Genomic DNA, 72,089 nt, shown 5'->3' on the forward strand with positions numbered 1-72,089 from the left:
TCGCTCAGTCGTGTCTGACCCTTAGTGACCCCATGGACTACAGCCTACCAGGCTCCTCCATCCATGGATTTTCCAGGCAAGAGTACTGGAGTGGGGTGCCATTGCCTTCTCTGTCACAGCACCCTACCTGTCCTCAAACTAACAGGTTTCATTTCCCTGCCAGTCCACAGAATTATCCAAACCAATCACATCTGTCTCCTCCACGTCCAGTTACTACAAAGTCTACCTCTTGTCACTCCTGATTGTTCATCCTATGTACACTGTGGTCTGAGAGCATACTTTAGATGATTTCTATTTTTAAAAAGTTAAAATATAGTTTATGGCCAAAATGTGGCCTATCATGGTGAATGTTCTATACATTTGAGTTGTATTCTGCTGAAGTAATTTAAGTGACCATTTCATCCAGCTGATATTCAGTATAACCATGTCTTTACTGAGTTTCCATCTCTCTACTTGTTGTTTTTGTTGTTCAATCCCTAAGTTGTATCTGACTCTTTGCAACCCCATGGACTGCAGCAAGCCAGGCATCCCTGTCCTTCACTATCTCCTGACATTTGCAAAACTCATGTCCATTAAGTCAGTGATACTCTATTAACCACCTCATCCTCTGTCATTCCCTTCTCCTGACCTCAATATTTTCCAGCATCAGCATCTTTGACAATAAGTCGGCTCTTTGCATGAGGTGGCCAAAGTATTGGATCTTTAGCTTTAGCATCAGTCCTTCCAATGAGTATTCAAGGTTGATTTCCTTTAGGATAGACTGGTTTGATCTCCTTGCTGTCCAAGGGACTCTCAAGAGTCTTCTCCAGCATGACAATTCAAAGCATCAATTCCTTGGCACTCAGCCTTCTTTATGGTCCAACTCTCACATACATACTACAGGAAAAACCATAGACTTGATTATACAGACCTTTGTTGGCAAAGTGATATCTCTGCTTTTTAATATGTTGTCTAGGTTTGTTATAGCTTTTCTTCTAAGGAGCAAGTGTTTTTTAATTTGAGCAAGTGCCTTTCAATTTCATGGCTACAGTCACTCTCTGCAGTGATTTTGGAGCCCAAGAAAAGAAAATCTGTCACTGCTTCCACTTTTTTCCTTTCTATTTGCCATGAAGTGATAGAACCAGATGCCATGATCTTAGTTTTCTGAATGTGGAGTTTGAAGCCAGATTTTCACTTTCTTCATTCATTCTCATCAAGAAGTTCTAGTTTCTCTTTGCTTTCTGCCATTAGAGTGATATTATAGCCATATCTGAAATTATTTCTCTTGGCAATCTTGATTCCAGCTTGTGATTCATCCAACCTGGCATTTTGCATGATGTACTCTGCATATAAGTTAAATAAGCAGGGTGACAATATAGAGCCTTGTCATACTCATTTCCTAATTTTGAACCAGTCCATTGTTCCATGTCTGGTTCTAATTGTTGCTTCTTGACCCTCTTCCAACAACACAAGAGAAGACTCTACACATGAACATCACCAGATGGTCAACACCAAAATCAGATTGATTATATTCTTTGCCAAAGATGGAGAAGTTCTATACAGTCAGCAAAAAAAAAAAAAAAAAGACTGGAAGCTGACTGTGGCTCAGATCATGAACTCCTCATTGACAAATTCAGCCTTAAATTGAAGTAAGGAAAATCACTAGACCATTCAGGTATGACATAAATCAAATCCCTTAAGATTATACAGTGTAAGTGACAAATAGATTCAAGGGATTAGATCTGATAGACAGAGTGCCTGAAGAACTATGGATGGAGGTTCGTGACATTGTACAGGAAACAGGGATCAAGACCATCCCCAAGAAAAAGAAATGCAAAAAGGCAAACTGGTTGTCTGAGGAGGCCTTAAAAACAGCTATGGAAAGAGAAGCAGATGGCAAAGGAGAAAAGCAAAGAAATACCCACCTGAATGCAGAGTTCCAAAGAATAGCAAGAAGAGATAAGAGAGCCTTCCTCAGTGATCAATGCAAAGAAAAAGAGGAAAACAATAGAATGGGAAAGACTAGAGATCTCTTCAAGAAAATTAGAGATACCAAGGGAACATTTTATGCAAAGATGGGCACAATAAAGGACAGAAATGGTATGGACCTAACAGAAGCAAAAGATGTTAAGAAAAGGTGGCAAGTATACACAGAACTATCCAAAAAAGACTTAATGACCCAGATAATCATGATGGTGTGATCACGCACCTAGAGCCAGACATCTTGGAATAGAAGTCAAGTGAGCCTTAGGAAGCATCACTATGAACAAAACTAGTGGAGGTGATGGAATTCCAGCTGAGTACTGCAAATATTAAAATATAATGTTAAAGTGCTGCACTCAATATGCCAGCAAATTTGGAAAACTCAGCAGTGGCCACAGGACTGGAAAAGGTCAGATTTCATTCCAATCCCAAAGAAGGGCAGTGCCAAAGAATGTAAACTACTGGACAAGTTTAGTCACCTCACAAGCTAGCAAAGTAATGCTCAAAATTCTCCAAGTGAGGCTTCAACAGTATGTGAACTGAGAACTTCCAGATGTTCAAGCTGGATTTAGAAAAGACAGAGGAACCAGAGATCAAATTGCCAACATCTATTGGATCATCAAAAAAGCAAGAGAGTTCCAGAAAAACATCTACTTCTGCTTTATTGACTATGCCAAAGCCTTTGACTGTGTGGCTCACAACAAACTGGAAAATTCTTCAAGAGATGGGAATATCAGACCACCTGACCTGCCTCCTGAGAAATCTGTATGCAGGTCAAGAAGCAACAGTTAGAACTGAACATTGAACAACAGACTGGTTCCAAATCAGGAAAGGAGTACATCAATGCTGTACATTGTCACCCTGCTTATTTAACTTATATGCAGAGTACATCATGAGATACGCTGGACTGGATGAAGCACGAGCTGGAATCAAGACTGCCAGGAGAAATATCAATAACCTCAGATATACAGATGACACCACCCTTATGGCAGAAAGTGAAGAACTAAAGAGCCTTTTGATGAAAGTGGAGAATAAAAAAGTTGCCTTAAAATGAAGATCATGGCATCCAGTCCCATCACTTTATGGCAAATGGATGGGGAAACAGTGGAAACAGTGGCAGACTTTATTTTGGGGGGCTCCAAAATCACTGCAGATGGTGACTTCAGCCATGAAATTAAAAGATGCTTGCTCCTTGGAAGAAAAGATACGACCAACCTAGACAGCTTATTAAAAAGCAGAGACATTACTTTGCCAACAAGGTGCATCTAGTCAAGGCTATGGTTTTTCCAGTAGTCATGTATGGATGTGAAAGCTGGACTATAAAGAAAGCTGAGTGCTGAAGAATTGATGCTTTTGAACTGTGGTGTTGGAGAACACTCTTGAGCGTCCCTTGGACAGCAAGGAGATCCAACCAGTCCATCCTAAAGGAAATCAGTCCTGAATATTCATTGGAAGGACTGGTGCTGAAGCTGAAACTCCAATACTTTGGCCACCTGATGCAAAGAGCTGACTCATATGAAACGACCCTGATGCTGGGAAAGATTGAAGGTGGGAGGAGAAGGTGATGACAGAGGATGAGATGGTTGGACGGCATCACCAATTCAATGGACATGAGTTTGAGGAGTTGGTGATGGACAGGAGAGGCCTGGCATGCTGCAGTCCATGGGGTCACAAAAAGTCAGACACAACTGAGTGACTGAACTGAACTGACCTGATCTGCATACAGGTTTCTCAGGAAGCCAGTGAGGCAGTCTGCTATTCCCATCTTTTTAAGAATTTTTCAGTTTGCTGTGATACCCACGAAGGCAAAGTGGTCTGGTATTTCCATCTCTTTAAGAATTTAGTTTGTTGTGATCCACACGAAGGCTTATAATAGTCAATGCAGCAGAAGTCAGTATTTTCCTGGAATTCCCTTGCTTTTTCTATGATACAGCAAATGTTGGAAATTGGAACTCTCCCTTTTCTAAACGCAGTTGGTACACCTGGATGTTCTTAACTGAAATGCTGCTGAAGTCTAGCTAGAAGAATTTTGAGCATAAAGCTGCTAGCATGTTAAATGAGCACAATTGTACAGTAGTTTGAACATTTTTTGGCATTGCCATTCTTTGGGATTGGAAACTAGCTTTGTTTGTAGTGATGCTTCCTAAGGCCCACTTGACTTCACACTTCAGAATACTTGCTTGCTCTAGGCAAGTGACCACACCATGGTTATCTGGGTCATTAAGACCTTTTGAATAGTTCTGCTGTGTATTCTTGTCACCTCTTCTTAATCTCTTCTGTTTCTGTCAGCTTCTTACCATCTCTGCCTTTACCATGTCCATCCTTGCATGACATGCTCCCTTGATATCTCCAATTTTCTTGAAGTGATCTCTAGTCTTTCCCATTCTATTGTTTTCCTCTATTTCTTTGCATTTTTCATTTAAGATGGCCTCCTTATCTCTCCTTGCTAATCTCTGAAACTGCATTCAGTTGGCTATATCTTTCCGTTTCTCTCTTGATTTTTACTTCTTTTCTCAGCTATTTGTAAAGCCTCCTCAGACAGCCATTTTTACTTTTTGCATTTGTTTTTCTTTGGAATGGTTTTGGTCACTGCCTCCTATACAACATTACGAACCTCCGCCTATAGTACTTCAGGCACTCTGTATACCAGATCTCATTCCATCAATCTATTCATCAACTCCACTGTATAATCCTAAGAGATTTTATTTAGGTCATACATGAACAGGTTAGTGGTTTTTCCTACTTTCTTCAATTTAAACCTGAATTTTTCAATAAGGAGCTGATGGTTTGAGCCACAGTCAGCTCCAGGTCTTCTTTTTGCTGACTGTATAGAGCTTCTCCATCTTCAGCTGCAAATATAATCAATCTGATTAGGTATTGACCATCTGGTGATGTCCATGTGTAGAGTCGTCTCTTGTGTTGTTGGAAGAGGGTGTTTGCTATGACCAGTGTGTCTTCTTGGCAAAACTTTGTTAACCTTTGCCCTGCTTCACTTTGTACCCCAAGGCCCAACTTGTCTGTTACTGAAGGTATATCTTGAGTTCCTACTTTTGCATTCCAATCACCAAGAAAGGACATCCTTTTTTGGGTGTTAGTTCTAGGTCTTGTACATCTTCATAGAACTGGTCAATTTCAGCTTCTTCAGCATTAGTGGTTGGGGCATAGTCTTGGATTATTGTGAATGGTTTGCCCTGGAAATGAACTGAGATCAATCTGTCTTTTATGAGAAGTGCTTGCACTCAAGCACTGCATTTTGAACTCTTTTATTGACTATGAGGGCTACGCCATTTCTCCTAAAATTCTTGCCCACAGAAGTAGATATAATAGTCATCTGAATTGTTTGCCCATTCCTGTCCATTTTAGTTCACTAATTCCTAAGATGTGGATTTCATTCTTGCCATCTCCTGTTTGACAACATCCAATTTACCTTCATTTGTGGACCTAACATTCCAGGTTCCTACGTAATACTGTTCTTTACAGCATTGGACTTTTCTTTTACTGACAGACACATTGACAACTGAGCACTGTTTCCACTTTGGCCTAGCCTCTTCATTCTTTCTGGAGCTATTAGTAATTGCCCTCCACTCTTTCCTAGTAGTATATCTGACACCTTCTGACCTGGGGAAGTTCATCTTCTGGCGTCATAACATTCTGCCTTTTCATACTGTTCATCGGGTTCTTGAGGCAAGAATGCTGGAGCAGTTTGCCATTCCCTCTCCAGGGGACCACGTTTTGTCAGAACTCTCCACCATGTCCAGTCCATGATGGGTGGCCCTACATGGCACAGCCTCAGTGAGTTTTGCAAGTTCCTTCAGCAGGACAAGGCTGTGATCCTTGAAGTCTATTTATAAACTGCCTATCTGTGGTATCCACCTTTTCCATTAGAGCCCTTAGCATATTTTGAAAATCTTGTTTTGGTTGCCTTGGGTCTTTGTTGCTGCACACAGGCCTTCTCTAGTTGTGGCAAGCTAGGGCTACTCTCTAGTTGCAGCGCTCAGGCGTCAGGGGTTGTGGCACACAGACTTTGTTGCCCTGCGGCATGTGGGATCTTCCTAGACCAGGGATGAAACATGTGTTCCCTGTGTTGGCAGGTGGATTCTTGACTATTGAACCAACAGGTAAGTCTGAGCCCTTAGCTTATTAATCTTAATTGATTAATAGCCCTTAGCATATTAATCTCTGACAATTCTGAATCCAGTTCAGATGCTTGCTCTCTTCAAACTGTTGTTTTTTTCCAGCATGCTTTGTAAATTTTTTTGATAGAAGCTAGACATAATGTGTTGGGTAAAAGGAAATGTGTAACATTTTAAATTTATCTGGGTGACACTTAGACTTTTACTGTTTACTAGAGCTGTAGATGCCAGAGGCTAAAACTTCCTCTGGTGTTCTGATTTTTGTGTCCTGTTGTAGTCAGGTTTCCTTAGATTTATTGCTAAATAAGGTTTTAGCACACAGTTGTTGCAATTTATTGTGTTCCTCAGTTACACAGGAGCCCTACTGGTGTGGCAGAGGTATTGGGTGTAGGTGAGGGAAAGCATTTTGTAGTATGATTCTTATTCTTGTAGTGAGTCTGTGCCCTTGTGCTATGAGGTACTGGGTGTAGGGGAAGAAAAGCATTTTGTAGTATGCCTGTTATTCTTGCAGTCAGTCTGTGCCCCTGTGCTATGACCTTTCCGAGTACTTCTTGGTTATCTCTTCCCTCTGCTCCTACACACACACACACACACACACACACTGACACTCACACACACACACACACACACACACACACACACAGGTGACACATGAAGGCTAGAAGGGGCTGGAGTTGACTATAATTCTCTGGGCATATTACGAAATGGACACTGTTCCCTTCCACATGGCAGAAGCACAAGAGGACTTCTCTCTGATCTTCACTGTGAGAAACTGGCAGTGGTCTTAAAACTCACAGAAGTGTGCCTCATCCCTTATATCCAGGTCTCCTGGAGTCTTTTAACTAAGAGTTTCATCCACATTGAGCCTCTAGTGACTTATCAATTATAATTTAAGTTCCCTTAGCCTGGTTCTGGTTCCTGCAAAAGATGAATAGTGACTTCCAAGCTCCTAACATGCTCAACTGGAAAACTGTAAGATTAAAGGTCCAAACAGAACCAGCAGAAAAATTAAAAGAGATCCCATCAAATTCCACATATAGGAGAAGGTAGTTTAATGTACATCAAAGCATTAACTTTCCCACACAACTCAAGAATCACCAGATGAGTGTAGCTGATGCACTGATGCAGTTCCAGCAGACAGCTTCAATGTTGCTCCTTGGGTGGCCTCAGCTGTAGAGATTATGCTTGCCCTAGGGTCATGCAACAAATGACTGATGGAGATGGGGAACAGAAGCCAATTCTCTCAGCCCAACACAGGACAACCAGCTGGGACAGCTTTTCTCTCTGGCCAGTCCATCTCCCTTTCCCTTTTCACTGGGTGCTCTGTACTTTGGAGGCTACTTTCCAAAGAAATTGGTGACGGTTTGTAAGGTCTATCCTTCCCTCAATTTAAACTCTGCTAATCTTTCCTTGGAAACTCTAAAGTCATGAGAACAAATAAAAAGAACAAATATAGTATAAAACCAGTCTGTGGCAACAACAAATTCTAAATACTCATTTTTTAAAGTGAAAACATTTCCTAAGTATCCTACGAATAAATGTATCTTCTATTTCAGGTTTAGTGACACAGACAATAAATGTAAGTCAGTTTATGAAAGAAGTTATGTTTTGGTATGTTTGACATGATGATTTTTGCTATGCATAAAGAACTTTACCAAAACAGCCAGGCCATTATTGTTTGGGCCTTGACTCCATCATAACTGCTTTATATGAGCATGCACTTCCATCAATTTCCACAGTTGTGACTTGTAGGACCAGATTAAGAAATACTTCTCACATTTTACAGTTGTTAGGTTGCACTGCAGTCTTTTCTTGAGACCTGAAAGTAATAACTTACTCATTGCTGGCATTTGAAGGCCTCCTCAGCGAACTGTTTCCAAGACTTCAGAGTAAAGTCTGAGACCTTGGCTAGTTTCCAGGACCTCTGGTTGGCTGAGTTTGCATGCTGTAAAACAACTGAAATTGTGTACAGGGTAGGAGCCCTGATGCTCAGCTCTGAGGCTATTTGGACTTCAGTTCAGTTCAGTTGCTTAGTCGTGTCTGACTCTTTGCAACCCCATGAATTTCAGCATGCCAGGCCCCCCTGTCCATCACCAACTCCTGGAGCTCACTCAAACTCTTGTCCATTGAGTTGGTGATGCCATGAAGCCATCTCATCCTCTGTCGTCCCCTTCTTCTCCTGTGCCCACCCCACCCCCACCCCCAGCATCAGAGTCTTTTCCAATGAGTCAACTTTTTGCATGAGGTGGCCAAAGTATTGGAGTTTCAGCTTCAGCATCAATCCTTCCAAAGAACACTCAGGACTGATCTCCTTTAGAATGGACTGGTTGGATCTCCTTGCAGTCCAAGGGACTCTTAAGAGTCTTCTCCAACACCACAGTTCAAAAGCATCAATTCTTCGGTGCTCAGCTTTCTTCACAGTCCAACTCTCACATCCATACATGACCACAGGAAAAACCATAGCCTTGACTAGACGGACCTTTGTTGGCAAAGTAATGTCTCTGCTTTTGAATATGCTATCTAGGTTGGTCATAACTTTCCTTCCAAGAAATAAGCGTCTTTTAATTTCATGGCTGTAATCACCATCGGCAGTGATTTTTGGAGCCCCAAAAATAGCTGTTTTCAAAAAATAAGTAGTAAATATAGTGCTGAGTCATAACTGCTAGAGAAATACAACTCTACAAAGAAAATGTGGGAACACTGAACAGTAAATATAGTTTTAATCAATTATGGTTAGCTCACGAAGGCCATATAATAGGATTCTTGTACCACAGCTGGCTTTACATTTATTGACATTGGTTGAAATTGTTTTCTATCCTGGAACTTTCCAAGCATATAAAAATACATTTTTCAACTGCCAAATCTATGACAACCTTTAGGGAAAATAGTATGTAAAACTATAAAAAACTTCTGTGACTAAGCAAAAGGGGGAATAAAGTGCTTTATTTTAAATCTTAATTACATTTTCAAAAATGATATATTTTACATTTAAAGGTACCAATACCATAAAGCTATTGCTTACAGTAGGAAATATAAGTGTAAACAGACTGTATTCACTTTGCATTGATAAAGTTTTATACATATAACTCTATATACCAACCAATAATCCCAAGAGAATACACATAAAACCCACTTGTTTAGACAGTAGACAACAGTTTAAAAATAAACCAAAATAAGAGTCCCATTTCTTAGCTCCATATGGTGGAAATGTATATGTATGAAGATTAAATCTGAGGTATTTACTACACTGAAGATATTTAACTTTGTTCCATGCCAGCCATGAGTGATAGTGCTAGAGATTCCACTGTGGGAAGAATAAAAATAGGTTAACAAGATAGATTTAAATGACAATGGCTGAATAAGCTTTAACCAATGTCTCAAAAAGTATTAGACATTTTCTATTTTTAATGAAAATACTAATTATCTTTAACATATACTAAAGATAATAATCTTCATTTATTAAATGCAAATTGAAAAACTATGATTTACTTCTATTTCATAACATTTTAGTTTTGAAAACAACAAAGAAAAATCTGGGTTTTACACTGAACAAATCACATTTTTTGAAATATCATAAAACCTGGACTTACTTCATAACACAACACTATGTTCTAAGCTATGAATGGAATCTGTTTCCTTTAACACATTTTTAACACAGTACTTTTCTGGGCCAAGGGTATAAATGCGGGAGGCTGAGAGGTGGCAGTAGGGGTTTACAACATTAGTTTTTATATACCTGCATAACAGATGAAAGCCTCTTCATTGTAGAAGAGTCAACTCAACACAGGAAATTAGGGATCTGTGAGATTAGAATTGTCTTCCAGCCCTGCTGGCCCCCAGCTTCCACATCACTATGTACAGGGTAAGCTGGGAGTGGGGAAGACTGGCTCTCTGTGCGGGCATCTCGGATTCCAGCCTGCTACACCAACAATGGGTTTCTCTGTTCTGGCAGTCTATGTGCCTCTGGTCAGTCACTGCCCCACGTACCTGCTCTGTGGGTACAGCATGTTAGCGCTGAAAGGCTCATCTCATAGCAGAACTTAATTTACTTAGATGTCTTTGCATTAACAACTTTTTGATATGTTTTTGTTTATTCCCAGTGTTCTGTCTTGTTACTCTAATAGTGTTTTTAAAAATGTTCACCTACTCTTAATGAGCATACCACAATCTGAATATACAGAAATAGGGAAAAAATTAGCCCAGCATACTTTTCCCAAAAAAGCTGTGCAAGAAATACTACTTTGTCCTTTGTGTTTATAAACATACAGCTCTTTTCTCCCTGTGACTCGCCACACAGACCTGTTTGCTTCCTGCTGTTTTGAACTGTCAGGCTTGCATTTCTTTGTTTAAGAGTCAGCCTTGGGAGTTTTAAAATTGCTTAAAAAAACAAACAAACAAAAAACAAAGCAAACTGACCTCCAAACCCTATTTTTTGAAAGGAATAGTTACAAAAGCTATGCATGATAGTGAAATGTGACTGAAACCTATTTTGCCATCTGGTTTACTTATGGTTTTAGAAATCCATTGGTGTTACACATGATATACCAGAAAGCAGTATCTTCAGTCTCAATATTTTACATCTGATTCACTTACACCACTTACTTGGAAATCAACTGCTGAGGGACTTTCCAGGTTTGAAGTAGTGAAAAATTCTAAATCTTCATGAGATCAATAACAAAACAGTAACAGACTGAGTTACCGGAAAATATAAAAGCAATAATATTTTAACATAATACTCACAATGGGGAAAGGATCCTCTACAGACAGCTTTGTTTAAAATGGTTACAAGAAACATATGGCAGTTTTTAAAATCAGACTCCATTTTCTCTATAGATTCCATCCTAGGAAAGAGTAAATTTCAATTTAAGTAAGCATATAAGGAGTTACTAAGCAGGCTATAAAATACCTTTAGGGTAATTACAAATGTGCTTCAGTTTAATTTATTTAGATTCCTAAGTCTAAAGATTCTAAAATAAAATATAAAATCTGCCAAACTTTCAAAGAGTCTGAAGGGCAGTGTCATTAGGACACAAAACTGCTGCTCCAGCACGCTGCTGAGTTCCAGAGTGAGGGTCACTGGGGACAGTCCCCTTTTTTGGCCACAGGGCTTAGGAGATCTTAGTTCCCTGACATGGGATTGAACCTGGGCCCCCTGTAGTGGAGTCTTAACCACTGGACTCCCACGGAAGTCCCTCCCTTTTCTACTGCACAATTCTATATTTTTACTTTTCAAACGCATACCTTCTTTTGAAATAAATAGCACATTAAAAGATATAAAAAGTTTATTTTTAAAAATTACTAAAAACTTGTTAATACAGGCAATAGCAAACACCCACATCCAGCTTCAGCAGTCACCCCTCCCCCCAGCCCCACATCTTCAGAAGCAAAGTTGACATCACAGCATTTCAGGCGTAAATATTTCAGTATCACACTAAACACAAAGACTCCTTTAAATCCGTAGCCACAATACCACATGTTTAAAAATTCTTAATGATTTAAAAAATACCATGAAATAATACTGTTCAAATTATACCTATCTTTAAAATTTTTTCACTTTTTTGCTTTAAATGTGACTCAGGATCAATTAATGTCCACAAACTGTGATAGTTAATATGCTTAAGTCCTCCTCACGTCCTGCTTTTTTTCTTACAATTTACTTGTTGAAGAAACAGTTCTATTTTAGCCATGTGTGCACAGCAGTATTATTACCTTCTCCTCCATCTGACAGTGACATGGAAGGAGAAGTCTCCTTCACACACTGGAAGCAGCAACAGTAAAGCAAGTAAGACTCCTATTTTCACCCCGGCAATTAGGGTTTTAACCTACCATCGGAGTTTCTTCATTGAGAGCATTTTGATAAAGCCCTATAGGTTAGGATTTTCAGTTCAGTTCAGTCGCTCCGTTGTGTCCGACTCTTTGTGACCCCATGAACTGCAGCACGCCAGGCCTCCCTGTCCATCACCAACTCCCAGTGTCCACTCAAACCCATGTTGATTGAGTACGTGATGCCATCCAACCATCTCATCCTCTGTCGTCCCCTTTTCCTCCTACCCTCAGTCTTTCCCAGCATCAGGGTCTTTTCAAATGAGTCAGATCTTCGCATCAGGTAGCCAAAGTATTGGAATTTCAGCTTCAACATCAGTCCTTCCAGTGAACACCCAGGACTGATCTCCTTTAGGATGGACTGGTTGGATCTCCTTGCAGTCCAAGGGACTCTCAAGAGTCTTTTCCAACACCACAGTTCAAAAGCATCAATTCTTCGGTCCTCAGCTTTCTTTATAGTCCAACTCTCACATTCATACATGACTACTCGGAAAACCATAGCCTTGACTAGATGGACTTTTGTTGGCAAAGGAATGTCTCTGCTTTTTAATATGCTGTCTAGGTTGGTCGTAACTAGGATTTTAGATTAGTGCTATAATGAACTTTCAGTTCCTTACTAATATCAACTAACTATAAACTATTAACTCTTAACAGTCTAGTCAACCAGACTTAACACTTTTATTTCAGGCAAGTAATACCAGCAGCATAACATTAATTTTATAAACAAGAGAAGGACAAGCTGTTGAGCTACACTTTCAAGGTAACAGTAGAAGATGGTATTCTGGATAGGAAGAAAGAGCTCCTGGGTTTTCAAGTGTCCTCTAACTTTCTATGTGATAGGCATGAATAATAAACACCCTAACAGTAAAATGTACAATCATTCTTCTAGAGCTCTCTAAAATACGATTTTGGACTAAAGTCTAGCATAATGTCCTGAATTTGGTTTAAAATAACTGAGTGTGTGGGAGTGAGCAGTAAACATAAAACAAAACTGGGTGTCACTGTCATCTGCTGAAGTGGAGTAATGGACTCCAGGGTCTGTTATGCTTCCCCTCCACCACCCTGCCACCCACTTCTGTGTATATCTGGAGGCAACCATAACAAAAACTTAGCAAACTTATACAACAGTATGGAGAAGGAAATGACAACCCACTCCAGTGTTCTTGCCTGGAGAATCCCATGGACAGAAGAGCCTGCCAGGCTCCAGCCCATGGGGTCGCAAAGAGTCAGACACAACTGAGCAACTAACACTGCTATACAACAGGAATGTAATTTAAAGATAATTGCTTCTGCTAATCAAGACTTCAGATTTTTCTTACTGTTTCACCAGCCACAAATTAATTGCATGATTTTTGATGCTGTCTATTCTTTAGACTAGATAATTCTCAATTCTTTCCATAATTGTAAGTTTATGTGGTATATTGTCACGATGAAAAAACAAGACTGCCAGAATGAAGTCAGCTAAAAGCAAAACTGAAATGGTCACAGCACAGAGCTCCACAAGCCGCATACTTACTGCCATGCCCCCAGGCCAGCCTGCCACCCCTCTGCAAACATGAGAGCCAAGTTCAACACCTTCATGATGGCTTCCTTCACAAAGCTGACCTGGAGAGAAAGCCATGGAAGAACACAAACCTGGTGACCATGTTTGAACACAGACACCAACACTTTTACCTAATTTAAATGTCACAGAAAAAGTTCATTAATGCAATAACTGCCTTCCAAGTCTAAGGACAAGGGAATAGCAGAGGACGAGAAATGTTAGATAGCATCACTGACTGAACAGACACAAATTTGAGCATACTCTGGGAGACAGTGGAGGACAGAGGAGCCTGGCGTGCTACAGTCTGTGGGGTTGCAGAGAGTCAGACACAGCTTAACGACTGAACAACAACAACAGCAAAGTATAAGGAAGGGTGCTAGGCTCTGAACACAACACAGTTGGAAGTGGGCTGTACCCATGCACCATGTAAAGGTGCATCAGCAGCGCAATCTGACCAGCAGAGCCAGTAAGCTACCATTTCCTGAGACAGGTGTTTAAATTCACCAGTGAACGGGGCATGTCATTTCAATGGCTGCATGATGACCTAATCCCATATATTCACTTCAAACTGGACACACTCCTGAACAAAAAGTACTACCAGCAGATAAAATTTTCTAATTGAATTCAAGCACAGTGCTGAGTGAGTACAGACTGTCACAAAAGAATGTCAACTGTTTCTTTTAGATCTAATTTCTGGTAATATGGCACATATTTATAATCTCACTGGATCTGGTGCTTCCTTAAAAAAATATTCTGCATATCAAAAGCTTACTAAGCATAAAACTCCAAAGATCACAGACAATTTCCCTTGGCTGGCTTCATTCCTGCCTCAATGGCCAAGTTCATGTACCTTTTCTCTCAGCAGACATCGATCATGGATGGTTGATAAGTATCTATAGTGAATTTTAATCAACTGATCTAAATCCTTGGCTTCTTCAACTTGATGTTGAAACTCCAGCCCTGTACTGTGAAGAATCTTCAAAAAGAAAGATGACAAATTTAATCAGCATATCTTTTCTGTGAGAATTTGTATACAATACACAAAACTTTTTTACCAACTTCTTCTACATTCACTTGCACAGGGAGGGAATGCCTCACTCTGGACTAACAGATTGCTCCTGCACAGAGGGACAAGTATAGAAAACTGTATAGAAAACGCACTGATTTTTTAAAAGCATCAGGTAAACTGAATTTATATGTTTCAATAAATTCCACTACTTACATAATGGTCCTTTAAAAGGAGCATAACTGTACTTTTAAGTAGAAAACAAAACAAAACAAAAACAATCTCTTACCATTTACCCTCAACAATTAAGGGCTTAAAAAAAAGAATGCATATATATGTAGAACTGAGTCACTTTGCTATACAGCAGAGATTGGCACGACACTCTGAATCATCTAAACTTCAACATAAAAAATTGAGAAAAAAGACTGAACAATTAATTAAGAGATTAAGGTTGCCCTCTGAAGGTCACTGGTGTACAGAAAACAGAGGGCACCTCTGCCATGTGGACCATGTTTAAAACAAAGGCTTCAAAGGCACACTTCATCCACACACAAGTGGGCTCTAGAACCTATCTACCAGAGTGACTACAAATTTTTTTTAGCAACCATTTTAAACCCCAAGTGAATATTATCCTCTAATAACACTGCCACTGTTCAAATATCTGATTTTTCTCTTCAGAACTTCCTCTAGAACTGGTTTTAATATGTGTAAGAAAAGCTATTTACTCTACGAGTTACTTCTTATATTTAAGAAAAAATTACATAATCTGGCTGCATTTTCCCTCTTATACTCCATACTAGCCTGACAGATTTTTTTTTAGGCTTCCATTACTAAAAATTGAAGCCATTTTCCAGGGATAGCCCTGTTACCACTGGTGAAATTTAAAGGAATACGTGGCAAGTTCTGATGGCAATTCCAAAAGAGGAGCTCTGGGTGTGTCGTTCCAAGGGGTCACTAGACAAGAGAAAGAGCAGTCTCTGGATACATGTGCTCTGGTGTGTTTAAAAAAAGGAAAGAAAAGCAAACACTTAACCTGCTGCCATGTTATTTTATGATCAAGTTTTTAGTATCTGATATCTTCACATTTACAGCCTGTAAGTATTCTGCATGCTTCTTTGTATTTATATATATATTACAAGCAATTCTCCATGAACATATGTACATACGGTGATAGAACTAAACGGATGGACAGACACAAACCCTGGTCATGATGTAGTTATGTAAGCTGTTCACAAAGTGCATGAGCTTCACTCTTAAGAGGAACATACGATGAACCTGCAGTCTTACTGGCTCCTTCTGTGGGCCAAAATGAGCAGCTGTGTCTGGGTTACCTAAAACTCCTTCTTTACGTTGTGATCTGTCAGCAGGATTAGCTAGTTCTGTAAAGGAACAAAGAGGAGAGGGGTGGGAAGAGCATCTGCTTAGACCTCACCTGCACTACTGCCCTAGGACTTGTGATGGTGTCATCACTGGCCCTGTGAAGAGCACTTGTCTGGATGCACAGCAGGGACACTACCTTCCCTATCTGGAAGGTGAAGCAATAAAAGCTGCTGTATCACTCTGATTATCAATGTCATCAAAATGTAAAAACAAAGTCATTAAACTTGTCATTAAAATTTTTTTCATATGACCCCAAAATTTTATTTCTAGTTAAATTCTGGTTAAATTCCCAATTTAGTTATGGTATTTCAGATTAACTGTACTGATTCAAGAAGTTAATTCTGATGTCTGTAAAACTATTATGTAATGCCATAAATTCATGTCATTCTGTTACCTGTGTATATATAAAAAATGACCTAAGACCACCAACCTCTCTGAAAGAGAGCTAAAATTAAATTATAATTTATCTGCTGAAAACAAATCTTACCACCAAATAATAAAACATCCAGGCTATATTTTGCCCATTTTATTTGCAGTAAGAGAAGGAACACCTGATTATAAATTTTTTGACATTCCAAACTTATAACAATGTCCACAGGCCATGGGACCTATGAAAGCAAAAACAGAATTTTCACTGTTTAGACTCAGAACAGAAAGTAACCTGTTACTTGTATGACTTAATTTTAACAGAAAATGTTCTTACAAAGAATATCAGCACATACCTTATAGCTCAGCGTCAGACCATCTAAGATATGAACAGGGAGTTTCTTCTTAGCTGTGTCAACATTCTCAAAAGATATAGACAGACTAGATAAAGAGATATCAGTTTTAGCTATTTGGCATTTTAATTTAATTTATATATTACAACAAGATATTTCATAAAAGAAACAAATATTCCAATAAAAGTATATTTTCTAAGCATATGTTGCAGAATAGAAATCAGGTTTTAGAATTAGGGAAAGGGGGCAAAATTTTAAAATAATGAGTTTAACTATAAAAAACGAGATAGAGTAAACCTACTTAGGAAAAAAGATGAAGTCAGGGAAGGTTAACCTGCCATGTGCTTAAACCTGGCAGAGTTTAGCAACAGGCTCAGGAGACAGACCCTCTGCTGAGGGTGGTGTGAGTGTGTGTCTGTCTTGGGGAGGGGCACTGTTCTCCTCACCCTGGAGAGCACACAGGCAGTGTGTGAGCAAGCATGGAGTCTGCTTCTAAAGCAAAGGTGTCACAGACTGCTTTATCCACTCTTTCCTAATAAACCTGAGTGTAACTCTCAATAAAATGCAGCTACCGTGGGGCATGGAAACGTCCCTGAGCCAGGCACTGGTCCTTAGAACAGTTCTGTCAGTGGACTGAGCAATGACATGACTCTCGCACGATTACAAAGCACCTCTGACAACGCCAGTAAGCAGCCCACAAAAGATTAACTGTAAGGCTTCAACCAGAAATATAAAGGGCAGTGTGTGATTTATGAGTTTAGCCAATTCATTCCATGTCACAAGCTAGTTAGAATTTTTTAGTACACATGTGCATCCACTGAGTACTTAGTAGTCACCTACTGAATACCTTATCTGTCAAGTGCTGTACAAGCAGGTGATAAAGAAATCAATCCCTCCCCTTCTTCCAGAGGCTCAGAGCCCAGAACAAATGCTCAGTCACCCTCTTGTCACCAAGCAGACATAGGGTGCTGCACCAAGCCAGATGGGCAGATCACTGCTGGCCATGCCCACGGGACAGCAGGTAACTTAAGTAACTGGGGAGTACAGAAAAACGTGAAGGCTCCTGGGGGAGAGGATATAGTTCTCAAGGAAACCAGAAATATTCCTGAATTGGAAATCTCTGAATTTCCAAATCTCTGGAGAGTATGGTGGAGAAAGTACACAATATGTCTGTACCTTTGTGTGTATAAGAAACAAGGTGGGGAGCCGAACAATGAAAAGTTTTCTCCCTCATGAAAAGCTCAGCCTACCTGCTCTGAGGCACAGAGGAGCCTGAGCATGAGTGGCAGTGGGGTGACTCATGTTCTGAGTGGCCCTAAAGGGCCAAATGGAAGGGAGAGACTCTGAGACAGCTGGTGAGGAGGTGGCAGGGAGTACTGGAGTGAGCACTGAGATGGGGAATATTAGCCAGGAGGCAGAACTGAGGGACTACGGGTGTGTGAAGGCTGGCAGAGAGGAAGGAATCTAAGGTGAGCCTCATGGGCACTGGGATGAACAGCAGTGTCCATCAAGGAGAAACAAAGGGCTCAGAAAACGATGAGCTCAATGATGTAAACATGACATTCGAGTGAAGTCATGAAGTGCTGGTTGTGCAGACGCCTGGGCCAAAAATACAGATTTGCAGGTCATTAGGGGTTGCTGAAGCCATAAACATGGAATGAAGATGCCCAAGGCAGGGGAGCAAAAAGCTATACCAAGGGTGGGTGGAGGTCAAAGGACCCACAGGGAAGTTGCAGGTGGAACACCAATGACATGGGAGAGGTGTGAGCAGGGCAGGGGAGCCTGGAAGCGAGGGAACTCATGGGTTCAGACTCAGGAAGCTTGAGGGCACAGACAGGCACCTAGAGCACATGGGAGCCACAGGAGAAGGGGTCCCAAAGTGACGGCTCATCTGTCTTGAGTTAAATCTATGAAAGAGAAACTCAATAAAAATACCACTAAGTTTTTGCTTTCATTTTTCTGGGTAGAACTAGACAAAATGATAAAATACATTTGGAAAAATAAATAAACAAGAACAGCCAAGAAAACCTTATTGCTAAAACAGAATGCTACTAGCAATGTGAATAAAAGAACAGTGAAACAGGATGAAAAATCTAGAGACACAATGTATATAATGAGTGTATATGAAAATTTAATGACAAAGGGGTAATCAAACAAATAGGGAAAATAATTTTTTTCAAAAAGAAATAAGCAATGGCAACCAGTCATCTGGAAAAAGATAAAACTGGATCTATTTCTCATGTTTTTTAGCTGAGTAAACTCTAAATGGATCAACATCTAAATGTTAAAAAAAAAAAAAATCCATTAAAGCATTAAAAGAAAACCTGGGTGGAATTTCTTTGTAACTAGGAAAGAGTAAAACTTTCTTAATTATGACTCAAAGTCCAAAAGTAGTAAGAGAAAAGACTGATACCTGGTAGATACACTATGATACAGGATACACACACTAAAAAAGGACTGCAGGGCCAAAAAGAAACTGTTACACCATAAGCAGAACAAAAGGACAAATGTCAACCTGGGAAACCTACAGAAAGAGCTTCTAAGGAATTCCCTAGAGGTCTCGTAGCTGGGACTCTGCATTCCACTGCAGGAGGCATAAGCTCAATCCCTGGTCAGGGAACTAAGATCCCACAAGCCTGACAGCACAGCCAAACAAAAAGAGAGAGCTTCTACAAACAAAGAGGATAAAGACCAATAAATAACTTGATACTGACAGAAACAGTGGCAAAAGATATGGATAGTTCACTTTAAAACAAAGGCAAAAATACACATATGAAAAGATGACTAAGAAAAATGTAAATTAAAACTATATTGAGACATCATTTTTCGTCATCAGACTAGCAAAAATCCCAAAGTCTGACAACATATTCTGTTAGTGAGGTTGTGGTGAAAGCTATGTTGGTGGGAGTCAGAAAAAAATACAGCCTTTCTAGGGACTTCCCTGGTGGTTCGGGGGCTGAGACTGTGTGCACTAGCAGCCGGACTAAAAGTGCCTTTGCATTAATGATCTTAACTTAAAAAAACAGAGCTGTTTTATACAATTAAATCTAGAAAAACAAAAACAAGGCAATTCCTAAAAGTAAAAAATAAAACAAATGAACCCAACCTTGTATCAGTGCTATAATCACATGGAGAATTAGTCCAAGTGACCTTGAAAGACAGGATTCTGATGACTTGAAAGTACAAAGAAGAGAATAAAGCCACAAGCGTGCTCTCAAGTCTCAGCGGGTTTGTTGCTGCTATTGTTACTTTGGAACTATTATGATTTATTATAGAAAAACCCAGTAAGTATTTACATTAACGTCTTGGTAATCACTCAAGGAGAAAGATACAAAAGAAAATCAAAGAAGTGAAATCTTGTAATCTTTAATAAATATTGGAAATATCAACATGAGCATATGATTCATTTTCCTTTTTCTACATATTTCCTAGCTCCAACCACTGAGTGAGTCCAGAAGTACTGATAATCCAGAACAGACGAACACTCTGGGACACTGAGCAAGGGCCTTTAAAGTCACAGAAGAGACGGGACCGGTGCTCCTAGGGGAGGTGTACTGCCTGGGGCAGGAAGTGCACAGGACAAGCCCAGGTATCCAGTCCTAAAAGCAAGGATGCTCTCCAAGATTACTAGGGTCAAGTGAAGGAGTTCCCTTTGGGTAAAAATGGGACAGTCAAAACAAGAAACAGGAATAACTGTAATAGATTGAAGCATTCTAAAAATAACAAAATTCACGAGTTTCTATTGGTAGTGGAAAATATAACCTTAACTTTCCCTGGCCCCCTCTGGGGATTACTGGGCATTAATTTTTTACTACGAAAAGAATCTAGCAGTTACCCTGCTTTTACTAACCGAAGTTTTTGATGAAAATTCTGCTTTTGTGCAAAAATCAAAGGTAATACATCACATAAAAATAAAAGGAATTATTTTATGTACTACTAAGAAGTAGAATCTGGTATGGCTGCGGGGAAAACAATGTTCTAAGTGGCATGAAACAAATGTTAATTATTATCATTATAACTTTTCAAGGGCCAACAAGGGTGCCAAGAAATGCAGCCAAGTAAGGACACAGAATGGGAAAAAGGACTACCAAATGGGATGGAAGATGAGCCTCTGCCATCTAAGTAATTTACTGGCACCACCCAGGCCAAGTTGATCAGCAGGCAGGAGGAGGGACAAGGAGGAGGGAAGGTGAGCTGCCCGACTAAGGAAAAGCCAGTACAACACTCTGAAAACAGGCAACCCTGCCCATGAAGAGAAGTAAAATCTCTCTTCCCCTCCTAACTCGGGTGGACTCTGACTTGGTCTGTGGTGGAAGTGAGGGTCTGTGAGGCCTGGAGTTCAGGCCCTGGCGGTGCCAAAGGCCCTGCTCTCACTCTCTCAGAAAACCGCCTGTGACACCACCATGAATGCTGGTACAGCTGGCTGGAGAGGAAGAACCATGGGGCAGGAAGGCGGGCAGCGTGGACCCCGGCCACGTGAGCAAGGCCATCAGATCCTGAGAGGCCACACGCTCCCATCTCACATCTCCTCTCACTCAGCTGGCAAGTGGCTGCTGCCTCGGTTTTCTAATGTGCAAAATAACATTAATAAAACTCACAGGGATCGGTGTGCGGATAAAATAAGATAGCATAAAGAAGTCATAGAAGAGTTTGGGGCACATGGGTTATTTTATAGCATTTAAAAGAAAAGGTGCCTCCCATATTTTACCGTGAACTGTCTTCAGGATAACGTTGTCCTACTGCTTCTTGGAGCTGGACATTAAGAAAAGACACATTCTGCCAGGTTTCCCTTTCCCTTATTTTATCAAAAATTGACGTGTAGAAGTCATACATGGTATCTCCCCCTTCCATTAAGAAGAAATTCCTCATGGCCTGCAAGTATTCAACCAGCCTGAAAGAATAGAAAAGTCACAGAAAGACCTTAGGCTCATAAAATAGGATTCTAGACCAGTACCAGGTTTTGTACATCATTTTTAGTCAAACAGGTTTACATACTACATTTACTAAAATCAGAAATACTAAAACATTTAAAATACTTTCAAAAATAATAAAACAGCATATAGCTTACTTTTAATAATCAGAGAGGTATGTTATTTTCCTGTAACTAAAAAAATCTGGGAAACTTACTAAAGTGTTACAAAAAAGGTTAATCCAAATCATGATGAATTTCCACTGTTAATATTCAGGGCATTTGTTCCCCAGTCTTTTTAATCTATGCATTAAAAAAAAAAAAAAAAAGTTCTTACCATTTTATACATCCTGGATTTTTTTACAATTTAAGAAATTTTACATTATTTAAAACTCTATATAAGTGTAATTTACATGAACTTTACAAAGTTCATACATGGAGATGAATATGCCATATTTTAATATGGATATGCCATAATTTAAAATACAAATTATCCATTATTAAGCAATTTCATGTTTTCCCCTCTGATAGCAAATATTGTGACAAGCCTTTTTGTGTAACAAGCTTTTTCTGTGTTCATTTGGGATAAATTCTCAGAAACAAATTTCACATAAAGTTAATAAAACACTAATGATTAATCGATCATCTCAAAAGTGTTCAGTGCATATCCATTCCCTATTCTAACAAAAATTAGTTCGAAATCTAGGTTTAAAAAATTATTTCAACTGTTTTTCAAGTATAAAAAACTACCAGCTACTTCCCAAACTTAACCATTCCTCATACCTATAATCTTTTTTTAGAGTTCGCATGAGGTTTCCACAGCAATCTAGATATTGTTTGTCAATATGGGGATAGAGGCAAGATCTCAGCGTTAATTCAAAAGTCTGGCAAGTCACAGATTCTGATGATCTATCCACACATACGTCTCCACCAGCAAACTTCTCATGAAAGTCACTCTGTTCCAAATACAACCTTGAATATAAAAACATGAGTCTTCTTTTTAAGAGCTGCTGTCAACAGAATTCTCTCTTTACAAAACAAAACACTCAGTTCCTTTTTTCCTTTCAATGGAGGTATAGTTGATTTAGAATATTTCATTAATATACGTTTCAGGTGTACAACACAGCAATTCACAATTTTTAAAGGTGATATTCCATTTATAGCTATTATAAAATATCAACATATTGCCTGTGCTGTCCACTATATCTTTGTAGCTTATTTATGTTATACATAGTAGTTTATGCCTCTTAATGCCCTGCTCCTATGTAGCACCTCCCCCACCCAACTCTCCACTGGTAACCAATATTTTGTTCTTTATATCTATGAGTCTGTTTCTTGTTATTTCATCAGTTTGTTGTATTTTTCAGATTTCCCATATAAGTGATATCATATATTATTTGTCTTTCCCTTACTTGTTTCACTAAAGTATAATACCCTCTAACTCTATCTAATGCTGCTGCAAATTGCAAAATTTCATTCTTTTTAATACACCACACCTTGTCTATACATTCAACAGAATTCTCTTTAATCAAAACTTGAGTCCCATTTTTATCTTTAGTCTTAAAAATGCCAATTATTATAGAAATAGAAATCTTTTTCCTCAAAATATTCTTTGTGTGAAATAGTCCTTCACACATTGCTTTTGCCCTAAAAGATCAAGTACAGAGGAGGCCTTTCTAGCCATTAGGCTGAAGACAGTGAACGATGGCCACTAGACAATAAACAGGGTATTTACTGTGTGGGTATTAACAACTTAAGGCTTCCCTGGTGGCTCAGAGGATAAAGCATCTGCCTGCAATGCAGGAGACCGGCTTCGATCCCTGGGTTGGGAAGATCGCCTGGAGAAGGAAATGGCAACCCACTCCAGTATTCTTGGTTGGAGAATCCCATGGACAGAGGAGCCTGGCGGGCTACAGTCCACGGGGTCGCAAAGAGTCAGACACGACTGAGTGACTTCATACTCACACTCATTAACAACTTATTGCCTCAGGCTAAGTACCTAAAAACACTTTCTAAAGTGCCAAGATACACAGGGAGGGTCTGACTCAGCATGTCCCAGGACCGCAACTTCTGCGAGCATCTTCTATATGAGTGGTGGCGTTGCCCATGGGCTCAAGGCACAGGACAGTCTATGGACTTTGACAAATAACAAGGATGCCAAATTATGTATCTGAAACAAGTAAACACAATATATTCTTGTATTTCATTCATTAGAAAGGAGAGAATAAAGGTTTCTATTTTAAAGGCTAGAAAGCCCTACCTGGCAGAAATAAACAGATTCTGCCATTTCAAACATCAAAAATCCAGCAGGTATGTATCACACCTTGCAAAATTAATTGCCAGCAGTGGATCGTGAACGTCATCCAACTCAAGATGCCTCTCGGCAATGGACTGCATCTTTATCAGGGTCTCTCTGGTGGCCTGCTGCTCAGTGAGGGCCTGTGCAGTGAAGTCTTCTCCGTGTCGAAGACGAGACTGTACAGACTCCAAAAAGAGTGTATACAGACTTTTTCTTTCTGCATCTGAAACAAAAATGTGTAAGGTGAACTATGTTTTAGTAAATAAAGAACTATAAGAATTATTAAGTAAACTTTATATAAATATAGCCTGGTATTTTTCCTTCAGCCTGTGAATGTCTATCCCTGTTTTGTTATGTTACTCTTACAGTATAGTACCTTTAGTACAACTAAACATTTTTATACCCTCTGTTAGACAACTGCAAAGTTCATGGTCAAACATTCAAAATACAAGCTTGTTTTTTTCTGAACAGAATAACAGACCAAACAGGATTGCCACCATACTAGACAGCACTATGATAACACTAACAGGAGTCACAATTCACTGGGAAAACACTTCCAACAGTGGCCCTGTCAAGTTCTTTGTTTTATTACTCAGTAAGAAAGGAAATAGTCCACAAACTGAAAAAATATTAAAGTAGACATAAAATAATTCAAAATAATTAACATAGCATTAAGGTGATTTACAAACAAAACAAGTAAGGTCACACCTATGCCTCTCAGAGCCTTTTTAGTCAGATGATAAAACCTTCAGTATACTGCTTAAATTACATTGCTCAAAAAAGACCATATATAATATAAATTTTATATAATATAAAAAAGTATATCAAGATTTCCTTAAAATCTATGGTCAAGTCTGACCTGCTCACCAACAAATTCCTATCTGCCAGAGTTCATGTCCTCAGATGCCAAATGCTGCACTACATTAAGAAATGCCAGAGAATTACTATAAAGGACCAGTCCTAAAGCAACAAGAATAAGGAAGATGCATGTGGAACATATCATCACTGCCTTCAAACACCATGCTCAAAGTCTCCAATGAGGACAATCTGTTTTTAGCCAAGACCAGCATGATCTGTTAATTTGATCACGATGATAATTTTCATGAAAATAAAAGGCTTTGATCATTTCCAAAGTGCAAAATGATGACGTATCTCAGGACAGCAAATATGAAGAGGGAGCTGCTGCTCCACCACTAAGGGGGTACCTCTGGCTGTGGCCGGGCACGTGGTGCTCTCCGTGCACTGCAGGTTCTTCAGCAGCTGCATTGACTTGCCAGCCATTATGATCTGCTTGAGGACGGGTTTCAGGAAGGACACCATGGTGTGCTGCCTGCTGGAGAGCCCTTGATCACTGCCAGAACTGGCACTAGCATTATCACTCATCTTCTCTTCATTTTCTGTCTTTTCAGATACACTGTATAGTGTGTAGGTTGCATACCAGAAGTCTCTGTGATTTACTGGAACATTTTTGTTTCTACAGGGATTCAAAACAATTTTAAACTTTATCCTTTCTTTCTTAAAAACAATACACCTGCTCTAACTTATGCATGTTTTCCAGACATTCCAAAATACAGTAATATCAACTATTAGTAAAATGATGCAATCTTTAGGTAAAATGGGACTTACCTGACTTCAGTTTAACATAGAAAAGTGGATTAATATTCTGAATGGCATTAGTAAAATCTAATAAGCAGAAAGTTTCCTGAATTGGAATTAAACAAAATTTGATTAATTTGGTTTTCTTTAAAGGTAGAATAAATTACCTATTTTGCCGTCTCCTATGAAAGTAAACTCCAGACTTCGATATCTTTTTTTCCACATAGATTCCTAGCTGGACTGTTTTAACAATGAAACGAGGGCTACTCATTCCCCTCTAAGGAGATTAAGAATCCTGATTTTACAGTAATCCTCATGTGCAATAGAAGAAGCAGGACATTATGAGAGACTGAAGATTCAGATAAAAGAAAGGCCAGTTCATTTTATATAAGCACTGTGTAAACAGGGCTGCTGCTGCTGCTAAGTCGCTTCAGTTGTGTCCGACTCTGTGCAACCCCATAGAGGGAAGCCCACCAGGCTCCCCTGTCCCTGGGATTCTTCAGGCAAGAACACTGGAGTGGGTTGCCATTTCCTTCTCCATGTAAACAGGGCTACCTTTCTGTAACTCTAAGAAAGCGATTCTCCCTGATGAGTTAAGTGGATAGCCATCAATTAAAACACATACCTCTACACAGTGCAGAACTTAAGACTGAGATAAGAGAGCCCAAACAGTTCTACATTGCAGCTTCTATGATTCTGTTCAGAAAAATCAATTAAGTGAAGGGGAATCATCACAAGTGGATTTTGTGATGATTAAGATTTTCCTTAACTGTTTTGTTAAAAATATACTAAATAGGTTAAAAAAAAGAGTAGCTAACTAGGAGAAATAAGTATATTAGAGGTATATTTGGTATAATTTTCACATCTTTTATCTCATCATTAATTTATTCTCCTTGATTCCCATTAATGAAGCCATTTGACATCACCTAATTCACCATTTCATGGCAAATAGAAGGGGAAAAATTGAAAGCAGTGACAGGTTTTCTTTTCGTGGGCTCCAATATCACTGTGGATGGTGATTGCAGTCATGAAATTAAAAGACGTTGTGGATGGTGATTGTAGTCATGAAATTAAAAGACGCTTGGCTCCTTGGAAGAAAAGCTAGGGCAAAACTAGACAGCGTATTTAAAAGCAAAGACATCACTTTGCAGACAAAGGTCTGTCTAATCAAAGCTATGGTTTTTCCAGTAGTCATGTACAGATGTGAGAGTCGGATCATAAAGCAGGCTGAGTGCCGAAAAATCGATGCTTTCGAACTGTGGTGCTGGAAAAGACTCTTGAGATTCCCTTGGACTGCAAGGAGATCAAACCAATAATCCTAAAGGAAATCAACCCTAAATTTTCTCCAGATGAACTGATGATGAAGCTGAAGCTCCAATACTCTGGTCACCTGATGTGAACAGCCAACTCATTGGAAAAGACTGATGCTGGGAAACATTGAAGGCAAAAGAAGAGGACGGCAGAGGATGAGATGGTTAGCTAGCATTACCGCCTCAGTGGACATGAATTTGACCCAAGTCTCGGAGACTGTGAAGGACAAGGAGGCCTGGTGTTCTGCAGTCTATGGGATACAAAGTCATGACTTAGTGACTGAACAATTCGTTTCAAAGGACTCGGTTTGCCTTTCACCATACCAGCCATCCATAAACATACTATAATTCAAAAAATGCAATTTGCTAATATGGAAAGCTGTGAATTGACAAAACCTTGGAAAAAAATTTTTTGGCAGGTGGTACCTGATGTCTTCTATTTATATAAAAATGCAAGAGAACTTGCCTATGCTGACAACACAGCTCTATTACTGGAACTGTCCCCACCTCCCGATATCATCTGAAGCTAATGGAAATGTTGGGGAGAAGAGCCAATGTCTGGTGCACCTCCCTCACCTCTGGATGATGAACTCCCTGGCAGAGTCACACAGGTGCCCATGCACGATCCACTCATCCACAGTCTGCAGGTAGGGCCGCACGGTCTCCACCCAGAGGGAGAACAGCAAAGAGACCTGAAGAGAGGCACACCCATTCTCAGAACTCCCTCGTCCTTGGATAAGATGAGGCTCAAGCATTTCTGAAGCACCTTTTGAAAAGTGACTCCTGTTTTGTTTTGTTTTTTGCCACACTGGCCACATGCGATCTTAGTTCCCCAACCTGGGATCAAACCACATCCCCTGCAGTGGAAACACAGAGTCTTAACCACTGGATCACCAGGGAAATCCATCTATGTTTTTTGAAACAAAGTAAGAAATTAAAAACCCAAAATACATGGTATAAAATCCTTATGAAAAACCTCACTTAAATATAAGAAACCATACTGTCCATAATAGCACTTTCTTCGTAGTGCAAGTTACACAGGCACAACAGTTCTAAACTGGACAATCCAAACTCTATCCAAATGGTGCTATTAGCAAAATGTCCATTAACAACAAGGAAGTGATTTCATTCTACTATATATATATATATATATATATAGTTATTAATAAAAAAGTATAGAGATGAAAGAAATCAACTTCCTTTTAACTGAAATGCAGTACCAAAATGGTGAGGAAAAAAGGATCACACCAACAAACTAGGTGAAACACCTAAGTTATGTGCCTAAACAAACCTGCAGCTATCTACATCAAAGTCTCCAGTTAGATGTGCATTTTTAAATTATAGTAAAGAAATATACTATCTTAACCAAAGTGCACAGATTGGCAGTTTTAAGTATATTCACACTGCTGTGAAATAGGCCTTTCTAATCTCTTGCATGCCGCCAAACTGAAACTATGTACCCATTAACTATCCCCTTTTCTCCTCTTCCCCAGCTCCTGGTAACCAACACTCTCATCCTCCTCTCTGTTTCTATAAGTTTGGCTACTCTAGATACATCATATAATAAACTTGTATTTGTATTTAACAAAGGGTATGGTGAGTATCTATTTCGAAGTCAGCTAGGTATTTTTCCCATCTTGCTTTTATGTTTTGCTCTATTTTTGCCACATTCATCTGGTGAGCTTGGCAATTATAGCCAAAAAGCTAGTTTTATGCAGCCTCAAATTTAGAAGCTAATTTAAAAACTCACAACTGTCTGACACACCATTTTTACAAAGATCTACAACAGGCTATCCACCACTCCTATGCTGAGCAGAATGAGTCACACACAGTGGACTAGACAAGGATCCCACCTACAGTTTGCTCAGAGGCTTCTCCAACATTGTCGTATTCAAGAATGGCTTTGTACAGGGTGTTGAGCAGATGAGATGCTCGGACAACATTTCGAGTGTCAGGTGGAACTTCCGCTACTCCAGTACTAAACACTTTGTGCAGAACTTTGAGTTGAGCCAATCGAGGTGACAACTTGTCCACCACTATTGCAAGAGTTACTGTAGTATCTGCAAATATCAAGAAATCAAACTCCTTAGCAAGGAAAAATATCTGCATTCGAAATGTGATATAAATGCAAAGCCACTTATGGAAAAGCATAGAACAGTGGAGAATTTTTTTTTTTTTTAATTTACTTTTGGCTGCACTGGGTCTTTATTGCTGAATGCAACCTTTGTCTAGTTGTGCTAAACAAGGGGCTACTCTAGTTGTGGCTTTTCATTGGGTGTCTTCTCTTGCTGCAGAGCAATGGCTCTAGTGAGCACGAGCTTAGCTGCCCCACAGCATGTGGGATCTTCCCAGACCAGGGACTGACCTGTGTATGCAGCACTGGCAAGCAGACTCCTAACCACTGGACCACGAGGTGAGTCCAGGATGGTGGGTTTTAATCTCACGTTACAAGGAACTAATTTCCCCAAGAAAGAACTCCCTAAAAGAAGGAAAAGACAACTCGGCAGAAAAATAATTAAAGGGAACTGACAATTCACAGAAAAGGAAATTCAAGCGATTCTTAAACATACAGAAAGATGTTCAACCTCACGAAAAAAAGACTGCAAAATAAAACTATACTGGGCAAATAAAACAGACTATAGTGGGCTCCTGTTTCATTGAGGGGAGGCAGAAAAGGGTGATTAATAAAGAAAGGGCAGCAAGAGTGAGTTCCCTGGTCAGGAACAGCTCTGAATCCTAAATATGGAGGTAGTAATACAAATCTACGCATGTGGTAAAATGCCAAAGAACTAGAGAAAGATTTACTTACCTCCCTGAAAAATAAGCACCTGCAAAACTGGTGAAACCCATGTCAGGCCTGCAGACTAGTTATGGTACTGTGTCAATTACTGTATTTTAAGTGTCAACACAAAGGATGCTGGGTGAAGTGAACATGGGACCTCGATGTACTATTTTTTACAATAGTTGCATATATAAAAGTTAAGGGAGAAAAACCTGCACTGGGCTACCATTTTCACCTAACATACTGGTGAAGATCCAAAAGTTTGATAACACACTGCTGACAGGACTGAACAAATGCATACTCATATATATTGCCAGCAAGGGTGTAAAGTTATTTATCTACACCTCCACGGAGAACAATGTGACAGTAACTATTAAAGTCACATGTGCCATCACATACCTTCTGACTCGGCAACTCACTCTAAGAATTTGTGCTAGATAACTTGCTGTACATGTGCACAATCACTGATATGTAAGTGGTTGTCACTGAAGCTGGCAACAGGAAAAGATCAGGCACAGCCCAGATGTCTGTGAAAAGGGTACTGGTCTACGATACATCCATACAACAAAATGCTCAGTTGATTTAAAAAAAAAAAAAAAAGAGGAGGCTCTTTAATTAAATACTTGTATGATTTAATTCTCAAAATTTAAATTGAAAACAATTTGAAGACAGTAGTGAAAAGACTACTAGGACTGTGGATATGAATATGTATCACTGTCATATGTCTAAATTATACCTGGAAGGATGCTCAAGAAATGGATCACTTGGTTGCCTCTGGACTGGGGAACCAGTGGAGGAGGAAAAATTTTTGCTGTAAATCTTTCTATACTGTTTGGATTTTTAGAGATATGAATGGCTTAAAATTACAAACTTAATTTAAAAAAATGAGTGTATTCAGGACAATTGCTTATTTGCCATGTAAATTTCAAATCTTATATCAATTATTAAAGGAAGAATATTTAAATACCATTATTGATGATGCACTTCTCAATTTCTGCAAGTTCCTCTTTGAAATTAATGAAGTATTTGTACAGGGCCCACATGAAAGCCTGGTATGTTCTAAAAGGTGCTTCCGTTGACTTCTTAGGAACAGAACCATTTCCAGGTAACATGCTTTCAGAACTATGCCCCATGACTTCATCAATGAATTCCTGGAGTCGAAACACAACCTGGCCATATGCTGCGATTTGTTCTAGCACTGATCGTAAACAGCTCTATAATAGAAGCAAACCACAATGATTTATAGTCAGACTTCTACAGGAATTCTAATGAGTATTTTCCTCACTATAAAATATTTCTTTTGTGACTGCTTGAAACAGTATGCTTATCAAAAGACAAAGTAATACAGTAAATATTTAGTTTTATTTTCAGAGGGAACAGCATAAGTATTAAATTTTATATGATATAGAACTGTGGCTTATACTGTTTCAAAACACACAAACAAAAGGTATATGTACTACAGGCAAAAAGTTACAGTAGATAGCTTTCCCAATACGAAATGAGAGAAAATACAAAACTAAACGTGAACACCACAAACAATATTAAAGAATTCTCCAAGCACTCTAAAGACACAAACTTAATTTTGCCTTCTAAAACTCAAATATGTTTAGTAGTTAATTTCAATATTGCAAAATGTTATAAAATTACATTACCATGGTTTATATAAATCTTAATTACAACAAGCACAAACAACTTACATGTGTCAAATGAGTTACTATAATATTGTTCCTCACAGTTACTTTTCCATCAATCAACTGGAATATAAAGAGCTTTTTTACCCCTGAAAGTAACCTGAAATGAAATAAAAAGATGAATATAAGTCTAAAAAATATTCACTACAGTAATGTCTAGGAAATTTAAATAAAGATTCTGAAGAGAAAGGTGAGGGAGGGCAAAGAGGTAAGATAATTAGAAAATAAAAGACATCAGTCTTTTTACCTGATTATTTTAAGACTCAATATATTCCAATTTCATCTTTAAAAAAGTCCAAAACAGTGTTGTTAAAGCATTTCCTCACGTAGGTGATGGTCAAAACACAACTTCCCACTTTTGAGAACCAGAATCTGGAAATCTCAGCAGGTAACAGCACTAGATTAGGTGTCTAAGGACCTGTTTTGGGTTCAAATCTAATGGCCTATTTTTAATATACATGTGAATACCCTCAAACACCTTTCTTTAAAAAACCAAAATTCTGCTTCTCATTAATAAAGCCTTTAGACTATGAAATTAGGTTAATGGATCTTACCATAGGGTTTCCCGAATAACCTGTGTTTCAGTAACAAAAACTCTGTCATCTGGAACATATAACGGGTCACTGCTGTACAAATGTTGGTCCCTATTAGATAACAAACATCAAATGCCAATGAAAAGATGTCTCATTAAGTAAAGTTAGAAGTCTCAAAGAATATAAGTAATTTACTAGCAATTTAACAAGTATTCAATAAGTTAATAAACATAACACATGCTTTAATTTTCCTCCCATATTCATTTTCACAAGTCAACGGAAATACTCTCAGAGAAGCACTTTCAGAGTATTTGTTATGTTTATTGCTGACTTAAGCAATATTTAAAATTATGTCTTGTTGTTTTGGGAAAAATTGTTAAACTATTTTTACAGTAAGTTCATGAAAACAGAAATCAAACAAATGGCCTAATATATACCAATCCATCCACTCTGAAAATAAACAAATCAAAGACAGACCATAGTTAAATAATAACCTCATTATGAAATTAAATTAAATAATTAAAGTAATTAATTAAAAGCTAAATTTATCAATTCAACTGAAATTGACAAAAATTTCAAGAAAATCTGAGATCTGTTTTCCCTTCTCACTTGGCTGCCTTGGGAATAAACCCTTTTCTGCTGCAACCTTGGTGTTTCAGAATTTGGCTTGCTGCTCAATAAGTGAATAGACCTAGTAAGTCGAGGAAATGACCACAGGGTAAGTGGCAAGTGTAAAGTGTTATAAAGAATAAGTGATTCAGGAGAGTGGCCAAGATGGCAGAGTAGGACCTTAAGCTAATAATATCCTCTCATAAGCACATCAAAATGACACCTACTGCAGAAGAAAACCTGATGAAAAACACTGGAACATACCAGTATAAAATAAATATTAAGTAAATATTACTTAATATTAAGTAAATATTACTTAATATTAAGTAAATATTAAAGAAGGAACCACAAGACAGGTAGGAAAGGTAGATTTGCAGTATGATCAAGTCCATTTAACCCCTAGGTAGGTGACCCACAAACTGGAGAATTATTACAGAGGTTCTCCCACACATGAGCCTTTGCTGGATGCCTGGCACCAGAAAGAGGAGAACATTTAGCTTCAAAGGCTAGTGGGGCATGATTGCACGATCTCTGTAGCCTTGAGGGAAACAGACTTCACTCTTAAAGACACACACAAAATCTCAAGCAGACCACGATCGGGGACAAAAGTAGCAATATGATAGGAACCTGGGCCAGACCTACTTGCTGGTCTTGGAGGCGGAAGATGTTTGGTGGCTCACGTTGGGGACAGACCCTGGTGGTGGATATATCAGGGAGCATTCACCTACATAAGCTCTCGTGCAGGCTGACATTTTGGCACCAGGACCTGGCCCTAGCCAAGAGCCTATAGACTCCAAGAAGTGCAGGGACACCTCAAGCAAAATAATAAACTGGGCAGGGATACAGTCTCACCCACCAGGAGACAGGCTACCCAAAGACTTCCACTTCCTGAGCCCATAGCCACTTCTATACATGCTCTAAGATATGACCCTGCCAACAAGAGGGACAAGACCCAGATCTACCCACCAGGGGGCAGGCACCAGGCCCTCCTGCAGGAAGCTTGCACAAATCCCACCACGGGACAGACATCACAAGCAAGAAAACCACAGTCCTGCAGCCTGTATACCGAGTCCACAAATGCAAGCCAGACAACACCCTGGGACCAGCTGGCCCCTGGCCCTTTATGCTAAGAGGGGAGTGCACTATTGGGGCACAAAGGACATTTCCTACAGAGGGCCACTTCTACAAGGTTGAGAAATGTAACTAACCTACCACATTCATAAAAATATACATAGCAATTTAACAAAATGAGGTGACAGAGGGCATATGTTTCAGATGAAGGAATAAGATAAAATCCCATAAAAGTAAGTGACATAGAGATAGAAAATGCATCCAAAAAAGAGTTAAAAGTAATGATTGTAAAGATGATCAAAGGATGTGAAAGGAGAATGGATGTACAGAGAAAGAAATTAGAAGTTTTTAGGAAAAAAGTGAGAAAATAGAAGGAACAACCAAAAAGAATTGAGAAATACAGTAACTGAAAACTACACTAGGAAGGAATCAACAGTAGACTAAATGAGGCAGAAAAACAGATCAGTGAGCTGGAAGACAGAGTAGTGGAAATCACTGCTGTTGAACAGAAAAAAGAATAAAATGAAAGGAGATCCATTTTTAAGAGACCTTTGGGACAACATCAAGTGTGCTAATATTTATAGGATAGAGCCCCAAAAAAGAAATGAGAGTAAAGGGCTTGAAAAAAATATCTGAAGAGGTAATAGCTGAAAACTTTCCTACTTGGGAAAGGAAACAGTCACCCAAGTCCAAGAAGCACAGTTTCCTAAGGGATTAACTCACAGAGGAACACACCAAGATATACTACAATCAAAATGACAAAAACTTAAAGATAGAGTATGAAAAGGAACAACGGAAAAACAACAATACAGGGAACTCCTATAATGCTATCAGCTGATTTTTCAGCAGAAAATCTGCAAGGCAGAAGGGAAGAGAATACAAAGGCAGGGTATCTAAAATGCATTTGAAATTAACAGATCAGCAATTTAAAACAAGCATGAATGTATACAGACTGCTATACAAAAACCTCATGGTCACTGCAAAACAAAAATCTATAATAGGCATACACAAAAAAAGGAAAAAGATATCCACACATAACATTAAAGATAGTCATCAAATCATAAGAGAATAAAAGAAAGAGGAAAAAAAAGACCTACAGAAACAAATCCAAAACAGTTAATAAACTGGCAGTGCTGCTGCTGCTGCTGCTGCTGCTAAGTCGCTTCAGTTGTGTCCGACTCCGTGCGACCCCATGGACTGCAGCCTACCAGGCTTCTCCGTCCATGGGATTCTCCAGGCAAGAACACTGGAGTGGGTTGCCATTTCCTTCTCCAATGCAGGAAAGTGAAAAGTGAGAGTGAAGTCACTCAGTCGTGTCTGACTTTTAGCGACCCCATGGACTGCAGCCTACCAGGCTTCTCCGTCCATGGGATTTTCCAGGCAAGAGCACTGGAGTGGGTTGCCATTTCCTTCTCCAAACTGGCAATAGAAACATACATATTGATAATTACCTTAAACATAAGCAGACTAAATGCTCCAACCAAAAAACACAGTCTGGATGTACAGGTACAAAAACAGGACCTGTATACATTCTGCCTACAAGAGACTCACTTCAGATCTACAGACACATACTAAAAGTGATGGGATGCAAACAGGTATTCCACGAAAATGGAAATCAACACAAAGTTGATGTAGAAATAATTATATGAAACAAAACAGACTTTAAAATAAAGAGTTACAAGAGACAAAAAAGGACATTACACAACGAACAAAAGATCTAGCCAATAAGATATAATGGCTACGTAAACATATACGCAGCCAACATAAAAGTACCTGAATGTACAACTAAAATGTTAACAAATCTAAAAGGAGAACTGATAGTAACCGAAAAATAATGGGAGATATTAATACCCACTTACATAAATGGACAGAGCATCCTGACAGAAAATAAATAGGGAAACATAGGCCTTAAGTTACACATTACAGTAGATCACCTTACTGATAACTTATAGAACAGTCCATTTGAGAGCAGTAGAACACACATTCTTTTCAACTTCAAATGGAACATTCTCCAGGACAGATCACATGCTGGGCCACAAAGGAAGACTCGATAAATTAAATGGAAATCATACCAAGCATCTTTTTCAACTACAATGCTATGAGACTAGTGATCAACTATGAGGGAAAAAAAGCTGCAAAAGAAAAGAAAAAGTGGGTCATGGGTCACTGATGAAATCAATGAAGAAAAAAAAAAATACCTGGAGACAAATGAAAACACAAACACTTTAATCCAAAGTCTATTTACTGGACACAGCAGTTGTAAGACAAATGCTTACAGTGATACAAACCTAACTCAGGAAGAAAGAAAAATCTTGAACCTTGTACCTAAAGGAACTAGATTAAAAAGATGAGCAAATAAAACACAAAGTTAGTAGAAGGAAAGAAACCATAAAATAAATGTTAACAGATCTAAAAAAAGATATTGACAGTAACACAATAATGATGGGAGACTTTAAATGAAATAGAGACAAAGAGATAAAGAAGACCAATGAAACTAAGAGCTGGTTCCTTGAAAAGATAAACAAATTTGACAAACCTCTATTTAATCAGACTCAGTGGGGAAAACACACACACACACACACACACAAAACAGAGAGAAGGCCCAAATCAATAAAGTCAGAAATGAAAAAGGAGAAGTTAAAACTGACACCACAGAAATATGAAGGCTATTGAGAAAATACTACGAGCAACTATATGCCAATAAAACAAACAACCTAGCAGGAATGGACAAGTTCCTGGGAATGGACAATCTCCCAAGACTGAATCACAAAGAAATAGAAAGCATGAACGAACAAACATCCAGTAATTAAGTTGAATCAGTACTCAGAAAAAGTCTCAACAAACAAAAGACCAGGACCAGATGGCTTCACAGGTGCATTCTACCAAACATTTAGAGAAGAGTTAACATCCATCCTTCTGAAACTATGCCAACAAAATTGCAGAGGAAGCAACACTTTTGACCTCACTCTATGAAGCTACCATCACCCTGATATGACAAAGATATCACACAAAAAAAGAAAATTACAGGCCATCACCTGATGAACACAGATTATTAATACAAAAGTCCTCAACAAAATACTAGCAAATTGACTTGAACAATGCATTTAAAGGATCATATCATGATTAAGTAGTACTTATTCCAAGGATACAAGAGATTTCTCAGTATCTGCAGATCAGTCAATGTGATACACCACATTAACAAACTGAAAAATAAAAACCATATGATCATCTCGATAGATGAAGAAAAAAATCTTTGATAAAATTCAACACCAAAATATGATAAAAACTCTTCAGAAAGTGGGCATAAAAGGAACACACCTTAACATAATAAAAGTCATATTATAACATCATACTTAAAAGACGAAAAATTGAAAGCATTCCTCTAGGATCAGGAAAAAGACAAGGATGTTCACTCTTGACACTTTTATTCAACATAGTTTTGGAAGTCCTAGCTACGGCATTCAGAAAAGAAAAAAATAAAAGGAATCAAAATCAGAGAAGAAGTAAAACTGGCACTGTTTGCAGACAACATGATGCTATACATAGAAACTCCAAAAGATGCCCCCAGAAAACTACTAGAGCTTATCAATAAATTCAGTAAAGTTGCTGGATACAAAATTAATATACAGAAATATGTTGCATTTCCATACACTAGCAACAAAATGTCAGAAAGAGAAAGGCAGGCAACAATCCCATTTACCATTGCATCAAAAAGACTAAAATATTTAGGAATAAACCCAGTTGAGGAGACAAAAGATCTGTACTCTGAAAACTATAAAGATGTTGATGAAAGAAATTTAAAACAACTCAAACAGCTGGAAAGATATACAGTGTTCTTGGATTGGAAGAATCAATATTGTTAAAATGACCATACTACCCAAGGCAATCTACAGGTTCTATACAATCCCTATCAAATCACCCACAGCATTTTTCACAGAACAAAAGTCTTAAAATTTGTATGGAAATACAAAAGACCCAAAATAGCCAAAACAATCTTGAGAAAGAAAAATGGAGCTGGAGGACTTCAGACTATACTACAAAGCTACAGTAATCAAAACAGTATGGTACTGACATAAAAACGTACATACAGATCAGGATAGAAAGCCAAGAAATATAACCACACATTCATGGTCAATTAATCTACAACAAAGGAGGTAAGAATAAACAATGCAGAAAACCAGTCTCTTCAATAAGTGGTGCTTGGGAAACTGGATAGCTGATGTAAAAAATTGAAATTAGAACATTCTGTTACACCATATACACAAATAAACTTAAAATGGATTAAAGACCTGAGTATAAGATATTACATCATAAACTCATAGAAGACAACATATCGAAATATTCTCAGACATAAATCCCAGCAATATTTTGTTGTATCTCTCTCCTAGAGTAATGAAAATAAAAACAGAAACCAACAAATCATACACAATTAAATTTAAAATCTTTTGCATAGCAAAGGAACCCATAAACAAAACAAAAAGACAATGGAGCAAATGGGAGGAAACATTTGCAAATAAAGTAATGGATTAGGGATTGATTTCCAAAATCTATAATCAGCTCCTATAGCTCAGTATAAAAAAACAAACAAAACATCAAAAAATGGGCAGACAACCTAAACAGATATTTCTCCAAAGAAGATACACAGTTGGGCAACAGACATTTCAAAAGATGCCCAATACTACTAATTATTAGAGAAATGCAAAACAAAACTACAATGAGGCATCAGATCATACCACTCAGAATGACCATCATTAAAAAGTCTACAAATAATAAATGTTGGAGAGGGTGCAGAGAAAAGGAACCCTCTTCTACTGGTGGTGGGAATGCAAACTGCTGCAGCCACTAAAGAGAGCTGTATAGAGGTTCCTTATAAATTAACAACAGAGTTACCATATGATCCTGTATTCCACTCCTGGGCATATATCCACAGAAAACTCTAATTTGAAAAGATACATGTACTCCAATGTGCATAGCAGTACTATTTACAATAGTACAAGACATGGAATCAACCTACATGTCCACTGACAAATGAATGGATAAAGATGTGGTACACACATACACACTAATTGGAATATTATTCAACCATAAAAAAAAAAAATCATCTGCAGCAGCATGGATAGACCTAGAGATTAACTTACTAAGTGAAGTAAGTAGGAAAGCCAAATGCAAATATCATATGATATCATTTATATGTGGAATCTAAAAAAAAAAAAAAAGCAAATGAACTTATTTACAAAACAGAAATGTACTTGTAAGCATAGAAAACAAACTTACAGTAACCGAAGGGGATAGCAGGGGTGAGGGGGAAGATACACCAGGAATTTAGGATTAACATATATACTACTATATCTAAAATAGGTAAACAAGGACCTATTATATAGGACAGGGAACTATATTCAACATCTTGTAATAACTCAGTGGGAAAGACTCTGAAAAATATATATACATACACACATGTAATGTATGTATGCATAACTGTATACCTGAAACTAATACAACACTGTAAATTAAGTATACTTCAATTTTTAAAAAGTTTAAGGAACTACTTGATTTAAATCACAACTCAAAACCAAATTTAAAACATAAAGTTTCTTCTGTCAACACATGAAATGAAAACTAGCTGCTTACCAGACAGTAGCTAGATTAGAATGCAAATGTAAACTATGAGGAAATCTTGAGGACCTGACTGTCCAGTACTGATGCACTACATGCTGTTCCAACCAGCTTCGGGCATCTGGCTCATCTAGTGGAAAGAAATTTAGTTACATTTAAGTTATAAGAGTTAAGAAAAGAATACCTGATCAACTTTGCTATGATAGCTAGACTTAGAATTTCATTTGAATATTCAACTGAAAAAAAGCTCTTTAAAATAACAGGTATCTGACAACATTTATATACATTTATATAAAATCAGTTAAAACTATAAAGAGATATATATATATACAAAATTTAATTAATGTCATTGCTACAAATTTAAAAAGTTACTCAATTTTAAAATGACCCCATGAATAAAAAAAACACAAACAGTATATTTGAATAGTTTAATAATCATGAAAGACATTGAAATGGTAACTAAAGATGTTTCCAAGCACCCCCAAAGCCTCAGGACTAGTACTAAGCTTTGAAGGATTAGCCATCTTACACAGATTGGTGCAAAAAACAGAAAAAGAGAAAGCTATCTAACATTATGAGGCTAATATAACCTTGCTTCTAAAACCAAATGAAGACATAATATGAGAAAGTAATTCATCAAAGAATAAAGATTAAAAATTTCCATTAAAAAAAAACTAATAACCCAATCCCACGATGTAGTCAAAAGAAGTTTAGCTTAGGAATATAATAATGATTCACAATCAAAAAAATCTTATCAGTGAAGTATTAGAGCAAAATAGATGAATTATAGAATTACCTCACAGATAAAGAACAGCATTTGCTAAAGTTTAATATTTATTTATGATTTAAAGACTCCCAGAAAAACAGGAATAATAGTCTTAATTTTGCAAAGGCCACATATCCAGAACCTATGCCAAAACCATCACACTTAACTACGGAATTTCATGGGCAACCTTCTTGGGATAACCACTCCAGGAAATACACGCCCATTGCTACTGCTTCCTCTGTAGACTAGAGGGCTGGCCAGAAAAGAGACATGGTTAACATTTCATTAATAAGATATTAAGAACTGGTAGTGGATAAAACTGTCAATATTTGCAAAGAATACTGATCATCTATTAAAAAACCCCAATATTTTGGGAATTAACAATATATAATTAATACAAGAGTTCAGCAAGAATGCTGGGAAAAAAACAATTTACAAAAACCAAGTGTCCCCCTACATCAGCAATAAATAAAAGAAAAAAAGACACTATTAACCATAACAACTAGTAACACACATAGAAATCAACAAATACTTAAGATCTTGACAAAGGAAATTTCTAAAATCTAGTAAGACATAAAAGAATTAGAATAAATATAGATATTTCCACAGAAAAGATGTCAAATCTCCTCAAGCTAAATCTATAAACTCAATTCAATCCCAATAAAAATTCCAGGTGGATTTTTTTTCCAGCTGGATTTTTAAAAAGGAACTTACCAAACTGCTCCCAAAATGTCTACAGAAGAATAAAAGTCTACAAATAACTAAGCCAATTTTGAAAAAGAGCAAAGGAGGTGAAGGGAAAACTTGACTTCTGTCTGTTGAAACATATTACAAAGACATATAAACAGTCTGTGCTTCCACAACTCACACTCAGGACAGAGAACTGAATGTTCAGAAATAAGTGTATCAATATACAATAATTTTAGAACCACAAAGCAATGTGTAAAGAATGGACTGTTAACTAGACACTGCTGGGAAATGTGCTCCTGACATTGGAGAAAAATAAGCTGTTCTTCATTTCATATATAAGAGAAGATCTGGTGGTCACTGAAGAGCTACACAAAAGCTATAAAAAAGCAAAGAGAAGGAAAATACAGGGGAATGTTTTCATAAAGAAAAATATCAAGGTCCAAATTCTAACCATATCATGAAAAATTCACAGACTTAAGTACAATAAAATATTTTAAAAAATCAAATTCTGTTTGAAGGATACCATGAAAATGTTAACAGGTGACTAAAGGAAGAAAATAGCAATGTATAAAGCCTTGGAATTACTATCTACATATACAAAGAACTCTGATTGGTGGGGATGGGCAGGAAGGACATGAAACTCCAAAGAAAAGCAAGGAAAGGACATCAGTGGACACATCATATAAGGGGCAAACCTGAGGAAACCAAGGGATCTGAAGTACTTATCCTGAGTAGTTAGACAAACACAAATGAAAACAGCAAACCAAATCAAAGTGGGTGATTTAATCAAGTAGGGATGAAACTGTGGGCCATGTCCATAAAATAGGCATGGCACCAGGCAGAAGGGGAGAAGGTAGCTCAGGCCTATCAACAAAAGAAACAATAACACAAGTGTGGTGTTGCAAACTGCAGTATCCTATGTAGCCACTAGAGCAACAAAAAAAATGTTCATAGAGCAACACAGACAGATTAAAACAGTTAAATGGAAAGAGCGAAACAACAGAGGTTACACACAGCATATTATCAGCATGTAATTTAAAAATAAAATACAACCAATCGACACAATGTACTTTACAAGACCTCAATGTGTTTGAGAACAGATATCAAATACATTAGAAGAGCTTGTCACTGGGCTGGCAGAGAAAGCAGAGTGAGAATCAGAAAGAGCAGATGAGCAGAAATAAGCTAAACCAAAAGGCCCTGCACAGGCTGCTGTTCATGACATTGAGCTGATTAATCCACATTCTGCCCTAAAGGTCCAATTCAATAATGAAAAGAGAAAAGAGACCAGAAAATTGTTAGCATGCTAAATCAATTTTAACTACTTTATGTGCATTTGGCAAGATTCAGGTACAATGAACAGGACCAGGCCAGAGATCCTAGCTTCTGGAGTTAGCTTCACAGCTGTGTGCATGAGAAAACCATTATAACCACATCTTTGTTTTGTATCTATAAAATGAGAAGTAGATGTTCTAATCTCTAAGGTTGTTTCTAGCTCTTTCTATATTCTACCAAATCATACTTTTTCACTAAAAACTGAAAAAGCATTAAAATTTAAATTGTGTAAGATATTTTTCTTTTATTTAGTCACTAACTTTAGAACTTTTTGATGAAGGTGAAAGACAGTGAAAAAGCTGGCTTAAAACTCAACGTTCAAAAAACTAGGATCATGGCATCTGGCCCCATCACTTCATGGCAAATAGGTGGAAAAACAATGGAAACAGTGACAGACTTTATTTTCTTGGGCTCCAAAATCACTGCTGGAGGGTGACTGCAGCCATGAAATTAAAAGATGCTTGCTCCTTGGAAGAAAAGCTGTGACCAACCTGCTGCTGCTGCTGCTGCTGCTAAGTCGCTTCAGTCGTGTCCGACTCTGTGCGGCCCTATAGACAGCAGCCCACCAGGCTTCCCCGTCCCTGGGATTCTCCAGGCAAGAACACTGGAGTGGGTTGCCATTTCCTTCTCCAATGTGTAAAAGTGAAAAGTGAAAGTGAAGTCGCTCAGTCGTGTCCAACTCTTTGCGACCCCATGGACTGAAGCCTACCAGGCTCCTCCGTCCATGGGATTTTCCAGGCAAGAGTACTGGAGTGGCTTGCCACTGCTTTCTCCGTGACCAACCTAGACAGTGTATTAAAAAGCAGAGACATCATCTGTCTAGTTAAAGCTATGGTTTTTCCAATGGTCAAGTATGGATGTGAGAGTTGGATCATAAGGAAGGCTGAGAGCTGAAGAATTGATGCTTTCAAACTGTAGTCCTGGAGAAGACTCTTGAGAGCTCCTTGGACTGCAAGGTGATCAGACCAGTCAATCATAAAGGAAATCAATCCTGAAAATTCACTGGGAGGGCTGAAGCTGAAGCTCCAATACTCTGGCCATCTGAAGAGCAAACTCATTGGAAAAGACCCTGATGTTGGGAAAGAGTGTAGGCAGGAGGAGAAGGGGATGATAGAGGATGAGATGGTTGGATGGCATCACTAACTCAACGGACATGAGTTTGAGCAAACTCTGGGAGACAGTGAAGGACAGGGAAGCCTGGCGTGCTGCAGTCCATGGAGTCGCAAAGAGTTGGACATGACTGAGCAACTGAATAACAACTTTATCAAAGCCAATCTTTCTTCAGTATAAATATAAACAAACCATTTAAGACTAACAAAGTTCTCAAACCTATTAAAAAAAAGACCAAAATTGCACTGTAAATGCCTTTTCAACATTAATTCTATAGAGCTATAATACTTAAAATGCGTTACAGAAGATGTGCCAATGGTTTAAAAAGGTTTGTTTATTAGGAAGGCAGAGCTTACCAATGTTATAAATCACTTGGAACTGATTCTCAAAGCTTGCCTTTCCTTTTAGAGAATTTTATTAGAGATGCCAGCATTCTGAACACACAGTACCTTTCCAGATGACTCGAGGCCCCAGTTTTCTGTTTTGATCTTGTTCTTCTAACGGTGTCCTGTCCACCTGAATCCCAGAGTCCTCTCTGCTTAAGGACTGTTGATCATTTTCATCTTCACTTTCTTCAGACCAATTCTGGTTAAAAGAAGGAAATACACCTTAACCTTAGAGTACCTAACAAATGGACCTATTTAGATGAAAAGATTATGAAAATTTCAGAAGCAAAAACTATATCAAATGAAACTTTTTATACATGTTCAAAGTTACTATTACAGGATGGAATTATTTCTGGTGGCAAAAATCCCTAGATTTATAGCTCCTTAAGGAATACATATATTCATTCTGATCAACTTTCTAGTACCAGTATTTTGGAGCAAAATCTTAATAAAAATTCCATAATAAACTACTCTAATTTAAAGAAGAGTATTCCTATTTTAGATAAGTTACGATACGATAAAAAGACCCATAAAAATAATCTAAATAACCTGAGATGTATTTATATAGCAAAAGTACTGCCACTCATCGATAGGATAAAAAGACCCATAAAAATAATCTAAATAACCTGAGATGTATTTATATAGCAAAAGTACTGCCACTCACCGGTGTGTTTACACTTGGGCCAAGGTCAATTTCTTCACCTTCCATCAAGTATTTTCCCCAGTCAAAATCATCCTTCTTTTCTAAAATATAACAAAAGAATTTCAGTTTTATCAGAAATATATGGGAAAGAAACCCAAAATTATAGTAAAAAGTTTAGCAAAACTCAAAATAAAACATACTTGAGAAATTAAAGTTCAAAAGTAGTGAAACAATAAATTGACATTCTAATATATTTAAAATTTTAATATTTTATCTTCAGTTCTGATTTTTCTCTTTACATAATTGAAAGTAGTTTAACTTACAGTCATATTTTATATGAAAATTTACAATTACAATTGCATTTCAAGACAATAGAAATATTTATTTCATACATTTATTTACAGCTTTTTATAAACTCTCAATGTCTAGTAATTGTATCATAAAACAATTTCTCTCTTATTTGGTAACATACCCATTTCTTTATCTCTTGGTGTTTCCACATAATTGCTGTTCAAAGGAGAATCAGACAGACACAGAAGAAGTGATAGTATGGAATAATGTACATCTGTCTTTAAAACAAGAAATGAAAAATATGAATCACTGAGGTTGGTAAGAGCTTTCTAAACCAGTTTGAGTAAATAAAACTTCACCCTGGGACTTCCCTGGACATCCAGACTTGGAACTTCCACTGCTGGAGGAACGGGTTGGATCCCTGGGTGAAGAACTAAGATCCTGTATACCAATTTGGTGCAGGCCCCTCCCTCAAAAAAAGAACAGATTACCTCATGACAGTTACGTCCTCAATGTTTTTGTGTGCTTCAAGAAAACAATCATACCTAACATCTCTAAACTTGCTTTTATAGTTCAAACATGTACAGATAGAAGAACCTGTGCAATAATGCACTACCTGAATAATAATGAGGAACTGTCAGACAAACGTAAACTGAAGGACAAGCTACCAAATAATCAGCCTGCTCTCTTCAATAATGTCAAGGTCAGAAAAAAAATGGTGAGGAATGTTCTGGATCAAAGGATACCAACTGGTGAACCTGAACAAAAAAAGTACACAGATGTTCCTTTTACTATTCTTCAATTTCTATACTTTTTCAAAATTTAAATTGTATTTATAAAAATCACATTTAAAAAGGTGTCAAAGTTAAAAACACTCCAAATAAGCAAACTATGCATGGAAACTATGCACTATAAACTATGCATGGAAAGGAGAGAGGAGAGAATTAAATTCAAGGAATGGAAGGGAAGTTTCAGGTGACCTCTCCCTATTATATAATGTGTGGTACTTCATGTACATCTTCATTGGGTTTATCATAATTATAACTAAATAGCTATTCAATAACTACTTGGGTAGTGATGATCATGTATTGCTTATTCTGTATTCCTACAACCCAGTGACGCCAGGGACACAGAAGACACTTGGTAAACTTCCCTAGGTATAAGGCAATGTATGGCTAGTAAGACTGCAAGAGCTGCCTCTTTTTAGATAATTCCTCTGCTTGGAAATACCTTGACTTCCTTTAACCAAAAAAAGAAAAAAAAAAAGAAAGAAACTTTAATTCCATAGAGAAAAGTGGTCTAAAATGTAAATACTTGAAGAAAATAACTCCCAATATATAAATCTATTATTTTGTGGTAATCACTTACGTCAGATTGCTTATTCTGAAAGAACTCTGTACACCTGAAACTACAGTTTCATGTATTAGTAATAACATACTGATGGTATTAAGGAAAAAAGACTGCTGCGAAGTTAGGACTCTGGAAGTTAACGTTTAGATGATATAGGAGACTGTCTAAGATGGTGGATTGGGAAGCTCATCTCCTATAGGCATATCAAAATTGCAACTATTTACAGAGCAACTAATAGTGAGAATGATGGCTTAGTGGTAAAGAATCTGTCTACCAACACCAGAGATGCAGGTTCAATCCCTGGGTCAGGATGATCCCCTGGAGAAGAAAATGGCAACCCACTCCAGTATTTTTGCCTGGGAGATTCCATGGACAGAAGAGCCTGGTGGGCTACAGTCCATGCGGTTGCAGAAGAGTCAGACATGACTTAGCAACTAAACAACAACAACTGGTGAGAATGCCCCAGCAGGGTAGCAGAAAAGATCTTCTACAGCTAAAGAAACAAAGAAGGAATCACAATGAGATGGGTAAGAGAGGTGGGGACATGGCATAGTCAAGATCCATGCACCCAGTAAAAATTATCCTCCCACAAATGGGAGTTCTCCCCAAGGAGGGGTCTGAACTACACATCTGGCTCTGTAGCCTTGGAGCTCTGCACTGGGAAGATGAGCCTCTAGAACTTTTGGCTTTGAATGCCAGTAAAGCTTATATTCAAGTGACTCAGAAGGCCATGGGAAATAGACTTCACTCTTAAAGGGTGAACACACAAATGTCACATGTTCTAGGACCCAGGGCATAAGCAGCAATTTGAAAGGAGCCTCGGTCAAACCCACCTGCTGATCTTGGAGAGCACCCCGAGGACACAGATGCTGGTGGCAGCCATCTTGGAGTATTTCTCTAGCCTATTAGCACAGGGGGCTTACCCGCCCAACAGCCAATCAGCAACAATCCTAGGACCCCCAGGCAAGCTGCCAGCCATGTGGAGACCAAGGCCCAACTACCAGTGTGTTCAGGACCCAGCCTCACCCAATAGTGGACCAGCACAGGGACTTCCTGGGTCCTGAAGCCAGCTGTGCCAGGCGCCAGCACTGCCCACCAGAAGCTGGCAGACCTAGATGAGGCCAGCTCGTGCAGCCAACCATGCTGAGGATCAGCCCTATGTACTATTGTGCCTACAACAGTTAGCCCACAACACAAGGGTCCATGTAGCTCACAGAGGGGATACTCATAGAGCAAACAGCTCTGGTGACCAGAGGGCAGTGCCCTGCCAGGGGCCCAGAGACATCTCTTACATAAGGCCACTTCTCCAAGACTGGGAAACATGAGCATTCTACCTAAGGAACAGAAATAAAAACAGAGGATTAGGAATAATGAGATGACAGAAAAAATGTTCCAAATGATGGAACAAGATAAGATGCCAAAAAAAAAAGAAGCAAAAAAGATAAGCAATCTACCTGGTAGAGTTTCCCAAACTCGGGAGAAGAAAGAATGAACAGAATGAGAAGCATGACAAAGTTAGAAAACACAAAGAAAAACCAAACACAGGTGACGAATACAATAATTGAAATTAAAAATACACTAGAAGTAATTCACAGTAGATGAGATGATATAGAGGAATGAATGGATCAATGAAATTTAAGATGGAGTACTGGAAATCATGTAAGCTGAACAACAACAACAAAAAATTAAAACAAGGATAGTTTAAGAGCGTTCTGGGACAATGGCAAGAATACTAACATTCATATTATAGGGGGAGGTCCCTGAAGGAGGAGGAGAAATGGGCAGAAAACTTATTTGAAGGGATAATAGCTGAAAAATTCTTTAACATGAGAAAGGAAACAGACATCAAGCTCAGAAACACAGTGTTCTAAACAAGATCAACCCAAAGAGATCCACCCCAAGATACACTGTAATTAAAATACAAAAAATTAAAGCTAAAGAGACAATCTTAAAGTCAGTAAAGGAAAAGCAATGTTACTTATGAAGAAATTCCCTTAAGGCTATCAACTGGCTTTTCTGTGGAAACTTTCCAGCCCAGAATGGAGTAGCATGATACATTTAAAGTGACAGAATAAAAAAAAAAAAAATCTACAACTAAGAATACTCTACCCAGCAAGGCTACATTCAGATTTAAAGGAGAGATCAAAAGTTTTACAAATAAGCAAAAGCTTAAAGTGTTCAGCAACACCAAACCAGCTTTTCAAGAATTGTTAAAGGGACCTCTTTAAATGGAAAAGGTCACCACTAGAGATAGAAACAGAGAAGGCAATGGCACCCCACTCCAGTACTCTTGCCTGGAAAAACCCCATGGATGGAGGAGCCTGGTAGGCTGCAGTCCATGGGGTTGCTAAGAGTCGGACATGACTGAGCGACTTCACTTTTACTTTTCACTTTCACGCATTGGAGAAGGAAATGGCAACCCACTCCAGTGTTCTTGGCTGGAGAATCCCAGGGATGGGGGAGCCTGGTGGGCTGCCGTCTATGGGGTCGCACAGAGTCGGACACGACTGAAGCGACTTAGCAGCAGAGATAGAAAATTACAAAAGGAAAAGTCTCCCTGGTAAAGATGAATATACATTAAAGGTAATAGATCAACCACTTATATAGCTAGTAGGAAGGTTAAAAGATAAAAATAATAAAATGGTCTATACCTACAATAAGTAATTAGTATTAGTCGTTTAGTTGTGTCCAAATCTTTGTGATCCCATAGAATGTAGCTCTTCAGGCTCCTCTGATAAATGATCCATATCCACAATAAGTAATTAAGGGATACACAAAACAAAAAGATATACAAAATATTAAAATGTCAAAAACATTAAATGTTGGGGGAGAACACAGGGTTGTGAAATGTGTGCCAACTTTCAGTGATCAGCAACTTAAAATAATCAGGAATATATAAAGCCTGCTATATAAAAATCTCATGGTTATCACACACCAAAACCCTATAATACACACACACACACACACACACACACACACACACACACACACACAGAAAGAAATCCAAATATTAACACTAAAGATAGTCATCAAATCACAAGAAAAGAGAACAAAAGAAGAAATGAATGACAACCAAAAAAAAAAAAAAAATCCCAGAACAATTACCAAAATGGCAATGAGAACACACCTATCACTCATTTATTTGTGGCTGTGTTATGCAGCTTGCCAGATCTTAGTTCTCTGACCAGGGACTGAACCCATGCTCCTGGCAGTGAAAGTAAAACCACTGGACCAACAGGGAATTCCCTCAATAACTACTTTAAATATAAACAGACTACAAAGGCTCCAATCTAATGACAAAGGGGGGCTAAATGGATACAAAAACAATACCCATATAGATGTTGCTCATAAGAGTCTCATTTCAGATCTAAAGATGGAAAGTGAGGAAATAGAGGATTTCCATACAAATGGAAATTAAAGCTGCGGTAGTAAAACTTAAATAAGACCAAAGAGACCTTAAAACAAAGATTGCAAAAGGCGACAAAGGACACTACATCAAAGGATTAATCCAAGAAGATACATCTGTAAATACATAAGAACCCAACTTAGGAAGACCTAAGTACAGAAATCAAATAACAAACATAGAAAAAAATGACAGTAACACAATAATAGTAGTGGATGTCTTTCCATACTTAATGGACAGATCATCTAGACAGAAATAAATTAGGAAACACTGGTCTTAAGTGATACATTAGGTCAGATGGACTTAATAGATATAAGTAGAGCATTTCATTCAAAAAAAGCAGAATACACATTCTCTAAGAAAGATTACATACTAAGCCACAAAATAAGACTCAGTAAATTTAAGAAGACTAAAAATCAGTTTAGGCATCTTTTCTAACCACAGTGCCATGAGACTAGAAATCAACTACAAAAAAAAAAAAAACTGCAAAAAAACAAAAACAAAACCATGGGAGACTAAAAAATATGCTACTAAAGAACCAATGACCAGGAGCTGACTGTGGCTCAGACCATGAACTCCTTATTAGCAAATTCAGACTTAAAGTGAAGAAAGTAGGGAAAACCACTAGACCATTCAGGTATGACCTAAATCAAATCCCTTAAGATTATACAGTGGAAGTGAGAAATAGATTTAAGGGCCTAGATCTGATAGATAGAATGCCTGATGAACTATGTATGGAGGTTCGTGACATTGTACAGGAGACAGGGATCAAGACCATCCCCATGGAAAAGAAATGCAAAAAAGCAAAATGGCTGTCTGGGGAGGCCTTACAAATACCTGTGAAAAGAAGAGAAGCGAAAAGCAAAGGAGAAAAGGAAAGATATAAGCATCTGAATGCAGAGTTCCAAAGAACAGCAAGAAGAGATAAGAAAGCCTTCCTCAGTAATCAATGCAAAGAAATAGAGGAAAACAAAAGAATAGGAAAGACTAGAGATCTCTTCAAGAAAATTAGAGATAACAAGGGAACATTTCATGCAAAGATGGGCTCGATAAAGGACAGAAATGGTATGGACCTAAGAGAAGCAGAAGATATTAAGAAGAGGTGGCAAGAATAAACAGAACTGTACAAAAAAGATCTTCACGACCCAGATAATCACGATGGTGTGATCACTGACCTAGAGCCAGACATCCTGGAATGTGAAGTCAAGTGGGCCTTAGAAAGCATCACTACGAACAAAGCTATTGGAGGTGATGGAATTCCGGCTGAGCGATTGCAAATCCTGAAAGATGATGCTGTGAAAGTGCTGCACTCAGTATAACAACAAATTTGGAAAACTCAGCAGTGGCCACAGGACTGGAAAAGGGCAGTTTTCATTCCAATCCCAAAGAAAGGCAATGCCAAAGAATGCTCAAACTACCGCACAATTGCACTCATCTCACACACTAGTAAAGTAATGCTCAAAATTCTCCAGGCCAGGCTTCAGCAATACGTGAACCATGGACTTCTTGATGTTGAAGCTGGTTTTAGAGAAGGCAGAGGAACCAGAGATCAAATTGCCAACATCCACTGGATCATGGAAAAAGCAAGAGAATTCCAGAAAAGCATCTATTTCTGCTTTATTGACTATGCCAAAGCCTTTGACTGTGTGGATCACAAGAAACTGTGGAAAATTCTGAAAGAGATGGGAATACCAGACCACCTGACCTGCCTCTTGAGAAATCTGTATGCAGGTCAGGAAGCAACAGTTAGAACTGGACACGGAACAACAGACTGGTTCAAAATAGGAAAAGGAGTACGTCAAGGCTGTATTTTGTCATCCTGCTTATTTAACTTATATGCAGAGTACATCAAGAGAAACGCTGGGCTGGAAGAAACACAAGCTGGAATCAAGATTGCCGGAAGAAATATCAATAACCTCAGATATGCAGATGACACCACCCTTATGGCAGAAAGTGAAGAGGAACTAAAAAGCCTCTTGATGAAAGTGAAAGAGCAGAGTGAAAAAGTTGGCTTAAAGTTCAACATTCAGAAAACTAAGATCACGGCATCTGGTATCATCACTTCATGGCAAACAGATGGGGGAAAAATAGAAGCAGTTTCAGCTTTTACAGTCTTGGGCTCCACAATCACTGTGGATGTTGACTGCAGCCATGAAATTAAAAGACATTTACTCCTTGGAAGGAAAGCTATGACAAACCTAGACAGCGTTATTAAAAAGCAGAGACATCACTTTGCTCACAAAGGTTTGTATATTCTAAGCTTAGTTTTTCCAGTAGTCACGTACAGCTGTGAAATACAACTAAGCAACTGAACAACAACAATGTTGCTGCTGCTAAGTCGCTTCAGTCTTGTCCGACTCTGTGCGACCCCACGGACTGCAGTCTACCAGGCTCCTCCGCCCATGGGATTTTCCAGGCAAGAGTACTGGAGTGGGGTGCCATTGCCTTCTCTGAACAACAATGCTACCTCTTCACAAAGAGATGAAAGTACAGAGTTGGAGCTCCATCTCTGTATTAGTCACGTGTCCCTTCACAGTCTGTCTTATGAAACCTGCACCATCCCTGCTACTCTATGGAAGTCAGGAAATACATTACATATACATTGAAAAGCAGCAGTCCCATGTGCTGCACATTTATTATAGCTGAAGTGGTTCTGAATCTCAAAACCAGAAATAACTTCCACTTTCACATCCTTTGAAATGCAAAGCGACAAAGAGCCAAATTTCTTAGTTCCAGTGGGTTTTTTCCCCAGATGTGCCAAAGTCTTTGTTTCCTCTAGAATAACAATCTCAAGTTCTCCTTTGCCACACATTTTTTCAAGCCTGCTGCTGCTAAGTCGCCTAGAGGATGGTAAAGTGTCATTTACTGAGTAACGCCTAAAGAAACTATATGTATACCTATTTATAAATCTAAATAAAGTGTGGTTTGAGATTCACTTCTGGCATGATGGAGGAAAAATGAAGTCGTTCAGTCGTGTCCGACTCTTTGCGACACCATGGACTGTGGTCTGCCAGGCTCCCCCAGCCATGGGATTTCCCAGGCAAGAATGCTGGAGTGGGTTGCCATTTCCTTCTCCAGGAGATCTTCCCAAACCAGGGATTGAACCTGGGTCTCCTACACTGAAGGCAGACTCTTTACTGTCTGAGCCACCAGGGAACCCTGGAGGAAAGTTGCCTTCAATCCTCTCCCCAAAAAAGTAATGTTAAGTCTGGACCAAATTACCAGAGACAACCATTTCGGTGCTCTTGTTAAGCATAGGCATACAAATGTAGAGTGTTTGTTTGTGAAAATAACCTCAGGCAAGAACAGAATGAGTTTGATACATATATGCCTAAAGCTGTCTCCTCTCTCCCACCAGCTCTATCAAGTGGTAGTCCAGGGCTGGACAGCAAGTGAAAACTCGCAGCTTTGTTGTCACTGTCTTAGTAGTGGTAGCACTGGCAAGTGAGTGGGGGAACCAGTGGTTGCAGGCCTGCAGTTGGGCAAGCAGTGGGCCAGCAGAATAGCTGAGGGTTATCAGGGAGCTTCCTGAATGCAAGACAATAAAAGGGGGCTTGCTCATCTCTCCACATGTCTTGGGCTGACTAGAGGCTATGACAGGCACAGCAGAGACTAGAGTGAGCCCAAGACAACCACACATTTTTGGCCAACGGAGCCTGAGTTCATGGGCAAAGATCACACAAAGCACAAGCCAGGACAGTCTTGAAAAGAGAGTAAGTAGCAATGTATTTCTCAATTCACACATAAATAAATCAGATTAACACCCAAAACTCATTGAATGTAATATGTTATATATTAAAGACTGAATATATCCCCCATGACTTCCCTTGTGGCTCAGCTAGCAAGGAGTCTGCCTGCAATGCAGGAGACCCAGGTTCAATCCCTGGGTTGGGAAGATCCCCTAGAGAAGGAAATGGCAACCTACTCCAGTATTCTTGCCTGGAAAATCCCATGGACAGAAGAGCCTGACAGGCTACAGTTCATGGGGTCTCAAAGAGTCGGATGTGACTGAGCGACTTCACTTCAAACTTCTTCAATATCCCCTTCAATTTATATGCTGAAACTCTAACTCCTAATGCAATGGTACTTGGAGAAGGGGCCTTTGGGAGGTAATCAGCTCCTGAGGGTGGGCCACTGGTCCAGTGGGATAAGACCAGAGAGCTCCTTCTCTTCACATGAGGACACAGAGAGAAGGCAGCCACTGACAAGCTGGGAACCGTCTTCACCAGCAACCCCAAACTGGCCAGCACCTTGCTCTTAATTTCCAGTCTCCAAAAGTATAAGGAAATAAATTTCTGTTTTTAAGTCACTGAAAGATCAGTGTGTGGTAATTCTGTTATGGTAGTCTGAGCTTACTAAGGCATATGAACAGAATTCAAGGCAAAAAACATAGGAATATCTCAAAGACACAGAAAAAGATTTGACAATTCACAATTAAAAAAACCTTAAGAATAAAAAGGAATATTAAGAATAAAAAGGAATATCCTCTTTCTGATAAAGCACACCTGTGAAAATCCTGAAACTAAAGCTTTTCCTTTAAAATTAGAAACAAGGCAAATATGTGGACTTTGTCTTCTGTCCAGCATTGTATTGGACCAACTGCAATAAGACAAAAAACAAAAAAAAATCTCCCACTGGAATGGAAGAAGTCAAACTGTCTTTATTCAGAGATGATACAATCCTATGTGTAGAAAATACTAAGGAATTCAGAAGAAAATTACTAGAATAAATGAGTTTAGCAAGGCTAGGTATATAATAAGCAAACTGCAAGTGAATTTAAGAAGAAAAGTTCCACTCATAATAGCACCAAATAGAATGAAATATTTAGAAATACATATAAAAGAAATGCAAGATTTATACATGAAAAAATAAAACTGATGAAAAACATTTTAAATGATCTAAGTAAATGAAGAGTCCATATTCACAGATTAACAGATATAATATTGGTAAGATTGTGTATTAGCTTCCTAAAGCTTCCTTAACAAAATATTACAAATCATGTGGCTTAAAACAAAAGAGATTTACTCTCTCTCAGTTCTGGAGGCTAGAAGTCTTAGTCAAGGTGCTGGCAGTCCACACTCCCTATGAAGGCTCAAGGGAAGACTTCTTCCTTGACTCTTCCTAGCTTCTCATGGTTGCTAGCAATCTTTGGCTTTCCTTGACTTGCAGCCACATTGTTCCAATCTCTGCCTCTTTCACTGCATAGTATAACACTATGTGCATCTCCGTGTTAAATTCTCTATTTTCTTATGAGGATATCAATCACTGAATTAATCCAGTTTGACTTCATTTCAACTTGCTGACATTGTCAAAGACCCTATAGTAAGAAATCAGGGGCTAAGACTTGAACACATCTTTCTGGGGGACACAATTCAACCTAACAAATGACAATACTTTCCAAATTGATCTATAGATTCAATGCAATCCCTGCCAAAATCCACCTGGCTTTTGCAGAAATTTAGTTGACCCTACAATGTGTATGGAAATTCAAAGGCTCTAAAATAGACAAAACAGTTTTGAAAAAGAAAAAAATTGGAAGGACTTTTATCACCCAATTCCAAAGCTTAAAAGCTACAGTAACAAAGACAGTAAGGTATTTGTGTAAGGATAGGCATACAGATTAATCAAACGATTGAGCACTTGTAAATCCTTACACATACAATTTGTTTTTGACAAAGTGCCTAGGCTATATGCTTCAATTAGTTTATTTAATTTAAATGCAGAGTACAAAAAAAAATAAATAAATGCAGAGTACATCATGGGAAATGCTGGGCTAGATGAATCACAAGCTGGAATCAAGACTTTCAGGAGAAATATCAACACCTCAGATATACAGATGATACCATTCTAATGACAGAAAGTGAAGAGGAACTAAAGAGCCTTTTAATGAGGGTGAAAGAGCAGAGTGAAAAAAAGCTAGCTTGAAATGCAAAATTCAAAAAACACTAAGATCATGGCATCTGGCCCCAACACTTTATGGCAAACAGAAGGGAAAAAAGTGGAAACAATGACAGATTTTCTTTTCTTGGGCTCCAAAATCACTGTGGACGGTAACTGCAGCCATGAAATTAAAAGATGCTTGCTCCTTGGAAGAAAAGCTATGACCAAACTAGACAGCGCATTAAAAAGCAGAGACATTACTTTGCCAACAAAGATCCATACAGTCAAAGATATGGTTTTTCCAGTAGTCACACACTGATGTAACAACTAGACCATAAAGAAGGCTGAGCACCAAAGAATTGATGCTTTTGAACTGTGGTATTGGAGAAGACTCTTGAGAGTCTCTTGGACTGTAAGGAGATCAAACCAGTCAATCCTAAAGGAAATCAATTCTGAATATTCATTGGAAGGACTTACGCTGAAGTTGAAGTTCCAATACTTTGGCCACCTGATGTGAACAGCCAACTCACTGGGAAAGACCCTGATGCTGGGAAAGACTGAAGGCACGAGGAGAAGGGGATGACAGAGAACAAGATGGTTGGATAGCATTACTGACTCAATGGACATGAATTTGAGCAAGCTCCAGGAGATGAAGGACAGGGAAGCCTGGCATGCTGCAGTCCATGGGGTTGCAAAGAGTGAGACACGACTTAGTGACTGAACAACAACAAGAAGTGCCTAAATTATTAAGCTCTACAGTCCACCCAGAAAGCTACACAAAGTGAATCAAGAAGAGACATAAAAAAAGATTTGTCTCCTTTTTCAAAATGGTCCTTGCAGGAATACAGGGAAGTGTTTTACTAATCCTTAGGGCATGGATTCACAGCACTGCAGTTCTCTCTCTTCCAGAAATACCTTTATAGCCCTTCCTAAAATTGATGGACAGTTTTAAAAATTACCTAAAGCTCTTTCTTAGGTCACCAACTCAGGGTAAAGAAAGGGAAAGCCTATCAGTAACAGACTATTCCACAAGGACTATGAAGACTGACTTAATATATGTAGGCACAAAGAGTTAATTTGGGAGGACTGGGTTGTCCAAACCCTGCACATCTCAAAGATCTTCAGGACTGGCCCTTGACTGGCTCCTGAGATGTTCTCCTAGCCCTTGGAATACCCTGCTAGTACAGTGTATCTGTATGGCAGTCTTTAGGCCACACTGTATCAGTCTGACCAGACAGTTTATGCTAACAATGTGACTTATGGCGAATAATTTTGCAGGCCTGAAGTCCTTGGTTTGACCTCTGGGGGTGCTGGAGATTGAGTAGCTAAGCATATTCATATGACTGACCCCCAAGAAAACCCTGAACACCAAGACTCAGGGGAGTTTCCCTGGTTTGCAACATTTTGTCATTGAGAAAATTAAGTGCATCCCTATGTAACTTCACTGGGAAGGGACATCTGGAAGCTTGTACCTGGTTTCTCCTGGACTTTGCCCCATACCTTTCCCCTTTGCTCATTTTAAATCTGTATTCTTTCACTACAATAAGTCATACAATAAGGATAGCAGTTTTCTTTTTGGAGTTCTGTGAATTATTCTAGTGAATCATTGAGCCTAAGGGGTGGTTTTAGGGACACATGACTGAATATAAAAGAGCTTAGAACAGCACCTGGCATCTAGTGAGCAATACACCAATAATTATACTGCAAAGTGCTGAGAAGTCATTGAAAAGTTTTAAGAAAGCTAGAAGTGCTATTATTTCTTTCAATCTCTGATCTCAATTTCCACAGTAGGTTGGGGCCAACATGATTAAACAAGAATATACTTCTTTAATCACAAGCCTGAGACACAGTGGATTTTATGTCAATTTCCAGGAGATGGTGATTCCAGTCGGTGGACAATAGTAAAACAGAATGAATGTCTAAATGTTAATAGATACAGGCTGACAATAATCAGATTAGAAATAGTAAAATACAGCAGAGATTTCACAATATAGCATACTTTGAATTCCTTTATGTTTGGAAGCGATGCATTTAGAAATTCTTCAGTTAATCTCTTCCAACTAGCAGCTTTGCTTAGATCGGAATGAATGATGAATTTTTCGTAAATCCTAGAATGTTAACAAAAAAAAACAACTAATAACTATAAAGCTATATTAATAAAAAGGTCTGTAAGAAAATACATAGGTATCTGAACATGCACACATATATATACATATAAACTGACTTACCCTTCTATTGTCTTTTCTACTTTGTGGCTATTGACATCTAAGAAACGATGAAATCTAAAAGAGAAAATGTGATTCTTGTATCAATCGTGTCATAAAGCTAAGTAGACTAGTCTCACAATCCAACACATTGCCCCCCAAACACCCTATACTCAGTTATGTGTTTCCAGTGAGTGCACCTGTATCGCCTCTGTCATTCATGCAAACCACCAGTCAATCTAAGACTGTTTAAGCATCCTTTCTTTATGACACAGATTGTCTTGAGTTTCCCAACTCTGTCCTCTGGCTCCTCTCTCTTTCCATAATGCCCTGTGTGTAAGTCAGGCACAGCACATCCCTGTTAGCAGGGTTCCCTAAACTTTTTATGCCATTGTGAAGCCCCATGAATCCTAGGGATTCCGTCTCAGGATACAATTAAATAGAAGGGAAGCCAAGCATACTGAAATACACTTTAAAAATATTTTTTGAAGTCTGTGATATAGTGAGACATATTTCTTTGTTAAAACATTAAATAACAAGATCTAGAAGTGGGTTCATAACTACATAACAGTAAATAAGATTTATTAGAAATACCTGCAGTAACTACAATATGACAGTGAAATATGTGATTTCTACTGGTGACACAGTCATACATAAGCTATTACTTCTTGTTGCTTTCACTAATAATTGAAGGAAATGCTACTTTTTAGCTAGAGATTAGTAAAATTTTCTTCTTGTCCAAATCTGTAATATCTGAATTCTACTATTAATATATTCAGACCCTCAGGTTAAGAAGTTCTAATCTACATCATATGTAATAATTTTTGTCTGTCTTATTTAAGAATAGAAGCTGTATTGCACCTGTCTGTGAATTTCTAAGGCCTAGAACGTGGCCTCTATTTTTTAAAATATAAATATGAACTGTTCATTTTTCTGATGGATTAAAGCATCACAAAATTACAATATAGCTCACTTAACTCTTGTTTTCCATCTTTTAGTGGAAGCCACACAACCTGTACGTAAAAGAAATAAATTACACTATTAGATAAAATATCTAATTCTAACCTAGAAAATGGCTGAATGGAATACTATTTTACCTATAAATTTAGTTTCTCAACGTGTAAAAGGAGTTAGTAACTGCTAATGTCCCTCCTAACTCTAAAATGATGTCTGCTTACCTACTGTCATTTAGATATACTAACAGAAAAATTATTTGGGATTAAGTTTCTCTTAATATGACCTTTTCTCTGAATATCGCCTATTAAGGAATTGTTATATTTATGTTACACTTAAGAACTGAGTATTTTATTTCAGAAACGGGGCCGTTTAGACTCATCTATTCTTATTACAAACCAAGTGGGCACTTTATGTATGATCATTAAGGTTGATAAAAAGATTACCGATTTTGAAAAACTGTTTACCATTCAAGAAGACTATTATCGACGTTAAACAGGCAAAAGATTAACAATGACTACCATTCTTCTAATAATAATTTCATTACAGGTAATGATCATAACTGATTTACATGTCCCATAAGGAAAAATGATAGCTCTGATTTCACCTAAGTACCTAATCTGAATTAATCTTTTTAAATTAATTAAATAAAAAACCTATTAAAAGTTGTATTAGACCTCGAATACGCTATGCCAAGAACTGTTTTAGGTGCTGGGATAAGAAATGAACAAAACATACAAGCTCTGGTGGACCTTGTATTTTAGACCTCGAATATTCTATGCCAAGAACTGTTTTAGGTGCTGGGATAAGAAATGAACAAAACAAACGCAGCTCCCTACTCTGGTGGAGCTTGTACTGTGCATGACGGTGGAGGTGGAGACAAACAGTCACAACAAATAAGTTATCCAATGTGTTATGCTTCGCGTTTTGGAAAAAAAAGAGCAGGGTAAGAAATACGGAGTGGTCCGAGCAGAAAGGGAGTCAGTGAGAATAGGGTGTGACCATTATTTTGCTCTAAAATTTTACTCAACCAACCACTCAAAAAATTGTTTGATGGGCAGGGGCCCGCGCTAAGCGCAGTGGGCAGAGCAGGGAACCGGATCGTCAGAACTCTTCACTAAGAGAAAGATCGGAGGACGACCCCCAGCAACCCACAACCCATTGTTTGCGCTAAGCCTGGCGTGCGCCAGTCCACGGAGTAGCAAAGAGTCGAACACTACTGAGCGACTGAACTGATCACCGCCTCGGGCACCCAGAAGGCACGAAGGCATTAAGCTGCTGGAGCGGCAAAGCGCGCGGGGACTCTACCGGTCGTGCAACACAACTGGCCAGACCCCTTCCCTTCCCCGGCTGCGACGCCGCGTCCACACCTGAAGTTGGACCAGGCGAAGTGCAACGCGAGCTGGAAGTTGGGGTCCGCTTCGTCCTGGACGCCCGCCACAAGGCGAACGAGCTCGCGCACGTCGCGCTCTTGTCGTCTCTCCAGCCGACTCCAGGACGCCGGCAGGGACGCCATACCTCCCGCGCTCCCGCCGTCCTTCGCGAGGTCGCGCCAGCTCTCGCGCGAGTTCGAGCTGCGGCCGCGTTGCGCGTCGCCCTCGCGAGAGTTCGCGCTGCAGTCACGTTGAGCCTTGGGTCTGGTTCTTGTTGGTGGCAGGGTTGTGAGTGTTCTCCAGTTTCATCTGATTAAATTTAAGAATGTCGTCAAAGGAGAAGCAGTTATTATTAATTTATTGATAATAGTCTCTGACTGACTTTTTGATGGTCTAACGTCTGATGTTTCAAGAGCAGCCACTTCTCTTTCAGTGTATCGGTTTGCACAATTTTTAGGTACCACCATTTGTCAGTTGTCCATCATTCACTTTCTCCTAGAGGTGATATCCAGTGATCTTTGCGTTCCGCTCTGCACTTTCTCTTTTATTTTCATGCATTGGAGAAGGAAATGGCAACCCACTCCAGTTTTCTTGCCTGGAGAATCCCAGGGCCGGGGGAGCCTGGTGGGCTGCCGTCTATGGGGTCGCACAGAGTCGGGCACGACTGAAGCGACTTAGCAGCAGCAGCAGCTGCCCACATGGGCCACACTACGTGGCACACACTACAGCAGGTATAAAGAAAGCGCGTTGTCCCGCACACAGGCTGAGCTCCTTGCCTCCTGCTCTCCCCAGTGACTCCCATGGGCCAAGGAGGACTTAGTAAACAACACTGGCTGAAAGTGGAGTAGTGCTTTTGTTGTTGTTCGTAATTAAAACTGTACTTTTAGACTGTTTATGTAAAGGATTGCTCATAACCATTACAAGACTTGTTGCATAAAACGTTTAACTTTTATTTTTCTTTTAGGGATCTACTAGGTTTTCATGTGGTTTGTTACATTGCATTACTCTAGCTGTTTGGGCTGTCATAACAAAATACCATAGACTGGATGGCTTGAAAACAACAGAAATTTGTTTCTTATAGTCCTGCAGGCAGCAATTTGAGATCCACGTGCCAGCATGATTGGGTAAGGGCCCTCTTCCTGGAATCAGACTTCTGGTTGTGTTTTCACATGATGAAAGGGGCAAGGGAACTGTCTGGGGTCTCTTTTATAAGGGCACTCATTCCATTATCAAGACCTCCACCATCCTTTTCTAATCACCTCTCAAATACCATCATGTTGGGCATTAAGATTTCAAATTATTAATTTTGAGGGTGCACAAACACCCAGACTATAGCAACTAGCTAAAATATAGACTGCACACAACTGAATAAATCCTGTAAGAAGGGGGAAATCATAGGAGTAGAAATGATTCTGTGAAGAAATTTATACCTTCTCCCTGGGGCAGTCTTTTCTACTTCAGTCTCAACTATCACCTGTGTGTTTATAACTCTCAGATTTGTGTATGCAACCCACATTTTTCTTAGCACTCCAAATCTAAAATTGCTTATTGTACATTTCCAGAAATGAACATACACACTTAGCATGTGTCTCCTGTGACTCCCTATCCAGCCAGTTGGTCTTGACCTCTGCAGGGAGATCTAGAAAACTTTCCATAGGGTGCTCCCAATGACTTAGACCCAGTAGGGACTGAGCTACTCTCACACACCTTCCTGGCTGGCGTAGGCCAATGTTCCCTTTCGAGAAAAGGAGTTGGAGCCTCATTCAGAATACCACTGGGCCCCAGGTGTCCTCTGTGGGCCTCTAAGGCTGGGGACATGGAAGTACTTTTGGAAAGAATATGCAAAGCAAGAACAGCAAACAGGCTGGGTGCACTACCACATGTCCTTTGCTGGTCTAGGCCAATGCAGTCCTCCAGAGTGGCCTCTAGGTAAATTTTCTGAAAGTGTACACAAAGACCCTGCTTATTTAACTTATATGCAGAGTACATCATGCAAAATGCCAGGCTGGATGAAGCACAAGCTGGAATAAAGATTGCTGGAAGAAATATCAGTAACCTCAGATATGCAGATGACACCGTCGTTATGACAAAAAGCAAAGAACTAAAGAGCCTCTTGATGAACGTGAAAGAGGAGAGTGAAAAGCTGGCTTAAAACTCAACATTCAGAAAAACAAAGATCATGGCATCTGGTCCCATCACTTCATGGCAAATAGATGGGGAAACAATGGAAACAGTGACAGACTTTATTTTCTTGGGCTCTAAAATCACTGCAGATGGTGACTGAAGTCATGAAATTAAAAGGCTCCTTGGAAGAAAAACTATGACAAACCTAGATAGCATATTAAAAAGCAGAGACATTACTTTATCAACAAAAATCTGTTTAGTCAAAGCAAGCTATGGTTTACCAGTAGTCATGTATGGATGTGAGAGTTGGACTATAAAGAAAGCAAAGCACCAAAGAATTGATGCTTTTGAACTGTGGTGTTGGAGAATACTGTTGAGAGTCCCTTGGACTGCAAGGAGATCAAACCAGTCAATCCTGAAGGAAATTAGTCCTGAATATTCATCAGAAGGACTGATGCTAAAGCTGAAACTCCAATACTTTGGCCGCCTGATGCAAAGAACTGTCTGATTTGAAAAGACCCTGATGCTGGGAAAGATTAAAGGCAGGAGGAGAAGGGGATGACAGAGGATGAGATGGTGGGATGGCATCACGGACTCAATGGACATGGGTTTGAGCAAGCTCTGAAGATGGTGATGGACAGGGAAGCCTTGCATGCCAGTCCATGGGGTTGCAAAGACAAGGACAAAACTGAGCGACTGAACTGAACTGACTGATGCAAAGATCAGGCCCCAGGCACTACTGTAGCCTGGCTAAGGGAGCCAGCCCCATCTTCCTTGTCTAGCTTGTCCCAATAACCTCTTTGGAGGGACTTAGAGATATTTAAGGGGTATCTCTGGGAATGTGCCACATATGGGACTGCCAGTCTAGAGAGGCCTACCGCAGATCTGCATGCCCAGCCAAAGTTTGTCCTGGCCTTAAGACGGAACTTTCAAAAATTGAGGGGTTGGGGGTGTGTGTGCAATGCTCATCCCTTTATTCACGTCCAGCACAAAGTGATGCCCACCTCTGGGGCAGGGGAATTGGAAATGTTTGGGGGAAATATAGCCAATAAACAGGACTGACGCAGGATTGTGGCCAGTGAAAGTACCCTTCCTGGGCCTGTTGTACTTCTTGGAGGAGGCATTAGAAACTTTGGGGGTGGGGCCCCCAATACCAGGACCTATCCAGACTCCTCTTCTAGGTCTTCCTGGCCTTCCCAGGTCTCTCCATACCAGAGAGAGGCTTAGGAATGTTTTGGGGTGTCTCCAAAGACCAGTCCTCAGGCAGGAGGACAGCCAAGTTCAAGGTGCCTCCACAGTCTCCAGGCCGGTATTGGTGATGACCCCCTCGAGAGGGAGACATCAATATCTTCAGAATGTACATCTACCTTTTAGTATCTAAGAAGGACCATGGCCAGAACTTGGGTGCCCTCAGGACCTGGTACAGGGCTGATACAGGGCTAGTATCTGACTTTAAAGGAGAAGGTGCCTTCCCAAAATATTTCTCAGTCCCCCTCCAGTGACTGGGAAGTAAACAGCCTGCCAGGGAGGCCTGGGGAGGGCTCTGGGCTCTACCACAGTCCCACGAAAGCATGGCAGTCAGCAGCACCCACTTGAATGTTCATAATCCCAAGCCAAATTGGAAGCAGGGGTAGGTGGAGTGGACTCAGCTATGGTCCTGCATGGGCTCAAGTCATTAGTATGCCTCTGAAAATATTTCCAAGCTCCCCTCAAGGGGAGGGGCGTGCCACCATGAACCTTCCAGGGAGGCCTGAGAGGGCACTGAGGGCCAGGCCCTGATCCTGTGTGGGTCTGTACGTTGGATAGCTCCTAGAAGTTCATCCCATGTGGGCCCTCAACTGTGTGAGGTCATTTTTGATGTGCCCCCAGAAACTTTTTATGTCCCATTTTGGTGGTGGACACCAGCCTGTGACTGATATGGAGGCTCTAGGAAGGTGCCTTAGTCTCAGCCATGGTTACTGGATCCCCCTTACTGATGGGGATTGGTCTGAGCTGGCCAGAGAGGTCCCTGGAAGGGTGCCTTGTGGGACCCAGTCACAGAAGTCCCTTCTAAAATATTCTAGATTTGCCTGTATATATATAAAAATAAAGATTGTTTCTCACTTACATAGAAAAATAAATAAATAAATAAAATATTCTTAAGTCCCATTCCAGTGAATGGGAACCACTAAGAATCAAGAAGGGCACACTCAGGCCTGGTGGTATCCCATGTGGGACTAGTCATTGCGTGCAGCCCCTCTAAATGTTTTCCTGTCCCCAGCCAGAGGAGGCATTGCAGGCGAGTTGGATGCAGCCTGAAATCACACCCAGGGCAGGTCATCAAGGGCCTGGTCACTGGAGGCAGCACCCAACAACTTTCCTAAACTCTAATAAATGGTGGAGACTGGCCTGAAATGGCCAGGGAGCCTCATGAGATGTCCCAACCATGGTCAGGCATGGGCCCTGGTCATCTGTGGAAAATGTTTCCAAGTCGTCTCTGTGCATAGCACTGCATAGGGATGCCATGAAGTGGTTCTGGGGCCCGGACACAGTCTGGCCTGTTTATTGTATGTGTCTGTTGAAATTTTTTCTAAGTCCCTTTTGGAGACAGAGACTGACCTTGGATGGACAGGGAGGCCCAGTGATGGCACTGTCCTAGCCACAGTCCTAGGTATGGCTCGGTGGCCAGACGTGCCTCTGAAATGTTTTTCCATATCTGTAGAATGGCTGTGGAGGGGCAGATGGTTCAGTCACAGTCCCACATGGGCCCCTGTCATCACATGCCCCTTTAGAAAATGCTTCCACATACGCTTCTGGACCCAGGGAGGCATGGAGAGGGTGTCTGGACTGGCTTCCTACTCCCAGAGTTGGCGCACCTCACACAATGTTCCCTACGGTCCTGAGGTGATCCAGTCAGAGAGGGATGATTGTGGAAGTTGTCCATCCCCACCCACACCGCTGCATGGGGCCCGCCTCCTGTGTTGGTGGGAGCTGGTCATCCTGGGAGGCCCAGAGCATAACATCTGTAAGAACTCCTGGCACAGAACAACTCTATCCAAACACTTGGACTGAACGACTTGACGAAGCTGTAGCTTGTCTTTTGGCAGCATGTGTCTCTAAGATGACCCCCGATCCTCCCCAACCCCGACCCCAAATAAAATACCTGCTTGATAAAGCTCAATGCTGACAGGAAATGCACTATTTGTTCCAGCCAACACCTGATGATTGGCCCCTGCCCTCCCTTTCCAGAGTACTTACTAAAACAGGCTTGTAATTGTTTGTGCAGTATCACTTGCAACTCAGAAGCATCTCTGTCAATGACCTGAGAGCCATTCCTTGGAAATGTAATTGCTGAGAATAAGGTCCTTGTCTTCCAGTCTTTGTCGTAACGTCTCTAACTGCCAGTGAACTACGTTGCGTGTAGAACAGATTGCATCTGTACTGAAGAACCCTGTGTACTTCTTCACCTCTCTGCCCAGCCACCACACTGCCCTCCCTTGTGCTCCCCTAAAACACACTCACTGGAACAGAGGTTAGCTGTATTCCCCTATTCTTATACAGCTTAGCAAAAGTTACTAGTAAAACCTGTTTTCATGGCTTTAACTAATGTCTGGCTGTGTTTATCTTTTACAGGGGGTACCTGGGCCTGGCTGACTTTTGGTCAGTGTGTCTCCCAAAGTTTTCTAGCCAGCTGTGGTGGTGGGGACATCCCAGGATAGACAGGCAGCCCTGCGAGCAGCAAGTCTGGTCACAGTCATGTTAGGCAGCAGCAGGGCATAGTAATTGTATGAATCTCCCTTACCATTTCCAGTTTACCCCCTGGAGTCGGTACAGTGGTCTAAGTTGAGCAGGGGGCCATAGGTTGCACACCTGGTCATGCCTCAATCATGTGGGGTCTCAGTAATGGGTTCAGTTCAGTTCAGTAGCTCAGTTGTGTCCAACTCTGCAACCCTATGAATCGCAGCACGCCAGGCCTCCCTGTCCATCACCAACCCCTGGAGTTTACTCAAACTCACGTCCATCGAGTCAGTGATGCCATCCAGCCATCTCATCCTCTGTTGTCCCCTTCTCCTCCTGCCCCCAATCCCTCCCAGCATCAGGGTCTTTTCCAATGAGTCAACTCTTCACATGAGGTGGCCAAAGTAATGGGTAGCCCCCATCAAAAAATGTTTAAATGTGGGGAATGGGGCCAGGACTGTTTGGTTTGCACCATTAGGCCAGTGGAGGTGCCCCGGTTCCACTACAACCCTTCATGGGGTGCAAGAGGCTGCGCCCCATGAAGATGTTTCTGTCTCCCTCTGGAACAGGGCCCAGGAAGTTCTGTAGAGGGCACTGGGACTTCACCAAAGTAAGCCTGGGTTGGTTATAGCGGGCACAGGGTTCTGTTGCAGGATGCACCTTCAAAAGGTTTTCTGTGTCACTTTGGAGGGGAAATGAAGCTAGCCAAGGTGGGAGGGGGCATTAAGGAAGGACCATGTGGCCCTTGGTTTTGAACCACCTTTACAAGATATCTCTAACTCATTTGCAGAAATGAACATTGGCAAGACCATCTTTCCCTGGGAAAATAAACTGCATACTTCCTAGAACATTTCTGGAGTAGTCCTCTGGAGGAAATGCTGGTTCAGTCCACTGGAGAATTTTAAAAGATTTTTCAAGATGTTTATATAGGATGAGGCTCAGGCAGGTTCTGTACTCCAGAGAAGACTTAGAAAGTATTTTCAGGAGGTGCTTCCATGATTGAGCATCACAAGCGATCTCATCTGGCTGGACCAGATTAACCTGGACAAAGCCACTTGGCCAGAGGTGGTGGAAAGGTTTTGGGAAGTGCACGCAATGACCAGGCCGGCCCAAGACATCCTTCTTAAGACTCTCCAGCCTGGTGGTCATTACCTTCATGGGGAGGCTTAAGCAATTTCTCAGGAAGCACATCCCGTGACTGCCCTGCCTCTCCCCACCCCGCAGCCTCCCCCTACCTTGTTCTGGCCGCCACTGGAGAGGAGACGTAAGAGTGTTTTCAGGTGGTCACTAAGACCCGCCGCAGTGACACTCCTTGCACATCCACTGTACTCCAGCCAGCTTCTGCTTGACAAGCCCCCTCTGTGCTATTCCCCTGACAGCTGCTGCACAGTCAGGCTGTTCGCTCTACTTCCACACTTTTCACACAGACCGTGCAATTCAATTACAACTCCTTGCAGAGAAATAATAGTTCTTTGCTCACCCATTCCACGTTATCCTAACATGACTCCTTGCACATCTAGGTGTTCCATGCACCTACTAGTCTGTACACCAACCAAGTCATCTGGCTTATATGACTCTCACGCCCACTGTGAGTCTCCTCACTTCCAGGTGTTATACACTATTTTTCAGCTCTTTGATCATCCACTTCCACTCCTTGGACACCCACTCTCACTTTCAGCACCTGTGCAGTGTTGATTCAAAACCACTGTCTGAACACTATAGTGCATCATTCTAAGACTACATCTTGCCCACCTGCTTTGTCATCCAGATGTCACTTTTGCACACTTACTCTGTGTGGTTCAATGGCCACCTCTTACTCATCCACCTGTATCATTGAACATATACTTCATGAACACCCACATGGGTGCCATTCAACTTTCTCTCCTTGTAAACTATTGACTTGAAGAAAATCAGATATACTGTGGGAAACTGCCAAAGAGGTAGGGAAGGAGCCTGTATATAAATGAGTTGGTTTTTTTTTTTTTTCTGGCTAGGGAAATACATGTATTCAAGCATATATCTTGGTTAAAAGATTACTGCTAGTCACAAAGAGATGTGTGCATGCTCAGTTGCTTCAGTTGTGTCTGACTTTTTGCGACCCTATGGACTGTAGCCTACCAGGCTCCTCTGTCCAAGGTATTCTCCAGGCAAGAATACTGGAGTCGGCTGCTGTGCCTTCCTCCAGGGAATCTCCTGACCCAGGGACTGAATCTGCATCTCTTATGTCTCCTGCATTGGCAGGCGGGTTGTTTATCACTAGCATCACCTGGGAAGCTCAAATGCTTAGTAGATACCTTCTAAATAACTAAAATGTTTAGACTTGGAAATCTTTCTGGTTCACAGAGATTAAAGCTTTAATAAGATCTCTTGCAAACTGGGGATCCTCTTTTCTCTCTCTCAAGTACACATATTACCCTATTAAGAGAGAGCTTTTGTCCTTGATGGAAATCAAACAGTTCACTATCAAACTTGTCTAATAAGCTCTTCAAATATCCATTAAACCCAGCACTACCCCAGGTACAGAGCAGACAGGGGAACTTCCTTTTGGCTGTAACAGCTCCTGTATCAGCAATAGGAAGAGGAACGTCAAGATGGCTACCCTCTGGATGGGAGCAACAGGCTCTGATCCAAGAGGGGCCAATTAACAGGCTGATCAGGAATTCCTGAGGCCAAGCTCTGCCCAGGAAGGACAAGAGCAGCTACTCAAGTCAGTCAGACAGGTTTCCTCTGAAATTTGGACTAGAGATATACAGAGGATGGGCCAAAGGAAGGAGGAACAGGGAAAAGTTCCACGGACAGGCAGAGCTGCTTTGAGAAAGCAGCAGAGAGCAGAGAACAGCCTGGCCCCAGTACTGGGCCTATTCCAGCCCAAGGGTCCCTGACCACACACTATCTGTCCCAGGGTGGCCAGCGGCATCTCTGGGTTCCTAACTGAAGGAGAACAGGACACAAGACCAGTCAATTAGCAGAAAACATGGATCAAAATTTCAAAATACATGATAATGATACTTGGTACTCCAAGGACAGGAGAGGAAGTTTCATTAATACTTAGTCTGCAGTACCTAGCACAAAGGAAGCTCTCAATATAAGCTCGGTGACCTAACAAATATTGGAAGCAGAAATAACGAAACTTTAAGGTAGGAAACTTGACATTTGAGTTCATTTGCTCAGTGTGTGGGTGATACTAAGCTAATTATAATGCACCAAAAGCCTGCCTAGAGTTTGAAGCAATACTAAGAATAATAACTAAATAGAATAATAAAAATAAAGCACCCCTCAAAATTAAAAGCAGAATCATCACATGACTCAGCAATTTCACTTAGGGGGATATACCTAAAATAATTAAAAGCAAAGACTTGAGGACTTACTGTATAGCACAGAGAACTATACTCAATATTTCATAATAACCTATAAGAGAAAAGAGTCTAAAAAGATCACAGGCACACATATATATGTTATATATATTTATATAATATGCATACAACTGAATCACTGTGCTATACACTTGAAACACAACAATGTAAAATCAACTATATGTCAATTTTTAAAAATTAAAAAAGCAGAGTTCTATAGGTATTTGTACATCAATGTTCACAGCGGCATTATTCACAACTGTCAAAGGGTGGAAGTAACACATGTATCCATCAACATATAAACAGGTAAACAAAATATGCATACAACAGAATATTATTTATTTTTACAAAGGAAATTTTGACACATGCTACAGCAAGACGGACCTTGAGGATATGATGCTAAATAAAATAAGCTGGTTATAAAAGGACAAATACTGAGGTACTTAAGAATAGTCAAACTCACAGAGACAGAAAGTAGAATGATGGTTGTCAGGGGATGAAAGGAGGGTGGAATTGGGGAGTTACTATTCAATGGCTTGAGAGTTTCAGTTTTGCAAGATGAAAAAGGTTCTGCAGATGATGGAAATGACTGTAGCACAACGAGAATGCACTTAATGCCACTGAACTGTACACTTAAAAAATGGTTAAAATGATAAATTTTATGTTATGTGTATTTTATCACAACTAAAAAGAATTTTTAAAAAACAAAGCACTTTATTAATTTCAACAAATTGTTCAGAAGCTAGAAAGTTCAACCCCTTAAGATACTCATGTCATCTTACAACTTCAAGACATTTCTCCAGGTCATCCATTAACTAACATTACCAAATGCATCAAAGGCAAGCTGCAACAATTTAGAGATCAGAAACTGAGGCATTCTGCAGTTAAAAATATAAGTTAAAGGGAAGACAAGAGACAAATATATAAGAATCAATAGCCAGAGTGCAAAAACCTAAGGGATCCTCCTTTTGCTGTTGAAGAATTAAAAGAGAGAAAAAGGGCAGAAATAGAGGACCAAAGAAGACATAATTATGGCTACCACAAGAAAATGTTGGAAAAAAGAACAATTCTCTTTCACTGTAAAAATTCAGTGCTATACAATTCAAAATTATTAATTATGAAACTATTTAGACCTAAATAAAAATCCAACTCAAGTTCAACCTAGCTCAAATGCCAACTGGCCAAATTACATTAAAGGAAAGAGCTTAAATATTCCTTCTGACAACCAAGTCACTAACCTTGGTTTGCTTCTTTTACACACAAGAAAAACCAAAACGTTCTCTTTTGGATCACCAGGTCTTTCTTAAATGCCATAATTTATATTATGCCATTTGACAAGGTTTTTATCACATCCTTTCTGACCCCAGATAGTAGTTAATTAATCTCTAGTACAACAGGAAATAAAGCCTTTCTGGAAATATCTGGTGTGATGACTTGTTTGACACTGTGTTTCTCCCACTGGACCTGTGCTATCCAATATGGCAGCCACCAGCCCATGTAGATACTGGACAGTACTATATTAAAAGTAAGTTCCATGAAGGCAGGAAATTTATGCTCTTTTCACCAGTGTACATCTCCCACAGAAACTAGCAAACAGAAGGCAATCAATAAACATGGGAAATAAATATTCAACAGCTAATGTGGTAAATGGAGAAGACTGAAGGGAACTGAGTCTTAGAATAATGTGTATAAGTTGAAGGGGTTCATGGGGACTATAGAATTCAAGAGATTTAGGGTCAGATTTAGAAAAGCTAAAAGAAAACAAACGAAATTCCCAAAACAAGTAGCAAAGACTTTAACATTCCCAAAAAGTGGACCTTGCTACCCAAAGTGTGGTTAAAAGATTACTGCTAGTCACAAGGAGAGTTCAAGGTAATGATTTTGGTGCTTTCCCATGCATGGGAAGATGCAAGAATCTGGCTCACTGAAATTCTTTTTTAAAGATTTTTTAAAAATATTTAACAATTTTGGTGCTTTCCCATGTATGGGAACATGCAAGAATTTGGCTCATTGAAACTCTTTCTTAAAGATTTTTTAAAAATATTTATTTATTTATTTTTGACTCTGCTGGATCATTGTTGCGGTGCATGGGCTTCTCATTGCAGTGGCTTCTGTTATCGGGGAGCATGGGTTCTAGGGGCTGTGGGCCTCAGTAGTTGTGGCACTCATTTTTAGTTGCCCTAAGGCGTGTGTTGGAAGGAAAGTGATGACCAACCTAGACAGCGTATTAAAAAGCAGAGACATTACTTAGTCAACAAAGGTCCATCTAGTCAAGGCTATGGTTTTCCCAGTGGTCATGTATGGATGTAAGAGTTGCACTATAAAGAAAGCTGAGTGCCGAAGAATTGATGCTTTTGAACTGTGGTGCTGGAGAAGACTCTTGAGAATCCCTTGGACTTCAAGGAGATCTAACCAGTCCATCCTAAAAGAGATTAGTCCTGGGTGTTCATTGGAAGGACTGATGTTGAAGCTGAAACTCCAATACTTTGGCCACCTGATGCGAAGAGCTGACTCATTGGAAAAGACCCTGATGCTGGGAAAGATTGAGGGCAGGAGGAGAAGGGGACAACAGAGGATGAGATGGTTGGATGGCATCACCGACTCAATGGACATGAGTTAGGGTAGGTTCCGGGAGTTGGTGATGGACAGGGAGGCCTGGCGTGCTGTGATTCATGGGGACGCAAAGAGTCGGACACGGCTGAGCAACTGAACTGAACTGAACTGAACTGAAGGCATGTGGGATCTTCACGGACAGGGATGGAACCTATGTCCCCTGCATTGGCAGGAGTATTCTTAACCACTGGGAAAATGAGGGAAGTCCTGAAATTCTTTCAGAGATATTCATCTAACTATCTATCAGGATGAGTGCCTCATCCTTTTTTTTTTTTTTCATCCTGAACTCTCTTGTAGGCTCAACAGGTGATGTTCCACCTAATTCCTCACACAGCCAGTGGGCTCCATTCATCCTCTGTGCTATTCAACTTACATCTATTGCACAACAGAGCTATACTATAGTGTTAGTCTCTCAGTCATGTCCGACTCTTTGCGACCCTATGAACTGTAACCTACCAGGCTCTTCTGTCTATGGAATTCTCCAGGTAAGAATACTGGAGATTCCCTTCTTCGGGGGATCTTCCCAACCCCAGAATCGAACCTGGGTCTCCTGCACTGCAGGCAGATTCTTTAACATCTGAGCCGCCAGGGAAACTGTACTATAAAATCATACCAATAATATACATGTTGTACAATTGTACATCCAAACAATGGGCCTGTAATTATAGTCATTGGACAACAGTGAGATGCGAGTATAGTGGGGGATGTGTGTGAGACTGTTTGATTTGAGTATGTGCGTGTCAAGTGTTTGCCATGTGTGTGAGACAGTGTTTTGAATGGTGGTGTGTTGCTGTATTTAGCTGTGTGTGTCTGTAAGACAGCTAATGTGTTTAGTAGTGTTTTGCTCATTTGTGAGACACGGTTTCTTAGGTTTGTGTGAGACAGTCTGGTGTGAATCTGTGAAACACTGTTTAGAGC

The 72,089-nt window shown here is 39.6% G+C and overlaps 1 protein-coding gene across 1 annotated transcript; it reads right to left on the minus strand.

Annotated features, from left to right (window-relative positions):
- Positions 1 to 9,021: 9,021 nt before the first annotated feature.
- On the minus strand, positions 9,022 to 59,524 carry TUBGCP5 (tubulin gamma complex associated protein 5). The gene is given in 23 exon segments (NM_001102495.1): positions 9,022 to 9,399; positions 10,836 to 10,936; positions 13,435 to 13,523; positions 14,312 to 14,437; positions 15,668 to 15,846; positions 16,335 to 16,455; positions 16,570 to 16,654; positions 21,275 to 21,457; positions 22,259 to 22,447; positions 23,799 to 23,997; positions 24,980 to 25,248; positions 27,257 to 27,372; positions 28,538 to 28,740; positions 30,430 to 30,676; positions 31,160 to 31,253; positions 31,708 to 31,797; positions 38,995 to 39,109; positions 43,330 to 43,465; positions 43,931 to 44,010; positions 44,382 to 44,478; positions 56,833 to 56,941; positions 57,062 to 57,115; positions 59,362 to 59,524. Coding segments are annotated over 23 exon segments (3,075 nt in total). The 5' UTR covers positions 59,508 to 59,524; the 3' UTR covers positions 9,022 to 9,352.
- Between the last annotated feature and the right edge of the window lie 12,565 nt (positions 59,525 to 72,089).

Source organism: Bos taurus, chromosome 2 (assembly GCF_002263795.3).
Source record: "Bos taurus isolate L1 Dominette 01449 registration number 42190680 breed Hereford chromosome 2, ARS-UCD2.0, whole genome shotgun sequence".
Classification (NCBI taxonomy): Eukaryota; Metazoa; Chordata; class Mammalia; order Artiodactyla; family Bovidae; genus Bos; species Bos taurus.